The sequence below is a fragment of the Syngnathus typhle genome, linkage group LG15 (genome assembly GCF_033458585.1).
Source record: "Syngnathus typhle isolate RoL2023-S1 ecotype Sweden linkage group LG15, RoL_Styp_1.0, whole genome shotgun sequence".
NCBI lineage: Eukaryota > Metazoa > Chordata > Actinopteri > Syngnathiformes > Syngnathidae > Syngnathus > Syngnathus typhle.
In genome coordinates, this window is record NC_083752.1 from 10,335,527 (window position 1) to 10,393,940 (window position 58,414).

Sequence of the window (58,414 nt, forward strand, 5' to 3'; positions counted from 1 at the left end):
CTACGCCCTCAAAGAAAATGAACAAGGACAAATATTTAAAGCCAGGTTTGTAGCAAAAGGTTACAACCAAACACAAGGAATAGACTACCAAGAGACATTTGCACCAACAGCAAACATGACATCTGTACGAACCCTAATGCAAATATCAGTCCAGAATGATCTTATTATCCACCAAATGGATGTTAAAACTGCATATTTGCATGCTCCCATTGAGGAAGAAATATACATGGACCAACCAGAAGGTTTTGAGCAAACAGAGTCAGGAGAAAATTTGGTGTGCAAATTAAAGAAATCCCTTTACGGGTTAAAACAATCAGGGAGAAATTGGTACAAACTCTTGAATGACTACCTTGAACAAAATGACTTTGAAAGAAACCTTTCTGATCACTGTGTATACAGGAAAGACATTGACCATGAAACTCTGCTGGTTATCATCTGGGTAGATGACTTGATCATTGCGGCTAGCAATATTAACATGTTGAACATATTCAAAGAAACAATGAGGTCAAAGTTTAACATGAAAGACCTGGGGAAAATATCCAGTTTTCTTGGTATCCAGTTTATACAAAAAGGGGCTGAAATCAGGATGAGTCAGAAGAGGTACATTCAAAGAATGTTGGAACGTTTTGGGATGTCAGAATGTAAACCCAGATCCACACCGTGTGAATTAAAAACTGACACTACTATATGTAGAGGAAGTGATACAAATGGGACAGTTAACCCAAGGGAGTATAGAGAAATAGTGGGCAGTCTGATATATGCCATGACGTGTACGAGACCAGATATAAGCTGGGTTGTTAGCAGACTATCTCAAACACTAGCTCAACCCACGAGAGAGGACTTAGTAACAGCAAAACAAGTCCTCAGATACCTAAAAGGTACAAATGATTTTGAACTGATCTTTAAGAAAAGCAGTGAGGATCTAGATCTAATTGCTTACAGTGACTCTGACTGGGCATCCTCTGTAAAAGATAGACGCAGTACAACAGGGTACTGTTTTGCACTTACTAAAGAGGGACCAGTAATATCCTGGAAGTCAAAGAAACAGCCTACAGTGGCACTCTCGACATGTGAAGCCGAATACATTGGTCTTGCAACCACTACTCAAGAATGCATGTACTTAATCCAACTGTTAAACGGGATGGACAGAAAAAGGTACACGTGTGTCAAACTGTTTGGGGACAACCAAGGGGCCATTGCTTTGAGTAAAAATCCAGTGAACCGACAGAGGTCGAAACACATTGATGTGAAGTATCACTTCATTCGGGAAGCGTTGAATGAAGGAAAAATCCACACTGAATACTGTCCATCAGAAGAAATGGCTGCAGACATACTAACAAAACCAGTTACAAAAGTGAGACTCAAAAAGTTTCAAAAATGGTTCTTTGGAAATGCACAAGATGCTATGGGTTAACAGCATGAGAACAAGGGGGGGTGTTGGATTTATGTTCTCCTGTGTGAATGTGTTGGTTTATCTTTTGTTGTGGAAAGATGTTCTTCTTAATTGTCGTTTTATTTTGGAGGTGATTTTGTTTTGTGGTCATGGAAGACTTCACTTCCTGTTCCGGGTTATGTAGCGAAAACTGCATACAAATCGCGATGTGCGAATATGTTCACCCTCCTGTGTTGCGGACAATAAAATAAACGGGCAAAGTAATCAACCAACCAAGTGTGTGCATTATTAAGAGAACATGGCCGAAGAAGAAGAAAACCCTTCGAGCTCAACACAAATAATTAGTGACGACCCCACAACTATCGAAACACATCAATGATATAAGCTGGGTGACCAATTGACATTGGTACATAATGTAAACATTAGCCTAAGTGCAACTCAGCGTGGCCGCATTGATCGTAATTTACGCTCCGTTTCCCCCCCAAATCTAGAGGCAAAACATTGTTCTCTCGCTGCTCCAGGGTTCTTCCATCTTCATTGTGGGTCTTGTACGTGCACGCACGCAACAATTAAATTTGTCTTCATAACAAGCAAGCAGGGCTGTGGACAGTATTCCTACGCGCATTCTCAGCAGCATGATGAAAATAAAATTCAATAACGTCACTGAGATATATTTTAACGAACTCCACTTCATTGTATGGCTTTTTAGCCTGTGCAATGTTCCAAGCCAGTTGAAACAATGCAGGTGTGACAGTCTCTGAGTGCTTCGTAATTTTTTTTGAAAAACTGTACCTATTTTTCTGCCTGACTTTCAAAGTCTCCAAACTTGTGCTTGCGAAATTCAGTCCCTTTTGCAAAGTCCTTATCGATATTGGCATGAAGTGAGCTGAAGTGGCGCTGACCATTTGAAGCTTTTAAATGCGCCAATGACGTCCGACATATCAGGTAGAATGGCTTGCCATAGCGTTCAACAAAAAACAACTTTAACTCTGTTAAAAACGTCCTGTGTTCATCGTCATATATTCGTTTAGCTGTGCATTTTTTCCTTGCCATTTTGGCAAGCGTCTTGTCAGCTTTCATGGACCTAATGGGCTCCCGTAGTCACAGTCGCCACTCATTAAAAAGCCAGCAAAACCAATCGCTCTGTTTGTCCCTCTTCCTTTGCGGGATTTCCCCTCACGCGCATGCGCGTTTGACCAAAAAACATATTGAACTCATGCGAAGCAAATACGCACGAAAAATAAACACATGTAGTGGGTTGACATAATTCACCCGGAACCTAAGTTCACGTTACATAGTTCCGGTGGGACCGTTTACACGTGTGGGACTTTCCTGTTTAGTTTAGTGTGTGTTAGGATCTCAAAGGGAAAAGAGTCTGCCCGTTGTTGTATGAGAATAATTATAAATGTCATTAAAACAACTGCCGTTGGCACCGTCGTTTGTCACTCTGCCCCCGACTCCAGTCCTTGCACACCACACACAAATGTTTATTTTTTTTTTATTGTCGGACTCGGTGGACTCTGTCAAAATCAGCACCGAGTCCGAGTCCGGCAAAAATGACAGAGTCTGACTGAGTCCGAGTCCACAGCCCTGGTCTCCCTGCTGCAACACACCTGATTCAAATGATCAGGATTGTTAACCAGCTTCTGCAGACCTTGCTAATTATCTGACCATTTGAATCAGATGTGTTGCAACAGGGTGACATAGAAAACATGCAGGACACCGGCCCTCGAGTCCCACAGGCCAAAATAAACTAATTAAAGTAACTATACTAGTACTTGTTTACGACGGTCCCGCTTCACGACATAAACATACAAACAAACATAAAAAAACATACGACATTCGGAAATACGTTTTTCAGTAAACTAATGCATTTATGGCCCAATTTCGTTGGCTACCCGCTGTACCATGACAATAAGGGCATTATATTCTGCAGATATATTCGGGTTACGTCGCCGACATAGTACGTAACATCGGAAACCGAGGTGGTGACAACGACGTCTGTCATGCCTCGTCCCCAGTTTTGGTTATGTGTCATCGTTTCTGTGTCTGTGTGCTCGCCCCTCCCTTCCTGTGTGCCCTTGTTTAGAGTGATCACACGCACCTGCCTCTCGTTACCTGTGTTGTATTTAAGTTCTGTTTGAGTGTCACTCGCTGTCGGAGCATTGTGTGTGTGTGTGTGTGTGTGTGTGTGTGTGTGTGTGTGTGTGCGCGTGCGCGTGCGTGTGCGCGCGTGTGTGTGTGCGCGTGTGTGTGTGCGCGCGCGTGCGCGTGTGTAACACGTGGACAATGCATGTCTCACGGTCACGGTTGGTTTTGTTCCTGTCTTTTGTTTCACAATTTAGTCTGTTAGTCTTGTTAGGTTGTTGGTTAGTCACGTCAGTTTGCCTAGTCTTTTTTGAGTTTGTTGCAATAAACCCTGGTCCAAGCTGCACTTGGTCGCCCTGCTCCATCTCTCCACTCCACACCGTGACAACGTCATTACACAAGAGGTATGTTTCATTATTCGTTCGCGTGTAGCCCAAAGCCAAAATAAAAGCGGCCTGTGAAGAAAACGAATACAATATTTAAAAAAACACACACAAGGATCATGACGTCAACTCCAAGTTAGCCTCCGGGCTCCCTCTGTTGAAATCGAGTCCAAAGCCTACAAACGGTGGTATGCGTAAACACTCCGACACACCGGTCGGACTGAACAACATTTCGGCTCTTACTGGAGGAATGTAAAGTACGTGAAGGAAAAACGTGCAGGACCGACGAAAGTCAAGTACAGCTCGCTGCAGAACCAATGGTGGAGCGGCCCCAGAAAAAGTCCAGCCCACCAGAATCAATCCCTCCCACAGCCAGCATTGATTTAAAGTAGTGTTGTTTACTTATTGGTTTTGGTTATGTTATTTTTTGTTTATTGTTCTGTTTAGTTTACTGGTGTATCAATGTAAAAGAAAGTGATCAATATTGATGTTTATTCTAAACATACAGTCATTCATCCATCCATCCATTTTGTCAGTGGTGTAGCCAAGCCGGGGCGGCGCCCCGGTTAGGACTCCCTGCGCCCCGGTTGAAAAAAATCGAGCTTTTTCAATTCTTCATTTAGATGCCGTTTTTTTCTTTCGGTCTTGCGCGAATGTGCTTGCGCTATTCTATGTGCGCGATGTTATCCATTCACCGTTTGCCTCCCGGACCCGGATGTTGTTTTAGCGATCAGCGAACGGCGTGGGTGATGTTCGATTTTTTTTCCTGTGGGCGCGCGCCCCTACTGGAAAAATTCCTGGCTACGCCACTGCATTTTGTATACCGCTTGTTCCCACGGGGGTCGCAGGGGTGCTGGAGTCTAAACCAAATCTTAGCTTGCAAACATCCAAAAACGCGATGAATGGATCGCGGCGATTTGTCGTGAACGATGGAAACCTACGATTTCCACAAGAATATGCAATGAGCACTTCATATCAGGGAGACACCCTGAATCGGATGCCAGCCAATCGCAAGGCACACAGAGAGGAACAACCATCTACACTCGCACTCACACCTAGGGACAATTTGGAATGCTCAATCTGCCTACCAAGCATGTTTTGGGGATGTGGAAGGAAACGGGAGTGACCGGAGAAAACCCACACGGGCCCAGAGAGAACATGCAAACTCCACACAGGGAGGGCAGGTGGAATCGAACCCACACCCTCCTAACTGTGAGGCGGACGTGCTAAAAATATGCATGGGTAGGCTCCAGCACGCCCCAACCCCCGTGGGGCCAAGCGGTACAGAAAATGGATGGATGAATTATTATTATTAAGGTCTGCTTTTCTCTCCTTTTAGAGCCGAACAGTACATTTTGGCTGTTCGGCGTCATGTAACTCCATCCATCCATCCATTTTCTGTACCGCTTAGTCCCCACTGGGGTCGCGGGCGTGCTGGAGCCTATCCCAGCCGTCATCGGGCAGTAGGCAGGGGACATCCTGAACTGGTTGCCAGCCAATCGCAGGGCACACAAAGACAAACAACCATTTGCACTCGCACTGACACCTAGGGACAATTTGGAGTGTTCAATCGGCCTACCAAGCATGTTTTTGGGATGTGGGAGGAAACCGGAGTGCCCGGAGAAATCCCACGCGGGCCCGGGGAGAACATGCAAACTCCACACAGGGAGGGCCGGAGGTGGAATCGAACCCGCACCCTCCTAACTGTGAGGCGGACGTGCTACCCAAGTGCCCCACCGAGCCGAGTCATGCAACTCATCCAAACAAAAATGATTCTCGGTTTCAGCTTTCAAAAATATACATGTTTATTAATATTAACAATAATTTTATTATTTTAAGGTCTGCTTTTCTCTCCCTTTAGAACCGGGAAGTAAACGTTGAAGGATATTAATTTGCAACACGAGCGGGCCAATCAAATATCTAGCAGAAGGATAGGGTGGGAGATGCTGCTTGTTTTGTAATATACTGTAATCTATTTTGTTCTGAAATAGTTTTCGGAGTGAGTCTCTGAGCTAAGTTTCAGATTCACGGATGACTAAGACGTTGTAAAAACAACAAAAATATAACACACGCATATGAACAAAACCGCATGATGAATAATCCCAATTAGTGTTAGAGATTTAAAAATGAAATATTGTGCGGTTGCGGATATTGTCAAACGGAGTCGGTCAGGCGCATGCGCAACACCAGAGCTGTCAGGAAAATGGCGGCGCCCGTCGATTTGGAGCTGAAGAAGGTAATTCCTCGTATAAAGATGCACGAACAACATGTACGACGCATTGTTTTGCTATTCGAGGCCTCACGTGTCTTTGCGTATAAGCTTCGAAATGTTCATAGATGGGAATGGCAACGGTTGTGCGCCGAGACTGACGGGTGATCAGCCCATTGTTTACTAGTTGTTGATTGACCGCGAGGCCGGTGCGTGTGTATAGAAAATAATGTTGCGGATGTGAAGGCGTGGTCCGGGTCGCCCTTTGAATGCAAGTAAGCGAGTTGGTGTTTGCGTCAGGCCTTCTCGGAGCTGCAGTTGAAGATGATTGACACACAGCAGAAGGTGAAGCTGGCCGACCTGCAGATCGAGCAGCTGACGCACGTGCAGAAGCACGCCAACCTCACTCACGCAGAGATCAACACGCTCACTGACAGCACGCGCATGTACGAGGGCGTTGGACGCATGTGAGTCTCCCAGCCGTCCACCTGCCAGCGATCTACACTCTGACCGCCTTCATGCACTTCAGGTTTATTCTGCAGTTCAAGGACGACATCACGCAGCAGCTCAAGGTCAAGCAGAAGACGGCTGAGGAGAAAATCAAGGAACTGGAGGTAGCTGCTTCTTTTCACGTAGCACCCTTTAAGCTCAGCCATGAGTGATTTCCTGTGACGAACTTTCCGTTGCATGTTTTGTGCATCTCAGCAGAAAAAGGTGTACCTGGAACGCAGCGTCAAGGAGGCAGAGGACAACATTCGGGAGATGCTGCTGTCCCGGAGAGCTCAGTAATTGCTCCGTCTTGGACTCGAGCTCAATAAAGCACTTGTCACCAACTGATTGATTGCTCATTGATCCGCCCGGGGTTGGGATGGGACAGCAAAGGTTTATTGTGGAAAGACGGTGCGGCGCAGTCACGTGTTGTTGGGCTTGTTGACAAAGTTGATGGAATAGGAGCCCGTGTTGGTGTCCTGGTTGACCTGGAAGTTGCTGGTGGACAGGCCGAACGGTCGCAGGACCATGTTCCCCAGCTCCTTCAGCTTACCTGCCCGAGGCCAATAAAGGTCATGGATCAACAGTCCCGATTACAAATCCGGACAACGTGGCTTCCTACCTAACATTTCTTCCTTCAGCTTCTCGTTCTTCTCATGGATCTGCTGAGGTAACCTCTGTGGAGACAGGAAGGAGTTGGACTTCCAGATCAGAACCCCAAACAAACAAAAGAGCCCGCTCCAACAACTCGTCCCATCCCCAATTAAAACAGCAACTCCGAAATTTTGGACTGAACTCACCACGCAGGCCCGCCTGGCCGCTGCCTGCCCAGGGTCTCGCTCCAGGACCTTCTGGTAGTCGTCCAGCGCCTTCTCCAGCTGCTCTGTCTGCTCGTAGAGCTCAGCCCTCCTCAGCAAGGCCTTCAGGTAGTCTGGCTTCAGCTCCAACGCTGGCAGGAGAGCCATGAAGTCAATTTGGCTGGCAGCCCTCCACAGTTAGCTTGAAAAAATCACTCACCTCTGGAGCAATCAGCAATCCCGTCATCCTTCCGGTCCTGATGCAAGAGGGTTAACATTCCTGTTTTAGTACAACTATTCCTGTTAATGCACGGCTGGCGCCACCTCGTCCGTAAGCTGGCGTGTCCACTTGGGAGACTTTGCTTACTTGCGCCGGAGTAAACGTGTTAGCATGAGCGTGCTGCCTTACCAGGTGCAGTCGGGCAGCCGCTCTGTTTGAGAACAGGATGGCTTGATCTTGGCTGAAACAGCGCGGACACAACACCAACGCTTGCGTGTAGCTCTGCTCCGCCAGAGACCAATCTGCGCAAACACACGTTACGCAGCTCAAAAGCGACGCGTGTACTATGCTGGTGAATATGATGCTCGAGCTGACCTCCATTTTTAAAGTGGCAATTTCCTTCCTCCTTCAAGATGAGACTGTGCAATCGTCGGCTCTGAGGTGACAAAAAGGTGACGGCGGTGGCCCATCAAAGCGTGCCGGTGTGTTTTTGACATCAAACTTAACCTGCTTTTACCTCTTTTTCCTCCTCTGTCAATTTCTCCTCTTCCTCCTTCTGATGCTCATCTTCCACTTCTTCTCCGCGCTCCTTCAAGTCGTCATCGGAATCGTTCAGCGTGTTCTCAAGCGGTTCTATTCTTGTGTCGTCCAGCGTCTCACGTCTCATGTCTGTCTTGGCGTGTCGTCCGTCCCGGTCCGGATGCTCCAAAGTCTCTTGGCAGTCAAAATAGTCCTCCCGGTCCACAGCGTCCTCCTCGCTAATTCTCAGCTCATCCGCTGGCCTGCTCATCCTCAACAAACGAACAACAGAGAGGAGACTACTAATATGACAGATTTTACCTGAAGTAAAAAAATTCAGAACCTTCATAATGCCCATGTTCACGACCTTGAAGAGGCCTCCCAGAACCTTTCTGATCCAAACTAGTGACTCGTCGAAAATTGTAATACTATCAATTTTTTTCTATCACCACTTGAACTTGAAGGAAAATCAGATTCGAAGAACCTTTCACAACAAGCGACTGACTAAGTGATGGATTTTAACGATTTGTTTTATGTCGCACGTACGCACACACACACAGGACAGAATACAATGAATTTGTTTCCAGACAATCAAGAGAAATTAACAAGTTCGTATTTTTTTGCGGAATTGTTGTTATTCGTGCTTCGGATTCAAAGATGACCATTGACTAGATTGATGAGCAGGGATTGTGGGTCTGACTGATGAGGCCAATCCAGGCCCTGATGGCTTGCCCACATGTGGGACACAGGTGGGTGGGTATAGTCGCTGTAATGGAGGCAGCTCGGGCATTGGCTTCAGCACGTTTTCGCAGCACGTCTTACTCTGTGCTGCATCACGTTTCGGCTGCACCAGTTCCAGTCGTGAGCCATCATCGCCAGCTTGGGTGGTCCAGAGCATGCATCTCCCAGTTGTTGGTGTCGATGCTGAAGGAAGCTTTGAGGCCGTCTTTAAAGCGTTTCTTCTATCCTCCCACTGTCCGTTTGCCCTGGCACAACTCGCCGTACAACAGCTATTTCGGCAGTCAGGCAGCCTCACGACGTGCCCAGCCCATCTGACCTGTGCTTTCTGTAAGAGGGTATCTGACTTGTATATAGACGATGGGCATGCCAGCTCGCTCAAGGACCTTCGTCAGGGATGAGAATGGCAAATGTGAAAAAGCACGTAAAAGTAGCGGGGGGTGGGGGGTCATACGCTGTCGCGGCGGGCGGGGGAATGCCCGCGAGAGTCGCCGAGGCTAACGTTGCCCGGCCAGCTAGCTGCCCCATATAAAAAATAATAATCTTGTCAAGGGATTTACACGATTCACGAAAATACTTTCGACGGAAAAAAACACGGAAATCCGCGGATCCGCGAAAAATTCTCATCCCTGCTTCGTGGATTTTGTCCTGCCATTTGATGCGGAGGAGTCTGCAGAGGCAACTTGGGTGGAGATAGTTGAGCTGTTGGGCGTGTCAACTGAAGACCATCCAGGTCTCGCTGGCGTAGAGAAGGATGGTAAGAACCACACTGCGGTAGACCTACACCTGAGTTGACAGACTGAGTCCCGTTCGCTCCCACACGTAATCACGGAGTCTCCCGAAAGCAGCGCTGGTCTTAGCGATCCTGTTATTGACCTCAACGTGGATGTTCACCGCTCGTGAGAGGGTACTGCCTTGCTAGGTGAAGTTGTCCATTGCCTGTAGCTCAGGGGTGGGCAAACTACGGCCCGCGGGCCACATCCGGCCCACGGGACCGTTTAATCCGGCCCGCCAACCCTGAACAAATTGTATTATTAAACTTTTTTTTTTTGGTCATTTTGCCTGCAATGACTGCGTTTTCCCAGTAGATGGCGAAGCGCTCGCCTGCGCATTTACTACCGGAAGCCGTGTCAGAAAGCTCGGTGCACACTTACAAGTGCGTGTACGTACTCAGTAGTACGGACTTGGCGCACTCTCGCTCTATTCGTATCAGTCCCGAATTTAGAGCGTGGGCTTTGACGACAACATTCTTATAATTCGCGCGCTGAGCTTTCAGATGCAGTTTTGCGCTAAAGCCACCCACAAACCTTCCCCTGGAATCCTTCCATTAAAATGAGTGGCCCGAAAAAAAGAAGTGAGTGCCGAATGTTAAAAAAGGGTGGACAATTTGGCTCGACGTACGCGACGTGACGTTCAGCCACATCAACATCAACCCGTCACAGATCAAGGTAAACGGACCAACACCTCGGATCTCGCCTAAGAATTGCCACAACAAATTTTACTCCAGACTATGACGCACTAGCAAAAAAGGGAGACCAACAACACTGTTCCTACTGAAAATGAACGGGAGGCTCTCAAGTTTATTGTAAAAAAATGCATTTTGAATATGATTTGTACACATAGCAGGGATTGAAACTAGCGACCATTCTCATTTTCAAACAATGCAGGATGCTCAAGGACATTGATGCACCACCTATTTGCGACTAATCTTAACCTGTAAAGTTCTTAAGGCTTACTTTAAGGAGGTGTTTCCCGTTTCCTCACCTCTGTTACCAGGTGTTTGCGAGTTAAAACTCTGCTCTGATTTTCAGATACCCCTCACCGTGTTGCTGTTTTGATTACTTTATTTGGATGTATGCTTTCACCGATTCTTCAAGATGATATATTTGGTCAGAATGTTTGCCGTTTGATGTGATCTCATAAGATAAACATCTTTCATTAATCTGACCTGCAGGCACTGAAGTGATGGAGATTGTTATTCATAATAACAGTGTCGTATTTTATGAGAATCACTGATAGCAGTTTTTTAGTGAATTATTATTTTTTTAATGCTGTTAATAAATGCATTTGTTTTCAAAAAATTGTTTGGAATATCCATGCTTTACTACCTACTAAAGGCCAAGATCTTTTATGCAATGACCTTTACAGGTCGCTTATATGACTTCACACAACGCCTCCGTCCATCTGCTCCTTGTCCGGCCCTCCGGTCCAAATTTAGAACCCAGTTCGGCCCGCGAGTCAAAAAGTTTGCCCACCCCTGCTGTAGCTTCTGCCCTTTGACTGTGATATGAGGCTACAGGTACGGCTTTCCTGGGGCAGGCTGGTACACTACTTCAATATTTTTGGTACTGCGGATTTACGATGCTTACGAACGGAGTAAAGGCTAAAAAGTCGAAAGACATGTTTGCAAACAGCTACTGTCGTGATCTCAAATAACAGTTGGACATCTAAACGTTTTCACAAAATGACATTAAGAGGAAAAACAAACTTAACCGACCACATCGTCTGATTAGTTGACTTACCTGTTAGCAACGCGAGCCCTCTATGAATTATCCAAAGCACTTCCGGGTTGTTCTTCGTCGTCGTTCGCTTTCCTCAGTACGTTCATCTTACCCGGCTTCTGTTTTGAGAAAAAAGTGCTCATTCTGGTGCAGAGCAAAACAGATGCGTTTGTCGTTTAGAAATGTTTTTTTTTTTTTTAATGTATACTTGCAAGACAATTCTGGTCTTTTGTTTCAATAGATGTGACAATATGGCTAGTTACCACCCCGTGTGGGCAAGTCAATGAATTACTATCATCAAATAAATATTCTTGATATTGACTCAATGAATTACTATCATCAAATAAATATTCTTGATATTGACTTTGATTGGAAAAAACATTTTAACCGGTAAATGTAAAAAGAAATGTGTATAAAAGACCTAACTTATTTGATCGATTTCTGAAGGTGAAGCACATCTCATCTGCGCATGCTCTAATGATTCGAGCATTAGACTGCGATTAGAGTCTAATCGTTCAAATCTAAATTTATTCCAGTCAATTAATTAAAAACGTAACTAATCCTGTCAAGTCTCAACAGAGAGTAGAGTATCAAACGACACAGGCATGTTGAAAATTGATTAAAAAAACACAGAGGTTGAAATGGTCCAAATCCCGCTTTCAGCGTTGCTTTCCACCAGTTTTAAATTTGGTAGTCATTACCTTACCCACAATGCAACCCCGAGATCTGCAAGTGGCTTATTTGAAATAACGTTTTTGAATAAACGAATAAAACCTCAACTCTGTTTAAAAAAAGAAAACCTCCGATACGTTCTTTACGGAAGAGGATTAGGGCCAGTGAAGAAAAAAAAAACGAGGGGTGACAGGATTCTGACTTTTTTTCTCAGAATTCTGACTTTAAAGTGGGAATTCTGACTTTATTCTCAGAATTCTGAGAATAAAGTCAGAATTCTGAGAATAAAGTCAGAATTCCGACTTTAAAGTCAGAATTCTGAGAATAAAGTCAGAATTCTGAGTTTAAAGTCAGAAATTGGGAATTCTGACTTTAAAGTCAGAATTCTGACTTTATTCTCAGAATTCTGACTTTATTCTCAGAATTCTGAGAATAAAGTCAGAATTCTGAGTTTAAAGTCAGAAATTGGGAATTCTGACTTTAAAGTCAGAATTCTGACTTTATTCTCAGAATTCTGACTTTATTCTCAGAATTCTGACTTTAAAGTGGGAATTCTGACTTTAAAGTCAGAATTCTGACTTTATTCTCAGAATTCTGAATAAAGTCAGAATTCTGAGAATAAAGTCAGAATTCTGAGAATAAAGTCAGAATTCTGAGAATAAAGTCAGAATTCTGACTTTAAAGTCAGAATTCCCACTTTAAAGTCAGAATTCTGAGAATAAAGTCAGAATTCTGACTTTAAAGTCAGAATTCCCAATTTCTGACTTTAAAGTCAGAATTCTGACTTTTTTTCTCAGAATTCTGACTTTAAAGTGGGAATTCTGACTTTATTCTCAGAATTCTGACTTTATTCTCAGAATTCTGAGAATAAAGTCAGAATTCCCACTTTAAAGTCAGAATTCTGAGAATAAAGTCAGAATCCTTTCACCCCTCGTTTTTTTTTTCTTCACTGGCCCTAATCCTCTTCCGTAGTTCTTTGACATAACTGATAAATTGATTATTAAAATAATCGTTAGCAGCAGCCCTTCATATTCTTACAACTTGGTTTGATCAACAGTGTAAAGTTATCGAAGAATAACGACAAAGACCCAAAAATAAAAAGATTACTTTATTACATGTTAATCTTTCTCCAGTAGCCCCCGTTCAACAAAAAGAAAGCAACTCATAAAATTTATTTTGTTTTCACATGTCCGCCGCGAGCAATAACGTCTCTCTCCTTATTTTTAGTTTCCACCGACAGCAAATAATACTGACAGACTGTACGGGCTTGACTCCGCCCACCACCGGGGCCGTGGCCACAGCAGAAGCTCCGATTGCCCACAGCGGGGACGTTAAATTTCCCATGAAACTTTTGACACCACTGACAATATGAACACGTTTGACCATACGCTCTCATACAGCGTACGATGGGACCTTGCCACTCTACAATACTCTTCATGTACATATTTACACTTTGATTGACAGGCGGAAGCAGCAGATGGGTTTTGTCTTGTATTTGTTGTTGGGTGGGGTGGGAGAGGACAGTGACGCAGAGCCGGCCGGACACTATTCGAGGGAAGCTCGGAGGGATGCTAGCAGGGTCAGAGGATGGGAAGGGAAGAAGATAGGAATCTAGGTAATGTCAAATGCAACAAAGGTAGGAGGTTAGGATGGTAGGGAAGTCAGAAGATAGGCTGGTAAGAAGGAGGCTTACCAAGATGGTAGAAGGGAACCAAACTTGGAAGGTAGGAAGCCAGGGAGTGAGGATCGCAAGTAAGTAGGAAAGGAAACTAGGAAGATAAGGAGGTAGACAGCTAGGAAAGTATCAGAAGCATAGCAGCCAAACACCCAGCATCCTGCCTGGTGAAAAAGTTAGCACTATTTTGTCAGCCTTTTTTTGTAGCAAAAATCATAGCTATTCTGTGGCAATGTGTTTTCAGCATGGAGTTTCTGAGACATGAGCCGGGAGAGGCAATTTTGTGGTAAAATTACTGCTTCATGATAGACACCTTCATTGCAAAGACAAGCATTTTTTAAGTGAAATGTAGTTTTGAAGCTTTTCTGTGACAATACGCAACAGAAAGGAATATATCTGTTGCAACATATGCTGACGATGCTGAGCCATAATAGTGAGCATTTCTGCGGCCGAAGTGCACAAACTATGTGATGGATTTGTTGTGGAGACACTTGGGAGCTCTTTTGCACACAGACAAAAATTCAGGAGGTCTCCTTTAAACATGTACTTCCAACATGTTCTTTGCATGTTGCGCTCAACGAGGCAGGCGCAGGATTGAGTAGAAAGTCAACAGCTGCCATCAGAACACCACCACTTTAAGCCATTAGCTTGGCAAGTCTCACTTCTACAATCGAGATGGATTTTTTGCCACTAATATGACCCGAGCAGGAGACCGACCATATGATGCCAAGATGGGAGACTGGACCACTATGACACTACTGGGAACTAGTATGACGCTAACATGACACTAGCCTGACACTCACATGGTAGACTCGACACGACTGTGCTGGCAACATGAGATTAGCACACCACAGACACGACCTTGGCACCACACTGATAAAGTATATGTGTAGCATGGCGCTACATATCACTAATCAGACAGGACGCTACTATGACGCTAGTATGACGCTGAGAAGAATATGACGCCGAAAAGAAACTAGCGTGACGCCAGAAGGAGGTTAACGTGAAAGTGGTGTGTCACTGAAATGGCAACGAGGACGCGACGGATGCCAGGGAGATTCTACCGTGGTGGTGACGCCGCCTTGACGTACATACCTGACAGATCAGAGAACACTAGTAAGACAGCAGCATCAACATGGCAATCATGGCACTAACATAGCTTTAGCATGGTGCTAAAATGGCAGACATGACACACGCATAGGGCTAAAGTCTGACCTGCATCTTAAGGATTCAAAAGAGAAGTCGCGGGTTTTGAAAAACAGCTAGGATTTCAAACTTTTGCCACAAACACAATGCAGAGGCAAGAGGCTGCCATAGCACTATTAGCTTTCTTGGCCTCAGTTAGTGTGATGCTAACTGGAAGGAGCTTTGGCCATGCTGGGTAGCGATGCAGCTTTTGTGTTTCCTCAATTTCCTGGGAACGCTATGTTGACCTTGATGTCATCATGGTGCATGCGGGCGCGTTAGGTATAGGAGAGGTGCGAGGCGTTGGAGGCGATGCTAGCGCTTCTGCTCATGCTCTGTTCGCTCCTGCCCCCTGACGATGTCCTCCTCAGGGCCTGGGGGCTGTTCCTCACCCCCCCGGCCCCCACGCCTCCACTTGCCCTCTGGCCTCCGCCCGGCGGGTGATGGAGGCTCCAGGGGGGCGGTGCCCCGGCCATGGAGGGCTGGCCCCAGGGCTGTTGGGAGCTGCACTGCGGGTGGTGGCTGCTGCTGCCCCCTCCGCTACTTCCTCCGGCAGGCCAGTGGCCGCCCCCCGGAGCACCGGCGCCACCTCTCCAGCCGTCCTGCGAGTCTGAGGCCACGTTGGCAAGGACCATGTTGCTGAAGCCCAGCCTCATGGATTCAGAGTCAAAGGCTTCAATCTCCCGGGCCTGACGCTCCAGGAGAGAACGGATGCGCTCCAAACGCTCGTTCTGAAGAGACAGCATCTCCTCCTCAATCTGAGGACACGAAAACCCAGAGGGGGTAATGTGATTTTTATGTAATAGAGTCTAGAGCTGAACCAATTCATGGAAGAACAGCAAACGGCATCTGGATGTTATAACGAAGGATGCCAGCTTGGATTCTCACCTTCTGCTCCAGGAGTGCCCTCCTGAGGCTGACTCTCTGCTCCAGGTCTCGTCTCTCTTTGTCGTGCTGAGCATCCGTCTGCATTTTGATTTTGCTCTGGTAAGCATTGAGCAGTTCCAGTTCCTGTTGCAGCTGCATGCGCAGAACCTGACACTCGCCCTCCTGAGCCTCGTCCAGACGCAGCTGCCACACACAAACGGAAAACCACCACACGTTCAATCGCTTGTAGACTAGAACACTAGGTTCAACTGTCTGGTTAATAGTTGTACTAAGTTCATTTTGTTTTTACTTGTTAATCACTTTTCCTGGTTCTTCTATCTCAAACAAAATAACCAGGAAAAGAACCAGGAAAAGTGGTTAATAAGTCGGAGTAAGAAAGAGAAAGGTGTGCTGCTTTTTGCGATCACGTACATAATATCAAAAGTGTTTTTGGGGGTGATGGAAAAGATCCTTCAAAAAGCGCTTTAGTAGCATTTCAGTTCATTTGATTTGATAGAAAAGCAAAAGGAATTAGTAGCTTGGACGGGAAACCAGTTCAACTGGCAAATCAATGTTCCTTCCACTGCGTCTCTAATTGTGGGGATAATGTCGCTTGTCATGTTTCAAGCCGATGAACTCGGGGTCGGAGTTGGTGCTCCGGGTGAGGAACTTACAGCCTGCGTGGAAAGCATGTCGTTGATGGAGTGGTCGTACTGCTCGGCCAGGATGGCTAACTTGCGGGTCTGCTCCTCCTTCAGCCTCTTTAGGACCGCCTTGTGCTCACACTTGGGCGTGCTCTCCAGAAGATGGTTGCGCAGAGCTTTGTACTGACGGGTTTGAGTCTTGCAAGTCTCCTGGAATTGCTTCTTGATTTGGAGCTCCTTAGACTTCACACGCATACAGACACAAACACAAATTCAGGCAACTGTTTGGTGTTTTTGCAAATTTTACAGGCAATGTAATGTGTACGCCTGTGTTTATCCATGCCAACCTTGAGGCTCTTGGGCTGCTGCCGGACTTCCATAAAGTGCTTGCGACGGAGCTCTCGTTCCCTCCTCTTGTTGTACTCCAGCTGGTTGGTGAGCTCCGTCTGGTGCTGCGTGCGGATGAGCTCGGCGCGAGCCTTTTGGATGGTGGCCAAGTGCCGAAACTCCAGCTCCTGCATGGACTCGTGATGCCGCAGGAGCATGGCGTGCTCCAGGTCCTTTTGTGTCTGACGCTTGTTCAGTTCCTAGAAGACCGCCACTGGCTGGTAAGGATGTTTCTGGGGCATATTTTTATGGAGCGGGCCTACAATGTCCACTGAAACTATGTAGTGATGGTGAAGTCAGGAATGAGCGAATGATTGCAAACACAGTAACAATACAGCCTTTGCAACTGTCCATTCTCCCCGATCACCAAATGGGAAGTCAAGATACATTGCGCGCGGGATACGTTGAGTGCGCTATAAATGAGTGTCCAACCTCTCTTGCAAGGTCCTGCTCTACGTTGTGCCGGGCGATGAGGATTCTGCGCTTGAAGCGGCGGCATTCCAGCTCCATGTACTGTCTCTGCCTCCTCAGCAGGTTGGCTTCCTCCTCAGCCTAGAGTGCACACAGCACAACAAATATTACCATAAAGATCCAAAGACACAACAGGAGCATCAGAACCAAAAGTAGTAGAAGTAGCAGCGGGATCCGAAGATCCGAGAATTGATGCACATATGGAAGAACCAAGACAAGCATTATCAGAAGAAGCATTAGAACAACTAATTCAAGTGTGATGATAGAGCTCTATTACAACCGTGGGAGGATCCTTCACAAGAAAACCCAATAAAGGCACAAGATCTGTTTATAGCAAAACCACCAGAAGAACCGTTCAAAGAAATACCAGGACAACAAGCCGAAAGATCATCAGAACAATTACTCTCACCAATAAGAGCATGAGAAAAAAACAACAGAAGTATCAGAGAACATAAGAGAAGGAAGAATGAATAAATTGATGAGCAGAAAATTTGCAATGTGACCTGGAAATGCTGGATATTCTCTTTCTGCTTGGTCAACCACTCCTGCTTTTCCTTCTTGGGAGTCAACTGATTCTCGCTCAGTTCCTGAGGAAGAAAGAGAGAGGGAGTGACCAAAATAGACAGGGAAAGAAAGAGAGCAGAGGGAAACATGAGTGAGAGGAGAAAAAGTGAGCGTGAAAGAGCGGATAAAGACGAGGCAGAGGGAGTAGGGAAGGAGTGAGTGAATGATTGCAAACATAGTTGGTGCATTTGCAATCATTCAGGGATTTTTACCCCCCCCCCCCCGCAAGAAAGAGGAGCAGATGGCCATTTTGAACCTCCTTGAGCTGTTCTTTGCGGAGTTTGTACTCCCGCTTCTGCGACTCCAGGAAGCTGCTGAGCTCCTTCTTCTGCTGCACCTGAATGTGCTGCTGGAACTTCTTCTCGTCGTTGGCGAAAGTCTTCAGCTGTAACACAGTAGTAAGCATTGGCAGATTGTCTCACACATACATATACACATACACATACGCACACACACGGCTGGTAAGATTATTGGTCCTTCGCTCCCCTCCTTGAAGGACATTTACACCTTCCATCTCACCCGCAAGGCGACCACGATTGTGAGTGATGTGAGTCACCCCGCTCACTCTTTGTTCGAGCTTCTGCCCTCTGGGAAGCGGTACAGAAGCCTGCGCTCCCGCACCACCAGACTCTCAAACAGCTTCATACTCCAGGCTGTCAGGATCCTGAACTCGCTTCCCCGTTCTGCGTAGCGTCCTGTACTTTTACTGTCTGTATGCACACTGGCTTTTATTCGTTGTGTTGTCTATTTATTATTTATTGTTACTCTTATTATTTATTGTTTGTGCCTTCTTGTTTTTTATATTGCGTCGTTTACTTGTATGTCTATCGTGTAATATGTCTTGTCACCGTGGGATAGGGAAAACGTAATTTCGATCTCTTTGTGTGTCTCGGCATGTGAAGATGTTGACAATAAAGCAGACTTTGACTTTTTTGACTTTTGACACACACACACACACAAACACACACACACGCACACACACACACACACACGTGCGCGAAAAACGATTAAAAAATGTTTCCAGTCTAGAAATGCTGGCACAGCAGGAACGTGCGGTCAGAGGCGGCAAGGGAGACTACGCCATCATGAAAAGGGGAAAAACAAATTCAATTGTTTTTATTATAAAGTCGTTTTCCTTTTAATTTCAATAATTTGGTATCATTTTGAACCAAAAATCGCTGAATCTTTACAGTTATTTTAAAACGGAAGACGATTCGCTCGGAGGAGCCAATGTCCTGTCTAGCCTCCTCTGAGGATTGCGTAATCACACGGCTGCCTATGTCAGTACCTCCCCAGTCATGAACCTCACCGCACGTCACTGGGGCACAGTATATTCAAAAGCGACTTTGTCCCTTTTGACTTGTTTCCAACACGTCCCTTCGGAACAAATGAGCGTGTGTTCTTACATCCTTGTCGAGGGAGGCATGGTGCTTCTTCAGCAACTTGTCCATCTCCTGGGTAATGTTGCTCCTCTGGCCCTCGAGCTCTTTGTCCAGACGCAGCCTGTGCTCGTCCATCTCGCCTTTCAGCTTGTTTTCCAGCGCCATCAGGTGCTTCTGGTGCTGCCGCCGCATGCGCTTATAACCCGACATCTGCTCACGCAGCTCCGAGTCCTGCTCATGCTCCTGCATCTCGCGCGTCACCTGGACCGGGGCGAATCGAGAGAGACAGCCACAGAGAGATGCATTGACATGATAGTGCATCCTCAAAATTCAGTGAGTGTTACTTTTGTTAGGGATACACAAAAAGTCCTCATAAAATAAAAAAATTTGCAAAATACAATCAATATTTCCCAAAATGAATTTGTTGAAATGGGTGCATACTTTGTCCTACATAAAACAAAACAATATGAGTCAAGCATTTGGTTTGATTAAATTGATTGATAAATTGTAAACAAAAGAAAAAACATTTGCAGCAATTTCACATTTTCACGTCACATTTTTTTAATTAAAATATCAATCATTTCACATACATTTATTTGGTCTAAATCCTTGCTTGATTAATTTATTGTGAATAATAATGGGAATTATTTCATTGAGCATTTTCTCTATTGAAATAAGAATAAACATGAACCACATTGGTAAAATAATTGATACATTTTTGTTTTTATTTCATATGTCCAAAAAGGAGCCTTTTTGGACGTATGTACCGTATTTTCACGACCATAAGGCGCTTCGGGTTAAAGGGCGCAGACTAAATTACAGGGTCTATTTTGTATTTAACCCACACATAGGACGCACCACATTATAGGGCGCATGCATGCCATGACTTATGGTAAACACAAAACAACGTCACGTGAGCAAGAAAGTGAGTTCGGTTGTACTATATTCTACTGTCTAACCATGTACTCTACTGTACTCACATTATTCATACGCAAATCCGTTCAAGTCGTCATCTTCTGCATCCAAATTAAACAGTTGGGCAAGTTCGCAATCTGACATGCCAATTTCCCTCATCATTGTGACGTTGCTTTTCGGCAATGATCCCGGATTTCCAGGAAGCTTGAATTGTGCATCGTAAGCATTTCTCTTTGTCTATGCTATTTTAGAGGGTCCTAATGCTATTTTCTTTGCACAAACGATTGTATTTATCAAAGGCAGTGGAGTTCTGATTGGTTCATCGGGTCTACATATTATGCCTGTATATTACATCTCTGTGTGGCTTCCGCCACACAAAACAACTTTACAGACTTGCACAAACGGTAGTATATATTTATCAATGGCGACGGAGGTACGTACTTTGCACGGACGATGGTATTATTTACCGATGGTGGCGGAGGTACGTATTCCTCTACATGTCACATCCAGTCCTGATTGGTCTACCGCCCCAAACTACGTAAAACGTAGTGTCCTCTGATTGGTTCATCGGGTGCCTGTATATTACGTCTTTGTGTAGCAGAAGCCACACAAAACAACTTTACAGATTTGCACAAACGGTAGTATTTATTTATCAATGGCGGCGGAGGTATGTACTTTGCTCAAACAATAGTATTTATCAGGGCTGTGGACTCGGTCGGATTTTTGCACCGAGTCCGGCCTCTTGGCCATGAGTCCGAGTCCGGCTGTCCATTTTTTCTGTTAATTCATGTGACTGCTTAGTCTTTATTCAAGGCTAATTTAGATCAAAATCTAAATAATTACAACAGTTTTGTGATGGCTTTGTCTTTATTAAACATATAAACAATACAATAAACAGATATTTTCAAGTTTTAATCATTAATTACACCATTATAGCTCAGACATTTATCTAAACACAATTAGTGACGACCCCTTATTTGGAAAGCGAAAAACCCATGTCGTACGGCGTCAGCACTATGTTGTTTTCAATAAAAACATGAAGAACTCACGTTTGAGTCAGTCAATTTTAATTTTTATAAAGGATTATTCTCATTTGATGCTATCCGCGTTCTGCCATTGAAGCGGGGTGCATTCAAAGACGGAACCCTCATTCATTTCACCAAAACGCAACAATATAATTACGTGAGCTCTTTGCATAAACCTCGATGCAAAGAAACTCCTCTTTTTGGGTACAGGCTACAAGGAGTATATATTACAAAGGAGACTTTATACTTAATTGTGATCATCATTCATCCATCCATCCATTTTATTTTATTACTCAGGTATTTTCAAAGCAAATTAATATTGTTGCATTTATTAATTTGCTTTAACATGACAGCGCAATGTAATTAAAAGCTGACACGATAGCAATGTCAAACGTGTTCATTTAAGAAAAAGCCACACACGTTTTGTGATCAAATCTTTCATAACGAGAATGATTTGAGTGAATTGATTTTACAATTTTTATCCCCCCTCCCCACCATCTGTCACTTTGCTTGGGACAAAAGGAGCCTTCAGAACTGAAATTTTGTCTCAATTATTCATTCAAATCAATTCACTCAAATCATTCTCGTTATGAAAGATTTGATCACAAAACGTTTCCGTCTGTACGACTGGTTTTTGAATGCACCCCGCTTCAATGGCAGAACGCGGATGAATTTAAAGACATCCAATGAGAATAATCCTTTATAAAAATTAAAATTGACTGACGCAAACGTGAGTTCTTCATGTTTTTATTGAAAACAACATAGTGTTGACGCCGTACGACGCCGTACGACGCCGTACGACATCGGCTTTTCGCTATAATTCGGTATAATTCAACGTAGTCCACACTCACCCAAAGTTAAGGTTTCATGGGAATATTATTGTATAATTGTCTGGACCATATATGATAATTGTTTAATGGTAGTTATTGATAGATCTTGAAGATGTCAAGTTATAGGTTCATATAGCACGTTCATTGTAAGAGGGGAAGAGATGTTGTGTATTTTGGGATAACTCAAATTCCGTAGTAGAAAAACCCCGGAAGTGGGATGGGCGCATTCTGTGTTGTTGTGGTACGCCCTGTGAACGCACTGTGAGTAAGGAATAAAGCAGTTATCATTCACGTCGTTGGCCGACCTATTCTTGCTATCTAAGAACCTGGAAAATAGTAAGGATATAACATATCACGGGTCATTACGACGAGTTTGGTGGAGTTTTTACTGCTTCTCCCAACTCTTACCGCGCTGACTGTAACCTGACACTCTCTGGCTGCGTCTTGCTTCTTTTTTTTTTATTGTCGGACTCGGTGGACTCTGTCAAAATCAGCACTGAGTCCGAGTCCGGCAAAAATGACCGAGTCCGACCGAGTCCGAGTCCCCGAGTCCGAACCGAGTCCACAGCCCTGGTATTTATCTACCAATGGCGGCGGAGGTAAGTACTCCCGTATGTGTTACATACAGTCGTCTGATTGGGTTACCGGCCTATTAAGCGCACCGGGTTATAAGGCGCACCTTCAATGAACGGCCCATTTTAAAACTTTGTCCATATATAAGGCGCACCGGACTATAAGGCGCATAAAATAGAAGCTTTACTGCAACAAACTGAGGTTGACTAGGGTTGCGGTATGCACCCACTAGCCAATAACCAACGAGCCCTCTGTAAACAATCGCGTTTCTCAAACAATCTCCTATAAAATGATTGGAACTGACTAAAGTTCGATCTAACGCATTGGTACTACTTACCTATGTTTCCCTTCCATATCGATCCGTAGATTTACCCGAAACATTAACGGAGCAGCCTATTTTGAAATGAAATAGCCTCGCGGGTACAACAGCTATCGTTATAGCATTAGCCATCCGCAATTTCCTATGAGCCTCAGCTCGCAATCTCCCATGAGCCTCAGCAAAGTGTAAACAATCGCGTTTCTCAAACGATCTATAAAATGATCAGAACTGACTAAAGTTCGATCTAACGCATTGGTACTACTTACCTATGTTTCCCTTCCATATCGATAGGTAGATTTACTCAAAACATTAACAGAGCAGCCTATTTTGACATGAAATAGCTTCGTGCGTATAGCAGCTATCGTTATAGCATTAGCCATCTGCAATTTCCTATGAGCCTCAGCTCGCAATGTCCCATGAGCCTCAGCAAAGTGTAAACAATCGCGTTTCCCAAACGATCTCCTATAAAATGATCAGAACTGACTAAAGTTCGATCTAACGCATTGGTACTACTTACCTATGTTTTCCTTCCATATCGATCCGTAGATTTACTCGAAACATGAACAGAGCAGCTTATTTTGACATGAAATAGCCTCGCGCGTATAGCAGCTATTGTTATAGCATTAGCCATCCACAATTTCCCATGAGCCTCAGCTCGCAATCTCCCATGAGCCTCAGCAAAGTGTAAACAATCGCGTTTCTCAAACGATCTCCTATAAAATGATCAGAACTGACTAAAGTTCGATCTAACGCATTGGTACTACTTACCTATGTTTCCCTTCCATATCGATCTGTAGATTTACTCGAAACATTAACGGAGCAGCCTATTTTGAAATGAAATAGCCTCGCGGGTACAACAGCTATTCGGTGACGCCCCCTGACTACAGTTACCGTAATGTTGGAAAGCGATGCGACCTTGTAATTTACTAGTCGTACTAAAACATTTTGGCAGAGCACTGTGTACAACCAGCATGGATCAACAAATTCATCAATTGATCCATATATAAGGCGCATCGGACTATAAGGCGCACTGTCGACTTTTGATAAAAATTTAGGTTTTTAGGTGCGCCTTATAGGGCGGAAAATACGGTAAGTATTTATTTTGAAAAGTATAAAAAAAATTGGCGATTCTCTCCCAATTACATCCGTCGGTTCAGGTCAAGACGCTCGTCTCGGTCACGTGACATGTCACCTCAGCGGAGCCCGCGAAGCAAGCAAAAATGAGCAAGAAACAGAGATGTTTGGAAAGCTTCTTCGGAAAGGAAAAAAAAGCCCAATGAGGAGACGGAAGAAGAAGAGGCTACGATTTCTAAGAAAAGGAAAGCTGCATTTAAAAGACTATGACGCGCCAAGCCCACTCTGCATAATATGTGGCGACAGGCTAGCTAACGAGGCAATGAAACCCTCAAAACTGCACATGGAGACCAAGCATCCTGCATTAAAAGACAAACCTTAACCACTTTGGGTGTCATTGTCTCCGATTACGCCTAGATGGGACCGGCTCGTTTCTGAGAAACAAGCTCAGTGTTCCCACTAATTCAATGTAATGGTGAGATTTATTTTAATGTCGTCTATACTTGTTTTTATGCCAGTCGTATCATTTTATTTCATCGTATTCATATATTTATTATAAATGTATTATTTATTTATATAAATGTATTATTTAGTTATATAAATGTATTATTTATTTATATAAAGGCCGGCCCGCGAAAATATTTCTGACACGTAACCAGTCCGTGGCGCAAAAAAGGTTGGGGATCACTGCTCTAATTGGTTCATTGGGTCTTCATATTACGCCTGTATATTATAGAAGCCACACAAAACAACGACAGATTTTTGAATTTGGTCCACACAAAAGGGACACCTTATTAAAAGGCGCGCCTTTGTTTTTTGAGAAAATTAAAGGCGTTTATGTGCGCCTTATTGTCACGAAAATACAGTAATCACAAATGATGCAATTCAAGTAAAATAATGAATCATTGATATTAATGTTGACACCCACACGTTGCCTTGTCAAAGTTGAGGTTTCTTACCAGGGAGGCGGTGCGGATGGTGGCAAAGTGTTCGCGGTTGCGCTGATGCTTCCTGGGAGGCGCCGCCATTGGAGCTGCTCCCGCGATCGCCACTGCAGCCGCCGCCTGGGGCTCCGAAAGTTGACTGCCTGCTGCCTGATCCCCAGAGAAAGCTTCCTCTTCCTGCTGACAACACGCCACAACTTGCAACCAAAATACGCGATTCGGTGCAAAGCTGGCCTTTTGGGGCACCTTGCAAAAATTGCTATTCCTTATTTTCATGCATTTTAGCAGAGTTTGTGCTAGTCCTTGGACAAGAACTTGTGCAAAAAACACACTTTCATTTGCAAAAACAACAACAAGACAACTTCTCTTTTGCACTTTGACTCAAATTCTGTTTCGGATTTTTTCATTTTAAAATGGTGACGAGCTTTGCTTACGGGTTTGAGGTGAATGACAGAGCTGTTGGACATGACTGTGCGGTCGCCGTCCATAAGGTCCAGCTCGCTGCGGCTGCCGTCGTTGAGGCTGTTGACGGAGCTGCTCTGCGAGCTGGCACTGATGGACATGCTGGGGATGGACTGATTGCTGCCTATGCTGTTCACCGTGCCAGCCCGCCCACCGCCTGCCTCCTGAAGCGGGAGACAAACGCACAAGCAAAACCTGCAGTACCAGAAGACCTTCTTGGAACTTTCCTCAGTTCGTTTTGCATGGCGTGTTAGCAGCGAGCTACCGGGGGCAACCGTGTGCCAAATACTCAAGGTCGCAGTTGACGTCTATCTTGTCCCTACCTCGTCTGGGTCGGGCGCTTCCGGAGCCGGTCCGTTGTGGGCCTCCGGCAGGAGGATCTTTTTCATCTTGCGGTACTGCAGGTTGTCCAGCTCTCGCACAGCGTCCTTGGTTCTCACGATCAGTTCGGTCAGGACCGAGTCAGGACGCTCGCGCTGCAGGAATGCGTGCTGCGGGCCAATGCCAAAACAAGCAGTGTCGGCTTTCCCGCGGTCAACGCGTCCATTTGTTTGTCTTCCTTTCACGGTGACGGGACAATAATTGTCCTCATTGTACTTAACACCAAGAAATAAATACACTCTAAAAAATGCAAATGGGACATTTATCATGTCGTTGCTTGACTTGGACATACGGCACATTGTCAATGCAAATGAAGTCGCAAAATGTGTGAAAAGAGCAAGCGTGTGTGCGTTCTTACGCCCAGCATGTCGTCCGAGTGCGGTCGGTCCTGCGGGATCTTCTGAAGGCAAGAGTCGACAAAGTTGCGGAAGTAATCGCTCCTGTGAGGGCAATACAAGGGCTCACTCGTGAGCCGCTGCAGAAATCATCGTTGCAAAAACGTGCCATTGAAAATCATAATGTAAATATGCTAGCAAGCTGAGGAGATAAGACGGAGCCAGTTCAAGACATTGCGAAGATCCGCTTTTATGCGGTGGTGCGTCACCTGCAGATGGTTTCTTTCGAAAGAAAAACATACGTGCGTGCGTGCTCACCATTCGCTGGACTGAAGCACGGGACTTTCATTCTGAGCAATGTGGTACAAGGCACTCATTGCGTTCATGTTGAACAAGGGCGGCTTCCTCTCCGCTGCAACAACGATGATTTGTGATTTGGTATTCTCATTCTCAGACTTTTGCGATTTGGACTGTCCAGAGACATTACCGAGTTCAATGCAGGTGATGCCCAAAGACCAAACGTCTACCTTGCCGTCGTACTGGCCCTCGTCCATGGCCAGGATCACCTCGGGCGCCATCCTGAAGAGGACAAAAAAGACAAAGGATGCAAAACGTACGCTTTGGAATGCCATTTGACCTTGTTGCTGTTGTGGATGTTCACGACACTCAGCTCCGGGCTATGGCTGTCGGTTTTCTCAGGCAGCTCGTAGATTTGAAAAATAGAGCAACATGCAAGCAACCTGAATTGGAAGGAATTGCGTTCTTTTGTTTTGCCCAATGCAGATGTGAAAATGATCATACCGGAAGTTGAGAAGCCATCCAAAGAAAATGTCAAAGTGGCATTTAAGTGGTGACCACTTCGTTAGCGGTGCACTGACCAGTAGGGCGTCCCCACAAAGGAGTTGGCGGGCGAGGCGATGGAGGCGGAGCCAAAGTCAGCCAGTTTGACCTGTCCCGGCTCCGTCAGCAAGATGTTTCCCGCCTTCACGTCTCTGTGGCACCAGATGAACAAAAAGTGTTAAGGTGGCGGGCGGGTGGGCTTGGCGGGTGCGCAGAGGGCGGGTCGCCACCTGTGGATCATGTTGTGCGAGTGCAGGTAGGCCAGCCCCTGCAGGGCGCCGTGCGTAATGGCAGCAATCTCCACTTCCTGCAGAGGCTTCTTGTGCACTGCAAGACACAAGCAACAAGCAGGGTCAGCTCATTGAGCATCTTTGCTCCCGCCTATCCCTGCGGTCAACAACGAGGAGCTCGAGGTGCAAGCTCACCTTCCAGGAGGTCCGAGGCCGAGCCCAGGCAATACTCCATCACCAGCTGTGCGACACACATGTACGCACATATGTAAGCGCCACATAAGCACCGGCAAGGCCATGGTTGAACATTGTTCACATTTGCTTTGACGCCCATTTGTTGCTTCTTAAGCAAAATGAAATGAATCCAGTCCATTTGAGTTCTTGAGGACCTCGACGTCCTTCAAAGCAAACATGTTTTTCACATTTGACAGCCAAGACCAACCCAGGCGATGTGCTCGCGCAGGTAACATCCTTTGTACTCAATGCTGTTGGGGTGTCGGATCCTCCGAAGGAACTTCACTTCTTTGATGATGTCCTGCCACTTCTGAGGACACGACAAAGGAGAAGGTGAAAGAATACCTGCGTGTGGCAAAAATGAATTAAACTGCAAAATGGAACCCATGAGGTTTTGAGCATGGCACTGGACAGTACTTCAAGAGCAGTCAAAACAGAAGAAGGGCTCAAAGACACTCAGCATGCAGGTTCACCTCGTTGGACTGCTTCCCGCTGTACGACATCTTTTTGATGGCCACCACCTCGTTGGTGCGCACGTCGTGCGCCTGCTCGGTCGCATCCGCAACGACAGAAAGGTGACCATCATTAGTACATTCACTTTCTAGAAGCGGGCGCGCACATAGATTACGGGCAAAACTCAGTCGGACGTACAAAGTAGACGGCGCCGAAGCTGCCATGGCCGATCTCGCGCAGGTCCGAGAAGAGTTTCTCCGGATCTTCCTTGAAGAAGAGCTCAGCCACATCGGGGTCCTTCAGGTTCCCCGCTCGCGCCGACGATGGCATGACAAGCGTAGTGGCCGGCCGGATGGCTAGAGGGCTGGTGGGGCGCCTCCCGGAAGGACCCCGCGGGACGCTGAGGCTGCTGAGCTACGCCCGAGCGGCTCCGCGCTCATCGGAGGAGACACGTGGACACGCCCGTGGACGCCTGCCAGGACAAGGAAGGCAAAAACAAGCAAACCCATCAAAATCTCTCCCAAGGATGCGGCACTAGCACTGTCGGCCGTCAGGATGGCCGACATATCGGCACCTCTCGCTTGTGTTTCGTCTCCGTCTTTTTCTTTTTCTACGCTCCAATGCCAGGCTTAGTCCAACCTGACCGTTTCCACAGTCTCAGACTAAGTCGGAAGCACGTTTAAGAGTTGGCCCAGAGTCTCTGCGCGCTGCCAGCGTCTCGATGAAGGGTCATGTTCCGTCCAGTTTTCGATTCCGTCTATCCTTCGTCGTGTGAGCAGATAAGAGATGATCGTTCTCTAAGGGTCTTCTCAGTACAGATAGCAGGGATGACGCTACACCGGGACTAGCCTTGTCAGAAAGTTGTAAAGGCCCAGTTGAGCCTCACAAACATTTGGGGGGGATATTCCGAAACATATCTATTGCTGTTTTTCTCTGTATTGGTCAAAACCCGGGAGAGGAAAAAATCCTTAAGCCATGCGGTTGAGACAGACCAAACCAAATGGAATCGCAACAGCGCCGATCCAAAGCACTCAGCTGTTGACATTTAATCATGAAAAAGGGCCGTTGTGCTTGTCCAGCCTTTAATGGACACGGGGCTACTTGCTCACCGGATAAAAGGGACTAGAGATGGTTTACCTGTGGATGAATAAGCGCGCGCACACGCACACGCGCACACACACACACACACACACACACAATCGTGATGTTGCTGAGCGTTGTGCGGCAGCGTCGAGGGAGTGGCGCGCTCCGTCTCCCTCCCGCCGCCGCCGAACGCTCGGCAGGTTAACGTAGCCGTTAGCACAACAATCCCAATGGCCACATTTTGCCCCCGCGCGCATCGATGTGTTACGCAGATTGTCGCGCAAAGGAATCCGAAATGTCACGTAAGCGGCGCTGGGACTCGTTTGGAACGCTGTCATTGGCGAAGGCGTGAACGACAGCAACTTTGGCTTGTCCGGCTAGCCTAGCGGCTTAACGTCCGTCCTAACTGCTGGACTTGCGAGACCCACCTGGCGGAAGGTGAATCTTCGCAGCTTGGCAAAGACAAGTGGGAGGCGCCGCCAGAGCCCGGAGAAGCTGAAACGAGACGAGCCAGCGTCCTTCCAGGGAATCCGAGCTTGGAGCGCTAGCCGACGGCTAACTAGCGCGGCTGCGGGCAACTGCAGATCAAGTCTTCTCGACTGGGGAGCAAAAGGCCTGGCATTTTGGTGGTGGTGCCGGGTGCTGTCTGTCGGGCAGCCGGTATGGGTCGCGTCGATACTCCGTGGACTCACGCTAGCTCGGCGGCGGCATCGCAACGGTTGCGAAAGGCGACGACTCGGGCCTGCCTGCTGCCACCGACAGGCAATGTTGTGAATGACAAAATCGCGAGAGGACAAACGGACCGACACGGCAGAAACAGACATAGGAAGAAGGAGGCAAGGGAAGATTGGACAGGGAGCACAAAGGACATTGTCACACAACAAAAGTTATACTGATCTCCCTGTGCGTTATGTACTTCGTGTACGTTGTCAACAGTTCATCAGCCAGCCAAACTCATGTATAGAACACTTGAGCCAGGATTCAAAGCGTCTTGCTCCCTTTATTTCTATTCAGTGTTAAACACAACGAGTGAAACTGCAAGTGAAACAACAAACACACTTAGTTTCTTCTGTTAGTATTCTTCTTATCTTATAAACAATAATAAAGTTATCCAATAAAACAATGATAACTTACAGCCGTTGATTCCGTGCGCATAAGGAGAGGAGAAAGATTCGCTGACGCGATTAACGCTAACGTCCCTCAACTCATCAGTTGTCAAGGTGCTTCAACCAAACATGCGCAGCTTCCGGTGCATTTCACAATACATTTCCGGTTTGCTTCCGAACGACAAATAGTAAGTTAAATTCTGCAGAATAAAGGGGAAATATACAGCGCTATTAGGAACGAAATGAAACATAAGTTAAGTAAGACGTGCGTATTTGTCAGTGCATCTGCTCGGATGACAGTTAAAATGACCAAACTGCTCAGCAGCAGTTGGAAAGAAGCAAAATGTGGAAATGGATTCGAATCCCGTTGTATGTCTTCTGTGTCCGTGTGTAATTTTTGTGAACTCTGTCAGCTTAATGTTGTCTGTTTGAGCTTGCGCGCGAAGGGACGCTTGAAGTGTGTGTGTGTGTGCGTGCGTGCTCGTGAGTGCGTGCGTGTGGTTATGCTCATGAGCGCGCATGGGGGTGAGCTTGGGTGTTTGTAAAACCACCAAAAGTAACGGATAGTAGAGTGCGCTCTCGTTGCTCTACTTAGGGGGCCTGCTCTGCCAGCAACGAGAGAAACTATGATAGAATGGTGGAAGACGGAATGCTGAAGGAGCAAAAGAATGCATGACCAACAGGTGAAATAGGAGCATGCGTGTGTTACCCAATACGACACTAATATATATGTGCATGTAAGTTGAGACAACAAGCTGTGGCTTAGGAGGGTAGCCCCCTCGTAAATAATGGGGGACGCTATTAAGGCCAGCTGGCGCCACCTTTGGCATTCTGAGAGGAATGGCAAGGTGGAACTGAATAAGAGCCCAACTTGTCAATTTAAATTGTGAAGGATGACAAATTTAAAACAAATTAGTGATACTGCTCCGTTTCTTTGGGGCTCTCCTCAATACTTCTGATTTTCTGTTTACATAACAAATCTGAGACGGCGGATACATCCGTTTTCTCCATGGCGCCGCATCCAAATTATTAAAGGCAGTGTGATTTATCCACAAACTCTTGCATTTCACTCTCACCCGGGAACAAAGGATTGCATAGCAGACTGACAACAGACTGATCATCATAAAGATTGTGAATAACTGTTTTTCAGACAAATCATTGTCAGGGTTTTCCAAAACTATCTTGATCATATGATTATGTTGGAATGTATGTAACCGGTAATAAATAACCTAGGTAGATTAGTTTTATGCTTATGTTGGTGTGTAACCAGTAATAAATAACCTAGCTTGTCCCATCCTACACAATGTCGTAAAACATCCCCTGCTCTGCTAATCTAGAGGTCAAGGGCTTTAACTTGTCTATTCAGTCCACTGTCACCCCCACCCTTTTTCTCGTAATAAAGATGCTCTTGTGGGAAGCGAGAGTCAGACTTCATTCGACCATCGCTGTAAGCACAGCGACGAGTGAACTCTCCGCCTGCAGGTGCCCAAAACGACTAACTTGTCTCCGTGTGGTTCTTGCAAAATAAGTTAGAGTGAGCACCACTCTAACAATCATCATCTCTGTTAGAAAAATGTAAATATATGTTATCATGCGTTCTCTAATCAATGCTTTACCGCAATATTACTGCAATATATGCTTGCTGTTTGGCCTTGCTGTTTTTATGATGTACCACAGAAGAGAAAAGTTACGGCTGGGTCAGGAGAGAGGTTACAGCTGGGTCAGACAAGACGCAGCTGACAACTCAACTCAGTTCCTTTCTAACAAAGACCACTTTGTTAGACAACATGCCTCATTGCTGTCTGGCACCCCAGATGAACCTCCAAGTGACCATTAAAGTCAGGGTTTTCCAAACTATCTTGATCGTAAGATTATGTTGGTGCGTATCCAGTAATAAATAACTTAGCTTGTCTCATCCTACACAAGGTCGTAAAACATCCCTTGCTATGTTTTGACTAGAGGTCAAAGGTTTTCTTTTCTATCCAGTCCACTTCCCAATGTTCTTATCAGTATGTAAACACTTAGTGATTTTTTGCTTACGAGGCAAAGCCCACGTGCTTTACCTCTTCCTTTAGGGACTTGTCTCACGATTGTGGGTAGGGCAAATCCAAATAAAAAGAGCGGGAGTGTATACAGATATTTAGTGTAGTGAGATTGTTGTAAGCTATCTGTACTGCACTCCTCGCGAGAAAATACTTAATATTCTGTCTCACTTGTGGTTTATTTGCTGTTGCTCTTCTCTTAATAGTTATTCAGTCAACGAATTAAACCTGACAATCTCAAACATAAGTCGAGTACTGGTACAGGAATAGTGCGTCCGGAGTACACCGAATTTAATATCAAGAAAGCGCATGACAATACGGTCCTAAGGGTCGCATCTGAGGTTGGCAAAATCTTATGTCAATTGTTTAATTGACATTCAATTAAAAAAAAAAAAAAATGGGAGAAAGGAGCTTTGCGAGCCCAATGATGACTACCCCCATAGAGGTGGTGTTGAGAAACAACCCGCTTATCAAGGGGGTCAAAAAAATATCCAAGAGATGGAATAAGAGATGGCCGGATATTGAAAGGCCTTGGCCGGTGGAAGGGACTTTTAACAGGGAAGTAATCGAGACTATCCGCGTACTTGTATCGGCATACAAGGCAGGACATAAAAAAGGAAAAAAAGGAGAAAAAAGGAAGGAAAAAAGAGAATGGGAATTGGGATTGTTGAAAATATTTGACGAAGAAGGACTCAAATTGAACCTAGAGTTCAATCAGAAAAAAGAGAAAATGACAGCTGAAATGCTGAAAAATGTGGAAGAAGCTAGGAAACTAATGGAAAAAGCAAACACGCCTTTTTCACATGTGTCCCCTGTTAAGAATCCCCCACCGTATGACGTGAGTGAAAACAACGGCAATGTCTATCCACAACTCCCGATAATCAACCAAGAAGGAAGTTATCAGCTGGAGACGGAGAATAAAGACATTGTAGAAACAGGAAGAGCAAAGACAACCATCATCATGCACCCCATGCCCTACCCACAAAAGAAATAAAACACGATTTGAGAAGCAAGGCACCTTTGACTACACCAGAAAGGAGCTGCAGTATGACAGCCAGAGTGACGCTGAAAGAGCAGCGGGGGGTTATGCCCCCACAATTAAAAGCATTTTGAAAAGAGCGGAGGAAAAAGGACGTACTCCGGGGAAAAAGATTAGGACAAAAACATATTTTACCGACAGTGGAAGTGACAGTAGTGATGACGAGTGGGGCGGCAAGGTTCCAACGCCCACCTCATGCTCCACCCCCACGGCTATAGAGGATTGGAGATGAACTGCTTTAATAAGCATTAAGACCAGGAAAAAGCAATGCCTGGAGGAATTGGACTGGAGTGTGGAACCCAGGGAACAAGAGGAGCTGGAAGAACAATTGCAAAGATTAGAGGTTGCTGAATGCAAGCTGAAGAAAGGAGCATCCAAACTACCGGCGAATCCTTTGATTTATGGGCAAAGATCAAGGCGAGCGAATACAATTCTTCCAGTTTTGGTGAGAGGACAACAGCTGGAATACAAGCCATGGCAGAATTCCGACATGTCAGCTATCCTTGAGAAGCTACCCACCATTCATGATGGAGCACACCCTTGGATATCCAAGTTGGATGAATGCATGGTGGGAACTCAGTTCGCGGTAGGCGACATTAAGAGGCTCCTGGCTAATGTGGTAGGAGTTCATACCATGAAAGACCTTTTGGGAAAAGCAGGGTTACATCGCTTTGCCACAACATCAGCAAATGACTCCGGCCTGTTTGCAGCAGTCGGAGGCCAGATGTGGGGAGCACTGAAGGCAGCTTATCCGACCAATGCAAACCCCGATAGTATTGTGATCGAGCCCCTGGGACTGATAGAGAATGCACGCTCATACGTGGCAAGACTTGGAGACACATTGCCGGAAACGACCCGGACACAACCCAAATGGAGAGCTCTATCTTGTGGGATAAGATCCAGAAGGGCCTGCCCCTGCAAGTGAGGAGCAAACTGGCTGAAGTAGTGGGACTGGGAAGCATGACAACTAATGTCTACACTGATCACATAGCTCACCAAGTTGAGTGGTTCCGCAAGAAGGAGATGGCTCAAAAGGAACAAGACCAAGAAGTGGTGAGGAGGCTGAACCAAGTGCAACTCGCGGACAATAAGAAGGAGAAGAAGCAAACGGTCGTGGTGCAAGCTCCACCGAAACAAATCATATTACAGCCCACGCCCCCGCCTGGACAACCGCCGCAGTCAGCTATGGCAGTGCCCTTCGGCCCAGCCCCTCAATGGGGAAATAGACAGACTCATCTCTGGGAAGCCAAAGCCCGTGGAGACAAAGGACGGGCAGGAAGGCTGAATCTCCCGGGGGGCCTACAACAGAGACCTACTGTGTGTTACAATTGCGGTCATAAAGTGTCCCAAAAGAAATTGCAATACTGTAAAAAACAAGTTGACTATTTGGGTCAGAAAATATCATATGGACAGAGACATATCTCAGATGGCCATTTGGAAGCGATACGGACGGCTCCGAAACCCAGAACTGTCAGGCAAATGTTAACATTTCTGGGAATTGCGGGCTATTCGGCCTCCTGGGTCGAAGAATACGCCAAATTGGTAGGGCCGCTAAGGGCCATGATCAAAGACACGGGCAATAATGATCTCCACGCAGCGCTGGATTGGACACAGGATGGCCATGTGGCGTTTGACACAACCAAAGCAAGGTTGCAAGAGGCCCTGGCATTGGCTTTACCAGACTATTCCAAAAATGTCGTGTTATTCACGTCAACCTCAGCAGGGGGAAGGTTTGCATGTGCGATTCTTTGTCAGCCTACAGGCACCGGGTCTGGACCCCAACCTGTGGCCTATTATTCAACATCCTATTCCGAGGTGGAGATGGGACTGCCGCCTTACTATAGAGCTATGGTGGGAGTCTATTTGATGTACGACAAAGCCTCTGCCATATCCTGTGACAATTCTGACTCACCATAGTCTTCGGACTCTGTTAAACCATGGCAAGTACACATTGACAGAGCCCCGGCTCCGGGACTATTACAGGCTTTTGGAGCAAGAGGATGTCACTCTAGCAAGGTGTACTACTGTAAACCCAGCTGAATTTCTGCCAACTTCAGAGGACGGAGACCCTCACGATTGCTTGCATGAGTCAGAAAAATTCTCGAGATTACGGTCTGATTTGCAAGCCATCCCCCTGGGAGAGGCGGATCTCGAACTCTGGACGGACGGCTCTTGTTATCGAGTCGGAGAAAATTTGTGCGCTGGCTATGCAGTGGTACAAGCGCAAGAAACTGAGTTTGTGACAATCAAAGCCGAAGTGGTGCTACAACCAGCCTCGGCCCAGCTTGCTGAACTGGTGGGGTTAACGGAAGCGTGCTTGCTCGCGGAAGTGAAAAGAGTGACAATCTATACAGATTCAGCATACGCGCACAGTGTGTGCCACCTGTTTGGTGCTGTGTGGAGGAATCGAGGGTTGAAGAAGACTGACGGTTCCCCCATCCAGCATCATGCGCAGATAATAAGACTGCTGATGGCTATGATGAAACCCAGTGAAATAGCCATTGCAAAATGTGCAGCCCAGAAGTCCGATGCGTCCAGAGTTACGCAGGGAAACAAGATGGCAGACGAGGCAGCCAGGGCTGTCACGAAAGGAAGTCAGAAGGGGAGAGTTTTGTTACTTACGCATGAGGTTGACCTCGAGGACAGGGTCACGCTCAGTGATGTACTATTGATGCAAGCGGCCGTTAATCCGATGGACAAGCATTTTTGGGCGCAAAGGGGGGCGAGTCAGGACTCTACCGGCGTATGGAGAAATCACGAGGGTCTGATAGTGGCGCCGCCAGATTTGTTGGGACTGTTAATCCAGGAGGCACATGGGTTAGCCCATGTGTCAAGGGGGGAGGTGAAGCGAAAAATAACCGCAGAATATGGGTTTTGGGCGCCGTATCGACTCGAACAAATCGACCAGGTCATTGGAAGATGTGTAATTTGTTTGAAAAACAATGTGAGGAGAGGGGTAGCCACCCCCACGGGTTACATCCCGACTCCTAATGGCCCCATGAGAGAACTAGTGGTGGATTTCGTCGACATGATACAACCTGTCGAAGGAAAAAGATACATGTTGGTGGTCGTGGACCGATTCTCAAGATGGCCGGAGACCTGTCCAACTAAATGAAAAGATGCTCAGTCTGTGGCCAAGTTTCTGTGCCGTGAAGTCATCAGCAGATGGGGTCTGCCGGATAGGATTTCTTCAGATAACGGGAGAGAGTTTGTGGATAAAACGGTCAAAATCATATTTCAAAAATTGGGAATTAAACAGCGGCTTGGCGCAGTATATCATCCACAAAGGCAAGGCATTTGTGAAAAAATGAACGGCGTTTTAAAAAAATAGAATTCCCAAAATTTGCCAACATACAGGCTTGAATTGGAAAGCTGCCTTACCACAGGCACTGATGGTCTGCAGGTCGAGTCAACTACGCGATTTGCATTTGACCCCACACGAATTGGTAACCGGTAGACGCATGCCTTCACCATGTTTGCGCACCAGTGGGAAAGGCCCAAGCCTGTCAATTTTGGAGGACGAAATGAAAGCCTATGTCAAACACTTAACCACGATACATAGGAATATTTCCACCTATGTTGTTGACAGGCAGAAACAAGAAGAAGCACATGAGAGACTCGAGGCAAATACTAAAGACACTGTTCAGCCAGGAGACAAGGTGTATGTGAAAGTGTTCCGTCGCAAGTGGTTCAACGAAAGGCGGCAAGGGCCATTCAAAGTTGTCCGCTGTACTGGAACAGCGGTGCAAGTAAAAGGGTCGCCAACTTGGTACCATTTGACACACTGCGTCAAGGTGCCCAAAGATGAAGATCCCCAAAGAGGGAGTCGCGACTGCGAAACCTCAGAACCACTGCCAGAACAAGAGTCGCCAGGGGGCCCGGATCGGGACAAAGATGGGCAGGATCAAGCTGTGGTGGATAATGTGTCTGCTGCACCTGTCCCTGAGGACATCGTGGGCAGCACAGCCGACGACAGAGGACGCTCATGTCAAAGGTAGAGGCTGTAGAGCCGACGCCTGACGTTCCAGAAAATGTCAACAAAGCGCTTGCATAATCAAACTGGTCCCCGCCGGAGGTGCAAGCCAATCTGCATGCTATGGCGAGACGGGAGGCTGCATGGAAGGTTTATGGGTTCGATGCCTCGGCATTACCTGGGGTTGATGAATGGGCAGGAAGGAACATGTGGTATCAACTGATGGTGCATTCAATTAAATCGTCTAAGGCAGTGAGTGGGCCGTGTTTAGTAAGGGTAAAATCACCAAGTACGCTAAAGGCTGTCTTCCAGACCATACCGGTGCCGGTATCCGACAATTGCCAGCTTAGATTACTGCTTTGGTTGGTGTACGAACAGTCGTGGAAGGCACCTGAAACCGACACGCAGGTCAGGAAGATTTTCGAGCCCACAGGGGAGTGCGCCTGGATAAGCGAACTTCCCTACTTGGATTTGCTCGCCGTGCATGAGGACACCCAAGTCGCGGTGCCGGAATCCATAGATGTGCCATCTGTAAAGGTGCCCGCCTGTTTTTGCTCTAATGTCACACATGGAGGGCCGGGGGTGCCTATGGGGGTGGCAGACTGCGACTATTACTCCATGCAATTCCCAGGAGAAGCATGGGGGGGAGAGGGGAGCCGTCCATCCGGTGACCTTTGCTCTACCAGACTCCTATCAGGCGATTACTGTGATGGTGGAGAATCGCACGGTGCCTGGGAACACGACTGTAGGGAATCTTAGAGACATCTGGTGCGTTTGTGGAACTAAAGCTTATTTGTTTTTGCCATATGGATGGATGGGTTGCTGCTATTCTGGTACCCTGAAGCTTCCGTTTGAGGTAATGGCGATTAGGAAGGGCCACAAGCCTGAGGAGAAGGGTTTTAAGGAGGTCCCTAGTAGGGCTAAGAGGGAGATGGCGGAGTTTCATACTACAGACGCGTATCATTGGTGTTAGGGTGGTGCTCACTCTAACTTATTTTGCAAGAACCACACAGGAGTCAAGCAAGTCATTTTAGACACCTGCAGGCGGAGAGCTCACTCGTCGCTGTGCTTACAGCGATGGTCGAATGAAGTCTGACTCAGGCCTCGTCAGGTGCTTATTTATTGAGAGAAACAGAGTGGGGTTGAAAGTGGGGGTGTGGGAACACACAGGATATGGTGAAGACGCTCCCCTGCTGATCAAAGCATAGCAGGGGGGCTTTTACGACTTTCTGTAAACAAAGCAACTTTGATTGCTTCCTCTGCATCTGGTCAATCAGTTGAAAAGATCTTAGCACTTTGGTCAACTACTTTTGTCTAGACAGGACAAGCTAGTTAAATTATTACAGGTTATATTCCAACATAATCATACGATGAAGATATTCTGCAAACCCTAACAATTGCAGAATTAGCTTGGGAGAAAAATGGGGCCTTGGGATTTTTCCCTGGTATGGGGTCACATTTTTGGCAGATCACATTGATAACATCACGTATACCCTTCAGGGGTTCGCGAACGAGACGATCAAGGGTTTCAGACAGTTGTCGCTTACCCAAAAGAGCCATCGGCTGACTCTGCTTAAACACGACATCGCTTTGGATTATATCTTGGCAAGGCAAGGGGGGTTGTGCGTAGCCCTAAATTTGACGGACGACGCTTGCTACACTTTGATCCCAGATAACACTGACAACATCACCAGTATCATCGACGCGCTTAGAGTCATTCGGGATTCTTTTGGGCCGTCCGAGGGCGCTGGTTGGTCAGCGACGGGCTGGATATAGGATAGACTGGGACTTGTGAGAACGATAGTGGCGGAGGTGTTGGGGGCACTCGGGATATCGCTGTGTGTAATGTTTTGTTTTTGCACTGTGATATTGACTTGCACAAAGGCCATGATATTACGGTGGATAGGTGTGGTAATGCCAAGGGACCAGACCCAGATGCCGTTACTCCCGTTCGACTGCGATGCAGATCTGCAATGCGCGGATGCAATGATAGTGAATGATAGGTACTCGGATTAAAATTAACAAATTGGCGACGTGAGTGGGAAGACCCATAGTAGCGATAGAAGAAACTAAAAATAAATACAAAAACGGAGATAGGACAGTGATGAGAGCAGAAAACCAGGTGTAGGGAACAAAAACACAGCACCAATGTCTTGGTATTCCGGTTTTCAATTTTCTTTTTGTGTGCTGTGTTGCATGATTCCATTGTGATGTGGTACAGTGTTGCCTGGCCCTTGACAGACTTTACCACCTTCGTTATGTCAAAGTTGCATGTGTGCTTTGTGTTTCGTGCCGTTGCCATCACGCAATACTGGCAGAAGTTCTCATTCGTTGCAGAACCCCTGGATGTGGACCGGGGCCATGCAAGGGACTCTATGGACAGTGAGCTGGACATAAGGACTTTGTATGGACAGCAGGCCCTTGGCAGGGGTACCCGACACGACCCACCACTGGAGATTCAGTGGACTGGACTCTGCTTCAGCACGCACTCACACATGCGAAGGGGGGCTACATTTCGGGGTCTTGAGTCGATAAGCATGTTTTGATACCTCATTATTGTATACCTCATTGTTTTATTCCATTGTTTTATACCTCATTTTGTTAAATCATGGCATGTTGATTATGTGACGATGCAACTTGACTGTTTGGCAGTCGTTGAACGTGTCATTTCTTTTCCTTACTGTTTTGTGAGCTCATACTGTTTTATGGATTGTGATGTGTGCCAGGACTCCTTGTACCTGGCTGACGCCAGGTGGAGGGAATCACTGGGGATGTTAGAAGGGACCTCCCACTTTTTAGACTGGGGGTTTTCTCGAGGGAGGGTCGGCAGCTTTTGGGGGTTTCTAACGGACCACGCCAAATTCATTACTTCCCAAATTATCGGCGGTGTTACGGTATTACCTAAGGGGGGTGGTTATCGTCATTTGGAGGAGGTGGACTTCAATTTTCTTTATTTGTGGTTCCTGAGAGGCCTCAGATTGCTGTCAGGGAGCAATTGGATACCTAAATAGTTTGAGCTTTCCTAGACAAAGTAACCTTACGAAGCATGCCTTGAGCGTGATTTAGGCTGAGAATTTCTAGGCCAAATTGTAGACGTGACTGTAAAATTTGGTTGGGTGAAGAATTTTGGATGTTTACCGATGTCATCTCTTTTTGGACCGTTTTTGGGGCAATTATAAAGCCCGGAAGGGGGGAATGAGGTAAATTTTAGATTCTAGGCGTCGCTGTATGTCACCTTAAATTGTGACTTAGCTGCAGTGAGGAGACCATAAGCTATTTTTGCTGGCCAGAGATGCCTCAGTTTCTGCAAGGTATAGCAACTTAGAATATGGAATGTCGCAGCTGTTGTTATGCAGGGGAAAGAGTCTTCTACATGTCCTTCTTAGGACATTTGGGAGCAACGAATAGACTAAAATACAAACAGCAGCTGCACTCCAAGTCATGACATCAACGGTTTGGGCAGATATAAGATAGGCTTGTCTGTCAGAGGGGGGAGCTTTTTTGGGGCGAACATCTGTGCCGTCGAGAGCTGAAACATCTTTGCTTTTGGGGCCACTCAAACCTTTGGAGAGACTTCCCTCTGACATCGGTTGAATAAAAATCTTTTCCCAATCAGCCGTGTGTCACTGGAGTGCTTGGCCGGGACAGCCATTGTCCACCAAGTGTTTTTTTGGAGACCAGCGAAACAACAAAGACCATTCACCACAATATTTTCCCATTACAAATAATGGGGAAAAAAATCCGTTTCAAGCCATAAAAAAAAAAAAAAAAAAAGCCTTTTTTAAGCATTTTTTCATTTGCGCATTTTTGTCCAATCGCGCAACTGCATTCCCCACCACACCATTCACCACATGGGCAAAAGCATAACAGTGATATGGTCAGAAAGTCCAAGATGGGGTAGGGGGGCGCACCACATGGGCAAAACCATAACAGTGATATGGTCAGAAAGTCCAAGATGGGGTAGGGGGGCGGCTTTGAAAGCTCCTTTATGTGAAGAGTAGACCAGGTCCAGGAAGCTGTCGCCACGTGTTGGAAAATAAACATATATATATATATATAATATATATATTATATAATATAATCAACATGTAGTATGAGTGCAAAAGACTCCTTCAAGCTTCAAGACTGTTCAATGCTTGTTCAATGCGTGTCAAATCAAAATCAAATGTTCAATGCAACAATTCAATTTTAAGAGGAAAAAGTTTCTTTTTTTATCCCAAAAAAGGTAAAGCTGATTATTTTTTATGAGCAAATCTTTATTTATTATTAAGTTATCAATTTATTATGTAAATAAGATATTATTTATTTATAATTAAGTTACCGTTTTTTTCCGTGTATAATGCGCCCCCATGTATAATACGCACCCTAAAAATGGCATGTTGCACCCAATTTTTATGATTTTTTTTTAATTGTTTTTTTTTTTTTTAAGTCCCAATGATCGTCACACACGCAGGGAGGCAATGGGTCCCATTTTTATAGAAGGCGGCTCTGTATGGGAGAGACGTTGAAGAGGAATAAAAACCAAAACTTGCCCCTTGTCGCGACTCGGAGCCGCAACAAATGTTTCGGATTTGTGTAGGGTACATTGTGACAGCAAACGAGCAGGTGATCAAGCAAGCGTCTGATACGAGAGCATTGCGGTCGTATGGAGCGTGTTTGAAGTGAACAGCAGAGACGAAAGGAACAAGGCAAAGTGTTGTGAAATAAAATATTACCTGTAATACGCATTTTGTTATTTGCTGATTGAAACTGCTAATTAAACTGTGAATTGAAACTAATAGGAAGAAAACAACTCTCACTCTTTATATAGCTGACGTGTCTTGCGCATCCGTTCTGCGCATCGGATCCATAGTGCGCATGCGCAGTCATACTGCCTCCGTATGACGTCCGGTCGGCGATGGAGATTAAAAAACAAACAATATTTGACAATAACACACCATCAAGATTGCACCATCGCATCAAACGACGTGTCGTCAATTATGAATTTTACTGAGTAAGTGTGTTGGGCAGGATGGCTGAATGCGATGCGCGATTGACAACAAACAAGAAGAAAGGTGATTTCAAGTTTTATTTCGAGGGAGATTTGTCATGTCTCGTCCCCAGTTTTGCTATGTGTCTAGGTTGCCAGTTTCTGTTCGCATCGCCCCTCCCTTCCTGTGTCACCTCAATCAATGTAACGTGTTTTGTATTTAAGTCCTGTCTGCCCCTCGCTCACCGTCAGATCATTGCATGTGTTACTGTCATGATGTCTGTTTGGTTTCTGTTCCTGTCTTTGGTAATGTCACCCTGTCTTTTTGTTCCACGTCTTTGTCGGTCAGTCCTGTTGTTGGTTTTGTTGTACCATGTTTTCTTAAAAAAAAAATAATAATAATAATTAAAAAAAAAAATTTTTTTTTTAAATTGTACCCATGTATAATGCGCACCCCAGATTTTAGGACAATAAATTAGTTAAATTTCGCGCATTATACACGGGAAAAAAACGGTAATTTATTTTTGTGAACACATTTTCAGTTATGTATATTTTTATTTCCTTGCAAGAGATTATTACAAGAAAGATTGATATAAATTAGCAGTGTTCTGCATACAGTATTTGAGTTTTGAAAGGGTTAATGCCTTCTTGGTGGTCACTGTTTACCGTTTATCGTTTTTGTTTCTATATGCAATGTTTGAAACATAAATGTGTCTGTCAGGTACATTGCTACAAGTTGTTTAACTTTAATAAAACACTGATGGGACAATCCTGTACCTCTTTCTTTTCGACCAGAAATGTGTTGCGCTGGTCAGGGGGTACTTGGCTGAAAAAATATTTCAAAGAAGTTTGAGAACCACTGTACTAGACAACTATTCTAAGTTAAGCCTGATTTTAGACGTCTATAATTGGTCTGTGTGTAGCCCAAATATACACGACAAAATTAAATCCATCAAATATGAAATACTAAAATCTAAACCAGCCGTAAATTGTATAAATAATGTAGAGATGTTGTATTGCTTCGTTTTAAACAATGATTGATCCGTATAAAGTTATTTTAACCCGATTTAGACCACTATTAGTAGTAATGTGTAGCCGAAATATAGACGACGAAATCAAATCCAGCAAATATGAAATATTAAAATCTAAACCAGCCGTAAGTTGTATAAATAATGTAAGTTGTGTAAATAATGTAGAGATGTTGTATCTTCTTAAATCTTAAATAAAATGCATGGACGGAGATCAATTTATCTAGAATAAAAACAACTCAATGGAGGAAACCCATGCAGGCATGGTGAGAAGATGCAACATGCAAACTCCACAGAGGGTGGGTTGGAGGTGGAACCGAACCCGCAACCTCCTAACTCCTAGGCCAGGGGTGGCCAACCCGCGGCTCGCGAGCCGCATGCGGCTCTTTTACGTTCTAAAGGGAAATGTACTTTCGGCAGTTTGCAAACACATTTGATTAACGCTCCGTTAGACACATATAACCATATCAATATAATTTCTAGTAGTAGTGTGGTCGCTTAATAAGTGGAAAGGAATGTGCAGGCTACATGAATTTGTTTTCTTCAAAGTATTGTGGAACAGGAGGTCCAGAAAGGGAGCATATCTCAAGGCCGATGGGAACGCGAAAAACAACTCGTCTTTGTGGTCCAGACACCTGTGCAGGGGAAAACCCAAACGAGGAGGAGATGACCACAGACCATCGACCAATCACCACACAATATTTTGCATGTTTGAATATTCATATTGTGTTTCTTTAAAACTGGGCAACCCGGAAGAATGTGTCGTCTTTTCTGGTCACGAAGGCACACGAGTTTTTGTGTTAAGGACCCAAGACCCAGGCGCCTGTATTAGCTTGCTTTGTCAGGATTAAACAATTGGTAAATTCGGTCTGATTGATCTACTGGTCTTCTCTTTGACAGAACGAACTCGCAAAATTGTTAGGTGCGCCAGTGTGTGTGGATTAGAACATAGCAATTCTTGTGTTAAGTGTTGATCACAATTTGGAGTCAGATCAATAGCTAAAATCCGTATCCTAACAGTTCATATCAACATTTGTGTTTATTTTTCGTACGTATTTGCTTCGTTTGAGTTCAATATGGTATTTTGGTCAAACGCGCATGCTGGCTTGGAACATTGCACGGGCTAAAAAGGCATACAATGAAGTGGAGTTCGTTAAAATATGCCTCAGTGACGTTATTGAAATCTTGTCTCCTGAAAACGACAAACTAAAACGAATGGTATGTCCCGCCACACATAGTAAGTGAAAAAACATATGGTTTTTTTTGTGGAATTTGTTGAACTGAGAGTTTGTCTGTGTGAGACAATTCACACAATGTTCATTGTTGAAAATGTGGTCTTTGGTCTGTGCTTTTAGTACTGTAGGAGTCAATTTGTCATCATGTTGGTGCATGACATAATAATGTCACACAATAAATTTGGCTGATCAGAGGCGTGTGTGTGTGTGTGTGTGTGTGTGTGTGGGAGGGGGGGGTGTCATTTGTGCCCATGTGTATGATGTGGCTCTTTGCGATGACACAGTAAAAAATGTGGCTCTTAGTCTCTGACTGGTTGGCCACCCCTGTCCTAGGCGGACGTGCTAACCAGTGTACCACCGAGCCGCCCAACTTATTACATCTAATAAAAAATTCATTCAACTTTCATAAAATTGTAATTAATTTTAATCTTTAACTTTTAATTGAGGTGGCTCGGTGGTGCACTGGGTAGCACGTCCGCCTCACAGTTAGGAGGGTGTGGGTTCGATTCCACCTCCGGCCCTCCCTGTGTGGAGTTTGCATGTTCTCGCCGGGCCCGCGTGGGTTTTCTCCGGGCACTCCGGTTTCCTCCCAAAAACATGCTTGGTAGGCCGATTGAAGACTCCAAATTGTCCCTAGGTATGAGTGTGAGTGCAAATGGTTGTTTGTCTCTGTGTGCCCTGCGATTGGCTGGCAACCGGTTCAGGGTGTCCCCCGCCTGCTGCCCGATGACGGCTGGGATAGGCTCCAGCACGCCCGCGACCCCCGTGGGGACTTCAGAAAATGGATGGATTAACTTTTAATTGACAACAGATTCTCATTTGCATATCAGCAGACAGCAAGATATAGTTACATATTTACAAGTTCATTTACAATGGTAACGGTCTGAGGAGGGGCGGCTCAATGGCGCACTGGCTAGCTAGCATGTCCGCCTCATAGGAGGCTGTGGGTTCGATTCCACCTCCGACCCTCCCTGGGTGGCAACCGGTTCAGGGTGTCCCCCGCCTACTGCCCGATTGATTGCTGGGATAGGCTCCAGCGACCCCCGTGGGGACAAGCAGTATAGAAAATAGATGGATGGATGGTTTCTCAAAAACCCAAAATCTCAATGTCTGCGTGGTCGATGGCTGGTATCAATTGAAATTAATCCCCGCGTTTTCGTTATCCATTTTACCCTTCTCACTTTCCGTACTTGAAGGGGAAGTCGCAGTGCAAACAAGCTTTTCCGCGGGAAATATTTTAGCTGACTACAGGAAACGCAGCCGTTAAAGTCACACCAAAATGAGTTTGTGGGTGGACAAATACCGACCCACGTCGCTCGGCAAACTCGATTACCACAAAGAGCAAGCATCCCAACTCAAGAACCTGGTGAGGATGGCACGAAGACAGCCACGAGTTCGGCCTTGGCGGCGCTGCCCTCCTTCGGTGGCTTAGCTTCTAAGCTAATACCATGTGGAGAACAATAGTTTATTTATTATTATCATTATTATTATTAAATGTCTTTATTTACACAGCGCATTTCACAACAGCTGCAATAAACCGCTTCACACATAGTTTCCGTTTTTCGACTTTTGAAACCGATTTCTTTATTTCATCTCTGTGGGAGTTGCGTATCGTACCGTACTAGGTACGTCAAATAATAAAGTAGTGCTTTGCCGCGGCATTGTGGCATCTATAAGCTGTTACAAACCATTTTAGGCAGGAGTCCGTGACCGTGTGTTTTTTATTGAATTTTGCCATTTGCTGCAGGTCTCAATCCCTATCAGCACTAGCAATCATGGGCGATTACTGTAGTACTTTGCTTATTAGTATCGTTCAACTTGTAAAAGACACAACTTAATTGAGCTGTTTTCCCCTTCACCTACAGAAAAAGCAAATGACAACGAGATTATTCTAGGTGAAACTGCAAGCATATTCCATCGTATGGGCATGTCCTAGGTGCCAAGATGATATGAGTGATTTAGCAACATGTAAAATGTATGTATGTGTGTGTGTTTGAGGTTCAATGCGGCGACTTCCCGCACTTGCTGGTGTATGGTCCTTCAGGTGCGGGCAAAAAGACCCGTATCATGTGTCTGCTGAGGGAGCTCTATGGCGCCGGCGTGGAGAAGCTTCGCATCGAGCACCAGACCATTGTGGTGAGAACATCAATTGGGGCAACGGTGTCTGTGACAGGAGAAAATGTCCAAGACAGCGCGCTCACCACTACAGGCACTTCTGGTGTGTAGGCTCCCTCCAAGAAGAAGATTGAGATCAACACCATAGCCAGCAACTACCACTTGGAGGTCAACCCCAGGTAACGCATTAGCTCTTACAGTGAGAGCAGCCTTCTTTTCCTGACTTGGCTGAAAGTACCACGTTGACCATTGTTCAGTGATGCAGGCAACCAGGACCGCGTGGTGATCCAGGAACTGATCAAGACCATGGCCCGGTCCCAGCAGATCCAGTCCGGCACGCAGCGAGAGTTCAAAGGTGAGGTACACGGGCCCCACCTGACTCGAGGAGCACGCGTGATGTGACGCCGCCACCCTTTTCTTCGCCAGTGGTTCTGCTCAGTGAGGCGGACCGCCTGACCAAGGACGCCCAGCACGCTCTGCGCCGCACCATGGAGAAGTACATGACCACCTGCCGCCTGGTGCTCTATGCTAACTCCACCTCCAGGCTCATCGGGCCCATACGGAGCCGCTGCCTGGCCGTCCGCGTCCCTCTGCCTAGCACGGAGGAGGTAACGTCACGGAAATGGCCCGTGTCAGCGGCTGGGTTGGGGATGCCAAGAGGAAAAAGACTCGGGAGTAACAGACGTCGTTGCAAAGTCATCTTGTGTGCATTTTCCCCCCTCGTACCCTAGGTGTGTCACGTCCTCACGTCGACGTGTAAGAAGGAGGGTCTCCTCCTGCTGCCCGAGCTGGCCAAGCGGATCAGCGACAAGTCGGGGCGCAACCTCCGCAAGGCCCTGTTAATGTGTGAGGCCTGCAGGGCGCAGCGGTGAGCCTTACAAACGCTTGCCGGGATGCCATTCCGCTTCCTTGTCTGGCTAGAACATTTCCTTTGTATCCTTCACCTGCCTGCACGTCCATAACACGTCTTTGCCACGGCGCTATCGAGCTCCGACGCGTTGTTTGTCGCTCGATGATTTGACGGCCGCCTCTTACAGGTACCCCTTCTCGTCGGACCAGGAAATCACAGAACCCGACTGGGAAGTGTTCCTCCGGGAAACAGCCAACTACATCGTGAGCCAGCAGACCCCACAGAGGTAAGAGGGTCCACGGGTGGCAGCCATTTTGCTCACGCATGCAACATGCCGCCCCCAAATTGAAATCCTAGCTAATCCGGCCGGCTAGGATCTAGTACGGCTCAGTTGTTAAGGCCTAGCCACCCACTCCTGCTAAGTTGCAAGCAACTACAACTAAAGGCCACTGGGGGGCAGTGGAAATACTTGAAGTTCAGCTCATCCTGTTTGGAGCAGATTGTTGGAAGTGCGAGGTCGGTTGTACGAGCTGCTGACTCACTGCATCCCTGCTGACATCATCATGAAGGTTAGTGGACATGCATGAAAAAAAAATCTCTGCTGGAATAATTGTCACCAAATTTCTGGCCTGACTCCAAATTGTAGCTCACTTGTCTGGCCACCATTTGACCTAGACAATTTAGGTGGGACTCTTCTTAACAAGCTCTTCCTGGCAGGGTTTGGTCAGGGAGCTTCTGAACAACTGCGACGGGCACCTAAAGCCGGAGGTGGCACACTTGGCGGCGTACTACGAGCACCGGCTACAGCTGGGTAGCAAAGCCATCTACCACTTGGAGGCCTTCACCGCTAAGTTCATGGCCGTCTACAAGAAGTTCATGGAGGACGGGCTGGACGCCATGATATTCTGATGCTGGACGCCGCCATGCGCTCAGATTAAAAGTGGCTTGTTGTTAATGAAATTGTTTGGACATTTATTGACACAAATGCACCGCATCGCCGATGCGCATTAGCCATGGTGCACTAGCCAGGCTACGCGAATGAGATTCCCACCTTTACAATACCATGCCAAGTGTAGCACTAGCTGAGAACAGGGCGATCCAAGCGCAACGACACACAAGTGCACAAGATTACTGCAATAAACTTTGGGTCCCGATAAATTAGAAAAAGTCACACAAGCGAGCACTCCTCCATACAAGGCTGACAGTAAGCACCTTAGCGCCTCCTGTAGGCGTAGTAGACGATGAGAGCCAAGGCGACGAGCGCGGCCGAGCCTACCAGAGTCAGGAAGCCCACCACGGGTCGCTTGGCCAGAGCCCGACAGGCAGCGCAGCGTCGGGCGGCGCGGGGGCATCTCTGCGCGGGAGCCCCCTGCGCGGGGAAACCGTGATGGCGGATTATGTTGCGGTAGTTGGCCAGCGACGCCTTGGCCAGCGCCTCTCCATGCACATAGCCGTACAGACCGAAGCCCGGGTCGCGCTGGTCATTCAGGGCGTATGCAAAGTAGCCCTTCAGATTCACCCCGTCCAAGGTGATCGCTGCCAGAAAAATTATTAATCCATATCAATTCCACATGCTGGGTTTTGCCCCAAGAACCACTTTTTCAGTTGGCTGTCTTAAGAAACCAGTGGCGAGTACCACACTCGACCACAGTTGAGTGACTTTACCCTCCCGTGTCCACGACCCTGCCAGTGCCCTCGGACCAGCGTAATCAGACGGACGGGCGCTTACCTTTGAGTGCTTCGTTGATGTAGTTGTACAGGTAGAAGACCCTCAGGCTGTCCTTGAAGCGGGCCGTGTCCTCCTGCACGCCGTTGGCCATCACGTAGATGCCCACGTGTGGGTAGTGCTCCTTGACCTGCAATTTCAATCACCAGGACAGTTGTTGTCAGCACGCTTAACCCTACACACTACGAGCAAACTTGACGACGGAGGGCCACGTTTCAATTCAACTTTATAGCCGACACTTTAACTCATAAATTTGGCCTGAATACACTGCCCGATATTTCAAATCATCAATCCACTTATTCTGATCAAGCCCTTTCAGGGGGTAAACAAAAGCCTGACTGAATGCACTGCCAGGTCCTGAATGTGTACATCCGCCTCACCCAATTGAGTGCCTTCCTCAGGCCCCACGGAACCACGGGCCGGGGCGACTTGATCCACGTGGTGTCCACCATGTGCTGCACCTCCAACTCCGAAGTGTACGTGTACCTACGGACGCGCCGCACGCTCAACAGGTGGCGCAGCGGCGGCACAGCGGTGGTGCACATTCACTCTTACGGGTCCTCCTTGGCGCGCGTCACCAGTTCGGCGCTGAAGTGGCTGATGGCAAAGAAGTCGTACGTGCCCTTCACTAGCTGCCGATCGTCGTCATTGAACACCGGGAGTCTGCAGCAGGACCGTCCAAAGTCACTTACGAGCCTTTTCAAATTGGGTCACTAGGAGTGTGTACAGCTTAACTTCCAAATGCTCGCTTCAAATCAAAATGGCCGACTTGCTATGTCTGAATGGGGTGGGTCTACTCCTGACTGAGTGTGGATTACCGTTTTTTTCCATGTATAATGCGCAAAATTTAACTAATTTATTGTCCTAAAATCTGGGGTGCGCATTATACATGGGTCCAAAAAAATATATATATTTTTTTTTTATCCGGATATGATCCGGAGGCCGCCATTACAGATGCGCTTTCTTCTCTGCTGTTCGCTTCAAACACAATGCTCTCGTATCAGACGCTTGCTCGATCACCTGCTCGTTTGCTGTCACAATGTACCCTACACAAATCCGAAACATTTCTTCGCTATCGAGTTTGCGAGCGCATGCCCAGCGGCAGAATAACATCCGGTTGTTCCCAAAGATGATCTTTTTTCTGAAATAATTTTACGTTTACGGACTTAAGTAGGAGTCAAAATTTGGGCGCGTATTGTACATGGGTACAGGCTTTTTTCCAGCATCAACATGCCATTTTTAGGGTGCGTATTATACATGGGGGCGCATTATACATGGAAAAAAACGGTAATTTGCACGGACGGCCTACACACTCAAGTGAGTTGAGTTGACGCAGCCAGCTTCTCATTCCAGGAGGATAGTCTCCGCTGCCCAAGATTGGCTCGGCGAACCACCCCACTCGGAAGTCCATAACCCTCTTGGCCGGTTCCACGTCCTCGCGGCTGTAGGAGAAAGCCGGCTCCACCCAGTCCATGTGCAGGGCCAGAGAGACCTGAGATCAATGCGCGCATGAAGAGCAGGATGTTCCACGCACGCACGGAGCCGCACGCACGAAGCCGCATGCACGGGGTTGCACCCACCTGACCCCCCTGGACGGGCCTGAAGTCTTGGTCATAGGCGCGCCAAGCAAGTGCATGGGCGAGCAGCATCCGATGAGCTTCCTGGTAGCTCACCGTCTCATCGTTGGGCTCGTTGAGCGTGATCCACATCTTCACATGCTCACCCAGCTCGCGGAAGCACAGACGGGCGTACTCGGTGAAACGCTGCGGGGTCTCCCTGGACACAAGCCCGGATCCACACCGACACCTTCAGATGCTATCTGGGCCTGTTGCGTCGCCAGAAGTTGGCTACCTGTTGAGCCACCCGAGTGGCGGCGGCAGGCTGCTGCCTTGACGCGTGTGGTGCCACAGGGTGACCACGGGCGTGACATTGGCACACAGCAGCTGGTGGCTGAAGCAGCGGTAGTAAGCCAGCAGGGTGGCGTTGGGCCGTGCCGCGTCGCCTGTCGGCACCAGCGCTGACCAGTTGAGGGAGAAGTGGAAGTGGCTCACGCCCACCGCCTGGATTTCAGCCACCTGATACCACCAACATTGACAGTACAACGGCAGCAGCTGTTACTTTTGGCAGCACGCCCTTCTCACAGACACATGGCGTTGCGGTTGCAGGTCACCTGCTGTCTGATGCTAATGTAGGCGGCGCAGTGTGCGTCGCGCTGTGCGGGTAGCGCCAGCAAGCCTTCCAGTTGGGTCAGCTCACCATTGGCCTTGTTCCACACGTACACATTGGGGTCCGCAAACTGACTGGGAGAGCTTTCCACCTGAAGAATATGTGTGTTTGGGACGGAGCCCTGAATCTCTGCGAGTACCTAGATGGCGGCCAAGCATTTTGTTCCACTAGACAGGCCCAACGGTTGAGTTTGAAGCCTGAAGTTAGTGGTGCCATCAGCCATCATCATGATGTTGTAAATGTTGTGTGCATTTGTGGTTCATGAGTCAGTTTCTTTTCAAAAATGGAAAATCTGGATTGTTTGCATGAGAATCAGTCTGTCTCAGCCAATAAAAGCAACAAAAGTGAACGTTTCGCAAAATGTTTGTTGATGAAGCTTTCAGTTGCCCACTAACCTGGATGGAATTGGCGGAGACCCCCCAAGCAAAGTCACACGGGAAAACTCCTTGAGCAGGACGGTTCTCTGGAAGCTCCGGAAAGCCGTTTCTCTGGATCACGTTTCTGTTGGCAACGGACAACAGCGCTACAGACAACAACTCGGCACTCGGCAAATGCAACACCCCAGCCGAAACACAAGATTGGTCACATGAATGGACAATCGCTGCTAACCATGGAATTGAGCAGTGAGAGGTGCCCGTGTCGTTGCTAAAACAGCAATCTTGGCTAGCGGTGATGTTTGGCCATCAGTCCGTGACCCCAAGAGAAGGGGGCATCCAAAGTAAAAAATAAAAAGTCAATCATCAACTAGAGCTGAATGTTTCACGAGCCACGACGGCAACTTCCTCTTTGCTGAATCGGCACATGTGGAGCGTCAAGGTCACACGGGCTTACTTGTAGAAGGTAGCCGAAATCTTCGGCTCTCTCTTCATGTCGGGCGTGTTGAAGTCCACGTAGTAAAGTCCCCGCCGGATGCCGCACTCACGGTGCCACTCAAAGCCGTCCATCAGGGACCACGCTGTGTAGCCCAGTACCTTGACGCCATCCACTGCGATGGCTGCGCGCAGGTCGCATACGTGATCAGCCACAGGCGGGGCGCCGAGGCAGCGGCGTCACTCACATTTTAGAGCTTCAGCGATGAACCTCTTCAAGTAATACATGTGCTTGGGATCCTGAGTTTTGGTGCTGCTCGACACATACCTGAAAGAGTACGCACTGCTTTTATTCCCACTTCATTACCGGGGTGCTAGGTGTCCTAGCTAATCACCGCTGACGGTGCTGGCCATGACGGGTTCTTCACAATTACAACTTAATAGGTGTCGGTGAGCAATGTCTGCCATCCTGCCATGACATCTTTCAGTGCGATTTCCTTTTTACACAATAAATGGAGTACGGCCACTCCGAGGAGAGTGCCTGAGTCGACCTAAGTGAAAGCCTCTGCAACAAGAGCAGCGACATAAAAAGATGCCAGAGGGGAAAACGGCGGAGCGCGGTTACCAGCCACTCTGCACCACGAAGATGTCGGGCCAGTCGTACTCGGCGCTGACCCAGTAGAGGAGCATGCGCAGGTCCAAGTCCTCCCTTTGGCCAAACTTGAGACTGTCATTGACGAGCTGGAAGCTGAGGGTGGCGCCGTGAGAAAGTGCGAAGAAGTCTGCGGTGCCCTGCAGCTGACGGCGCTCCTCCTCGCCCAGGGCAGGCAGCCGGTGGCCCAGGCGGGCCTTCATGCAGGCCGGGTAGTCGCCGTCACCAAACAGTGGCCCGGCGAACCAGCCCAGCACGTGCTCCAGAGAGCACTGGCACTCGCGCAGGCTCTCCACGCGTGTCCGCCTCGGGCGTACCCAGTGGGACGCCAGCGCCATGGACACGCGCCCGCCTTGCCGCCGCCGGTAGTCGCGGTCGTACGTGTGCCAGGCCGCCGCGTGAGCCTCCAAAGCAACGAGACAGCAGTGCTTTCAAACCCTCAGAACTGGGGAGAGTCTTACGTTTCTGTTCGGATCAGATTACGGTTTGGAGTCGGGTGGGTTCCAAATGAGGTTTTCAAATCTGGGTTCGGATTTCCAATTCGAACTTGGGGTTGGGGTTTAAAAGCCAGGTAAGGGTTTCATGAACAAGGGCTTAACATTTCAAATGGACAGCAAAAGCTAAAATGGTAAAATGACATTGTCCCTTTCAAAAGAGAATGATGACAAAATAAGGGTCTGACCTGTAAGAGCACGTGGCCAACCTTGAAGGGCAGGTCGGGGTCGCCCTTGACGCCCGGGGCCACCACCCCGGTCCCATAGCCATGTCGGGCCACCACAAAAGGGTTGTCGATGGTGATCCACCAGCGCACATCGTGGCCGAATGTCCGGAAGCAGAAGTCGGCGTAGTCCCGGAACACCTCCACCATGTCTGGGTTGCTCCAGCCACCCAACCGCTGCTGCAGCGCCTCGGGCAGGTCCCAGTGGTACAGCGTCACCACGGGCTCCACACGGGCCTCTTTGAGCCGGGTCAGCAGGCCGCGGTAGTAGCGCACGCCCGCTTGATTCAGGCTCCCGTGGGTACCGTTGGGGAAGAGTCGTGGCCACGACAGCGAGAAGCGGTAGTGGCTGACGCCCAGCTGGCGGATGGCGCGCATGTCTGCTGCCGTGTTGTGGTAGCTGTCGCTGCCCACGTCACCCGTGGCCCTGCGGTTGCCATCCCGCGTGAACGTGTCCCAGATGGACGGGCCTTTGCCATCCTTGTCGAAGGCGCCCTCCACCTGGTAAGCGGCCGTGCCCACCGCCCACATGAAGCCCGGAGGGAAGGTGCCGTACAGGAAGGCCTTGTCTCCCGGGTAGGGCAGCTTGCTGAAGCGCGCCCACGTCCGCAGGCCAGCCCCCGGCTTGCCGGAGGCGCACGCCAGCCAGGCGCAGACCAGCCAGGCGGCTAGCCAGGTGCCGGCTCTCGAGGCCGAGCTGCAGTGCACCATGTTCTGGCGCAGTTTGATGTTTGACAAGCGCAGGAGGAGGAAGCCAGGCCAAGGGGGCCCCGCTCGGTCAATCATTTGCAGAGCAGCTGATGAGGAGACAGTGTCCGGCAGCACGGCAAGTGCTGAAGTCACATTATTTGTTACGATGAAGCCATTATAATGTCTGGAAGAGCGCCACAGGTGGCTTGCGTGAGGCTCTGTCCGGGCGAATGTTTGGCGTTGACAAGATTAGAGCTTCCCTTCCCTTTCGGGAGCCACGCAACGAGCACATTTAAATTGATGCCAGCTGGCCGGTCAGTGGCCAAACTGCCAAACAGAGTTGTTTCGTGTAGACCTCAACCCAACGGGCCTTATTTAGATCAGCATGCATTACACCACGGGTGGCAAAATAAAAATACCGTTTTTTTCCATGTATAACGTGTCTTGCGCATCCGTTCTGCACATACTGTCATGGCGGCCTCCGTATGATATCCGGTCTGCGATAGAGATTAAAAAACAAACAATATTTGACAATAACACACCATCAAGGATTGCATCATCGCATCAAACGATGTGTTGTCAATTATGAATACAGTTTTTTTCCTTGTATAATGCGCGAAATTGAACTAATTTATTGTCCTAAAATCTGGGGTGCGCATTATGCATGGGTACAATTTAAAAAAAAGTTTTTTTTTTTTTTTAATTTTCTTTTTTTTTTTAAGAAAATCATGGTACAACAAAACCAACAACAGGACTGACCGACAAAGACGTGGAACAAAAAGACAGGGTGACATTACCAAAGACAGGAACAGAAACCAAACAGACATCATGACAGTAACACAGGTGAGCGAGGGGCAGACAGGACTTAAATACAAAACACGTTACATTGATTGAGGTGACACAGGAAAGGAGGGGCGACGCGAACAGAAACTATGGCAACCTAGGCACATAGCAAAACTGGGGACGAGACATGACAAATCTCCCTCGAAATAAAACTTGAAATCACCTTTCTTCTTGTTTATTGTCAATCGCGCAACGCATTCAGCCATCCTTCCAACACACTTAGTCCGTAAAATTCATAATTGACGACACATCGTTTGATGCGATGGTGCAATCCTTGATGGTGTGTTATTGTCAAATATTGTTTGTTTTTTAATCTCCATCGCGGACCGGACGTCGTACGGAGGCAGTATGACTGCGCATGCGCACTATGGATCCGATGCGCAGAACGGATGCGCAAGACACGTCAGCTATATAAAGAGCGAGAGTTGTTTTCTTCCTATTAGTTTCAATTCACAGTTTAATTAGCAGTTTCAATCAGCAAATAACAAAATGCGTATTACAGGTAATATTTTATTTCACAACACTTTGCCTTGTTCCTTTCGTCTCTGCTGTTCACTTCAAACACGCTCCATACGACCGCAATGCTCTCGTATCAGACGCTTGCTCGATCACCTGCTCGTTTGCTGTCACAATGTACCCTACACAAATCCGAAACGATTGTTGCGGCTCCGAGTCACGACGAGGGGCAAGTTTTGGTTTCCAAGGGTGTTTTTATTCCTCTTCAACGTCTCTCCCATACAGAGCCGCCTTTTTCACGTCTGCACGCCTTTGTCACATGTGCGCACGGTGGTGCCTTTACGGGCAGTCGGAGAAATCAACGCCAACAAAAAAAATTACATCCAGCCTAGTTAAGACCATACCAGAGACTATAAAAATGGGACCCATTGCCTCCCTGCGTGTGTGACGATCATTGGGACTTAAAAAAATGAAAAAATAAAAAAATAAACCATCAAAATTGGGTGCGTATTATACATGGGTACAGGCTTTTTTCCAGCATCAACATGCCATTTTTAGGGTGCGTATTATACATGGGGGCGCATTATACACGAAAAAAACGGTAATTAATAATTTCACGTTTACGGAGTTAAGTAGGAGTCAAAATTTGGGTGCGTATTATACATGGGTACAGGCTTTTTCCCAGCATCAACATGCCATTTCTAGGGCGCGTATTATACATGGAAAAAAACAGTTAAATTTTGCGCATTATACATGGAAAAAAACGGTATGGAAGACTGAACGCAACCACCGTGTCCATTCGTACCACAGTGGATTCAGGTTTGAATTACTATAGACCTGTCGCCCTGACATCAGTGGTCATGAAATCTCTTGAGAGTTTAGTGTTGAACCACCTGAAGGACAGCACGGGCCCCCTGCTCGACACCCTGCAGTTTGCCTACCGGCCAAACAGGTCGGTGGACGATGCGGTCAACATGGGACTGCACTACATCCTGCACCACCTGGACACCCCAGGGACGTACGCCACGATCCTGTTTGTGGACTTTAGCTAGGTGTTAAATACCATCGCTCCTGACATCCTCCACTAGAAGCTCATCCAGCTCGCGGTGCCTGCCTCCACCGGTCAGTGGATCACCAGCTTCCTGATCAACAGGAGACAGCATGTGAGGCTGGGCACCATCACATCCGACACCCGGACCACCAATACTGGCGCCCCCCAGGGGTGCGTAATCTCCCCACTGCTCTTCTCTCTCTACACCAGTGCTTCTCAAATAGTGGGGCGCTCTCATTGTTACTTCTGTGACGTTTGCGACAGTGCAACATTTTACGACTTACAAGACAAGTTAGGATAGTCACGGTGGGGAGGGGGGGCGCGAATAGTTTTCTTCTTGCTAGGGGGGGGGCGTAACAGAAAATAATTGAGAAGCACTGCTCTACACTAACGATTGCTCCTCAGGCGACTCTTCTGCAAAGCTCCTGAAGTATGCACCACTTTCATCGGACTGATTCGGGACAGTGATGAGACTGCATACAGACAGGAGGTGGAGTGGATGGTCCACTGGTGCAGCCAAAACCTCCTGGAGCTGAACCCACTCAAGACTGTGGTGATGACAGTAGACTTCAGGAGAGACCCTTCACCACTTTCACCCCTCACTATCCACAGTAATACTATTCTTTCCACAGACACCTTCAAGTTCCTGGGATCCAGAATCTCTCAGGACCTTAAATGGCCCAGCCACATAGACTCTGTCCGGAAGAAGGCCCAGCAGAGGCTCTACTTTCTGAGACAGCTCAGAAAGTTCAACCTGCCACAGGAGCTGCTGAAGACCTTCTATACTGCCATCATCCAGTCTATCCTCTGCACCTCCATCACTGTCTGGTTTGGATCGGCCACCAAACAAGACATGCACAGAGTGCAACTGACAATCAAGACTGCAAAAAAGATAATCGGAACCAACCTCCCATCTATCCAGGACTTGTACCAGTCCAGGACCAGGGAACATGCAAGTAACATCTCTACAGACCCTTCTCACCCAGGTTGCAGTCTGTTCGAACTACTCCCCTCCGGACGGCCTTACAGAGCACTGTACGGCATAACCAGCAGACACAGCTTCTTCCCCCAGGTTGTCACTCTGATGAACTCACACCACTCTTAGATTCTCAGAGACATTGCTGTACAATAACATCCTGCTCTCGACGCTTTATCTTTGAATTGTCTGTATTGTGTACTGTGTGTCCACTCTGCATCCATTGTAGCCTGGTCATCCTGAAAGAGGGATCCTCCCATCTGTGGTCTATTGGTAGAGTGTCTGCCCTGAGACTGGAAGGTTGTGGGTTCAAACCCTGGCCGGGTCATACCGAAGACTATAAAAATGGGACCCATTGCCTCCCTGCTTGGCACTCAGCATCAAGGGTTGGAATTGGGGGGGGGTTAGATCATCAAATGATTACAGAGCACGGCATCGCTGCTGCTCACTGCTCCCCTCTCCCCCAGGGGATGGATCAAAATCATACGGGGATAGGTTAAATGCAGAGGACAAATTTCACCACACCTATATGTGTGACAATCATTGGGACTTTAACTTTTAACTTCTCAAGGTTTCTCATTTCCCCTAGTAGGAGTTTTGAGTTTTTCCTTGCCCTCCTGGGAGTTTAAGATCAGGGGATGTTTGAAAATATTTGTCAATTTTCACACATGTCCTGAGTGTTGTTAGTCACCTAAATGTTGAACAGAGGCTGAGATGTACTGAAGTCAAATCCCTTGTTTGGCATGCGCAAACATGGCCAATAAATATTCTTGAATCTCTGCTTCCATGTTTTTAGGGAAACAGCCCTGTGGCTTTACATTTTGCGTGGATGTTTGTAATGTGACACAGGTGGTGGAGAGGCCTTAATGCATCAAATTTACAGCCGGGGCGCCGACGCTGCTGCCGCCCTGCGTCCGGTTCCCAAGTAACAGCAGCCTCTTGCTGGCCATTAAACACAGACGTGTTTACCCCGGGGCAATAAAGGACCATTAACACTTTATTACTACTCAGCACACAGGCCCAATGGT

General features: G+C 47.1%; 5 protein-coding genes across 13 annotated transcripts; 2 read left to right on the top strand and 3 right to left on the bottom strand.

The window, feature by feature from the left end:
• Positions 1-5,990: 5,990 nt before the first annotated feature.
• On the top strand, positions 5,991-6,906 carry pfdn1 (prefoldin subunit 1). Its single transcript, XM_061298892.1, has 4 exons — positions 5,991-6,100; positions 6,374-6,540; positions 6,603-6,687; positions 6,779-6,906. The coding sequence occupies exons 1-4, from the start codon at positions 6,041-6,043 to the stop codon at positions 6,860-6,862; spliced, it is 396 nt and encodes a 131-aa protein (XP_061154876.1). The 5' UTR covers positions 5,991-6,040; the 3' UTR covers positions 6,863-6,906.
• A 4-nt stretch (positions 6,907-6,910) lies between these two features.
• On the bottom strand, positions 6,911-11,591 carry ttc1 (tetratricopeptide repeat domain 1). 3 transcript variants are annotated; one of them, XM_061298891.1, is made up of 8 exons: positions 11,359-11,587; positions 8,097-8,370; positions 7,955-8,015; positions 7,769-7,881; positions 7,580-7,616; positions 7,363-7,511; positions 7,185-7,239; positions 6,911-7,115 (listed from the first exon to the last, which is right to left on the bottom strand). In XM_061298891.1, exons 2-8 carry the CDS (start codon positions 8,367-8,369, stop codon positions 6,985-6,987), a joined length of 819 nt encoding a protein of 272 aa, XP_061154875.1. In that variant the 5' UTR covers position 8,370; positions 11,359-11,587; the 3' UTR covers positions 6,911-6,984. The 3 variants fall into 3 exon arrangements, with proteins under 3 accessions (XP_061154875.1, XP_061154874.1, XP_061154872.1); XM_061298890.1 differs by having other exon boundaries at positions 7,580-7,639; positions 7,769-8,015; positions 8,097-8,397; positions 11,359-11,591; XM_061298888.1 differs by having other exon boundaries at positions 7,580-7,639; positions 7,769-8,015; positions 11,359-11,590.
• A 1,513-nt stretch (positions 11,592-13,104) lies between these two features.
• LOC133168425 (serine/threonine-protein kinase TAO1-like) lies at positions 13,105-30,132 on the bottom strand. 6 transcript variants are annotated; one of them, XM_061299984.1, is made up of 22 exons: positions 30,017-30,083; positions 29,311-29,917; positions 27,998-28,271; positions 27,820-27,891; positions 27,555-27,656; positions 27,308-27,353; positions 27,113-27,209; positions 26,921-27,034; positions 26,530-26,621; positions 26,361-26,454; positions 26,066-26,147; positions 25,650-25,817; positions 25,299-25,490; positions 24,880-25,044; positions 19,209-19,445; positions 18,059-18,187; positions 17,742-17,825; positions 17,200-17,319; positions 16,728-16,967; positions 16,411-16,623; positions 15,758-15,940; positions 13,105-15,627 (listed from the first exon to the last, which is right to left on the bottom strand). In XM_061299984.1, exons 3-22 carry the CDS (start codon positions 28,127-28,129, stop codon positions 15,148-15,150), a joined length of 3,042 nt encoding a protein of 1,013 aa, XP_061155968.1. In that variant the 5' UTR covers positions 28,130-28,271; positions 29,311-29,917; positions 30,017-30,083; the 3' UTR covers positions 13,105-15,147. The 6 variants fall into 6 exon arrangements, with proteins under 6 accessions (XP_061155968.1, XP_061155967.1, XP_061155971.1 ...); XM_061299983.1 differs by lacking the exon at positions 29,311-29,917 and having other exon boundaries at positions 30,017-30,132; XM_061299987.1 differs by having other exon boundaries at positions 25,299-25,487; positions 29,311-30,108.
• Positions 30,133-45,444: 15,312 nt separating this feature from the next.
• rfc3 (replication factor C (activator 1) 3) lies at positions 45,445-48,199 on the top strand. Of its 2 annotated transcripts, none has more exons than XM_061300011.1 (9): positions 45,445-45,640; positions 46,273-46,410; positions 46,501-46,568; positions 46,647-46,744; positions 46,816-46,997; positions 47,121-47,257; positions 47,427-47,525; positions 47,739-47,808; positions 47,957-48,199. In XM_061300011.1, exons 1-9 carry the CDS (start codon positions 45,554-45,556, stop codon positions 48,146-48,148), a joined length of 1,071 nt encoding a protein of 356 aa, XP_061155995.1. In that variant the 5' UTR covers positions 45,445-45,553; the 3' UTR covers positions 48,149-48,199. The 2 variants fall into 2 exon arrangements, with proteins under 2 accessions (XP_061155995.1, XP_061155996.1); XM_061300012.1 differs by having other exon boundaries at positions 45,487-45,640; positions 46,319-46,410.
• Positions 48,200-48,335: 136 nt separating this feature from the next.
• On the bottom strand, positions 48,336-54,081 carry kl (klotho). Its single transcript, XM_061300010.1, has 13 exons — positions 53,335-54,081; positions 52,626-53,056; positions 52,249-52,328; positions 52,023-52,185; positions 51,587-51,692; positions 51,136-51,282; positions 50,817-51,040; positions 50,546-50,741; positions 50,279-50,457; positions 49,521-49,628; positions 49,346-49,451; positions 48,969-49,095; positions 48,336-48,775 (listed from the first exon to the last, which is right to left on the bottom strand). Exons 1-13 carry the CDS (start codon positions 54,079-54,081, stop codon positions 48,453-48,455), a joined length of 2,937 nt encoding a protein of 978 aa, XP_061155994.1. The 3' UTR covers positions 48,336-48,452.
• Positions 54,082-58,414: the final 4,333 nt, after the last annotated feature.

Coding starts and splice junctions, on each gene's coding strand:
- pfdn1 (XM_061298892.1), top strand. CDS start 6,041: ATGCGCAACACCAGAGCTGTCAGGAAAATGGCGGCGCCCGTCGATTTG. Junction 6,101..6,373: donor TCGATTTGGAGCTGAAGAAG/GTAATTCCTCGT, acceptor TGTTTGCGTCAG/GCCTTCTCGGAGCTGCAGTT. Junction 6,541..6,602: donor TACGAGGGCGTTGGACGCAT/GTGAGTCTCCCA, acceptor CATGCACTTCAG/GTTTATTCTGCAGTTCAAGG.
- ttc1 (XM_061298890.1), bottom strand. CDS start 8,369: ATGAGCAGGCCAGCGGATGAGCTGAGAATTAGCGAGGAGGACGCTGTG. Junction 7,640..7,768: donor CGGCTGCCCGACTGCACCTG/GTAAGGCAGCAC, acceptor GTACTAAAACAG/GAATGTTAACCCTCTTGCAT. Junction 7,240..7,362: donor CGGCCAGGCGGGCCTGCGTG/GTGAGTTCAGTC, acceptor CTGTCTCCACAG/AGGTTACCTCAGCAGATCCA.
- LOC133168425 (XM_061299983.1), bottom strand. CDS start 28,129: ATGCCATCGTCGGCGCGAGCGGGGAACCTGAAGGACCCCGATGTGGCT. Junction 27,210..27,307: donor GGCCTCGGACCTCCTGGAAG/GTGAGCTTGCAC, acceptor TGTGTCTTGCAG/TGCACAAGAAGCCTCTGCAG. Junction 26,455..26,529: donor CATCACCTGCATTGAACTCG/GTAATGTCTCTG, acceptor TCGTTGTTGCAG/CGGAGAGGAAGCCGCCCTTG.
- rfc3 (XM_061300011.1), top strand. CDS start 45,554: ATGAGTTTGTGGGTGGACAAATACCGACCCACGTCGCTCGGCAAACTC. Junction 45,641..46,272: donor CATCCCAACTCAAGAACCTG/GTGAGGATGGCA, acceptor TGTGTGTTTGAG/GTTCAATGCGGCGACTTCCC. Junction 46,998..47,120: donor CTCTGCCTAGCACGGAGGAG/GTAACGTCACGG, acceptor CTCGTACCCTAG/GTGTGTCACGTCCTCACGTC.
- kl (XM_061300010.1), bottom strand. CDS start 54,081: ATGGTGCACTGCAGCTCGGCCTCGAGAGCCGGCACCTGGCTAGCCGCC. Junction 50,742..50,816: donor CCACTCGGGTGGCTCAACAG/GTAGCCAACTTC, acceptor GCTTGTGTCCAG/GGAGACCCCGCAGCGTTTCA. Junction 48,776..48,968: donor CATCAACGAAGCACTCAAAG/GTAAGCGCCCGT, acceptor TTTTTCTGGCAG/CGATCACCTTGGACGGGGTG.